This window comes from Pecten maximus, chromosome 17 (assembly GCF_902652985.1).
Source record: "Pecten maximus chromosome 17, xPecMax1.1, whole genome shotgun sequence".
Taxonomy (NCBI): Eukaryota; Metazoa; Mollusca; class Bivalvia; order Pectinida; family Pectinidae; genus Pecten; species Pecten maximus.
The window spans coordinates 210,265-282,353 of NC_047031.1; the positions used below are offsets into that span (position 1 = coordinate 210,265).

The 72,089-nt window shown below is 36.4% G+C and overlaps 3 protein-coding genes and 1 long non-coding RNA gene across 4 annotated transcripts in view; 2 read left to right on the forward strand and 2 right to left on the reverse strand.

Annotated features, from left to right (window-relative positions):
* Nucleotides 1–6,250: 6,250 nt before the first annotated feature.
* Nucleotides 6,251–8,731, reverse strand: LOC117315743. The gene is made up of 2 exons (XR_004529759.1): nucleotides 8,233–8,731; nucleotides 6,251–7,607 (listed from the first exon to the last, which is right to left on the reverse strand). It is a non-coding gene; the product is annotated as an uncharacterized LOC117315743 (long non-coding RNA).
* Nucleotides 8,732–14,287: 5,556 nt separating this feature from the next.
* Nucleotides 14,288–15,517, forward strand: LOC117315813. Its single transcript, XM_033870212.1, has one exon. It carries the CDS (start codon nucleotides 14,288–14,290, stop codon nucleotides 15,515–15,517), a length of 1,230 nt encoding a protein of 409 aa, XP_033726103.1.
* Nucleotides 15,518–28,972: 13,455 nt separating this feature from the next.
* Nucleotides 28,973–30,187, reverse strand: LOC117315814. The gene has a single exon (XM_033870213.1). It carries the CDS (start codon nucleotides 30,185–30,187, stop codon nucleotides 28,973–28,975), a length of 1,215 nt encoding a protein of 404 aa, XP_033726104.1.
* Nucleotides 30,188–68,983: 38,796 nt separating this feature from the next.
* Nucleotides 68,984–72,089, forward strand: part of LOC117315787 — a 6,400-nt gene continuing 3,294 nt past the window's right edge. Inside the window, exons 1-2 of the mRNA XM_033870150.1 lie at nucleotides 68,984–69,071; nucleotides 71,597–72,089. The exon at nucleotides 71,597–72,089 is cut by the window's right edge and continues 3,294 nt beyond it. Coding sequence (XP_033726041.1) covers nucleotides 71,608–72,089 — 482 coding nt within the window. The 5' untranslated portion in view covers nucleotides 68,984–69,071; nucleotides 71,597–71,607. The remainder of the gene's footprint in view (nucleotides 69,072–71,596) is intronic.

The following is a 72,089-nucleotide window of genomic DNA, read 5'->3' on the forward strand; positions in this document are numbered from 1 at the left end:
GATCTCTTCACTCTAAACAAGTTAGTATAATAGGCGACCTAATTTAGGATCTTATCCCTTCACTCTAAACAAGTTAGTATAATGTGGCCGGGTGGTGTGCCCTGCTAGGTACCTTCAGCAGTATACTTAAGAGATGTCGGCATCACAAGGATATCACCACGAACACACCGCAGCCTCCCAAAACCCGCACATATTTCCAACTGGAATGCAGTTTCAAGCACAGGGAAACCCGTTCATAAATGACCACATAGTATACGTACTAATAGTGATACACAGCATTTATACAGCGCGCTATCTAACTTGTAAATTTACTCTTATGCACCTTTACATACTATAATAAAACATTATATTTCAAGTGTAACACAATGTACACAGAATATCTAAACGGCATGTTGACTGGGGAAGTTAGATGATAATGTGTACATGATCCCCGTAAGAGATGTTAAACATAAACAAGTGAGTGTTGACTTCCTCTTCAATGTGGCCAGGATGGTCGACTTCCCGATAACCATATATTTACCATATACGATGGCTGATTGATATGCTGTGAATTTCATACTGAATGATTTGAATTTTCAACATAAACCACTTGAGTATCTATATACTTTCCCCCAGAGGTGTTAAAGGGCCTCAATGTCACTTTTCAAGAACTCCTTTTTTCCTGGCTTTTCAAAAAGTCATCCACTGCATGTTAAGGTTAGGGTTAGGGTTAGGGTACATGAAATAGCCATTTTCAGTTTTCAGTTCATGATTGGCAGCCGTGGCAATGACACACGCTTTCATTCTAACCCTAACCGATTTTGTCCATTTTACAAAAGCCGATTGTCTTGTTTACTTTAGATTTCTACATGAATATGTACCTCGTCGGTATAAACTAACCAAATGAAACCAGTCCTTGGGTACACAGCCCTATATAATAAGAGAATAGCAGGACTTCAAAAGAACATCTTTGAGTACCTCCTTCAAAATGAGGGAACTTATCATTCAGTTCTCGTATTTAAAAGGAAGTTAAGTTATACAAACTGATATTGTAATAGTGCAGTTATTATCTTCTGTTTTACACGATATATTTCTGATGGAAACACATTGAGGAAAGACGCATTTCACAATACCGGTCTTACGTCGTATTTTGCTATATTTCAGACAAATTCAGCTTATGGATGAACTGCCTATTCATGCTCCGCCCAATTTGTGTAATTGGCTGTGTCATACTGATAGGGCTCCTCTTTGTTTATGTCATTTCATCTGATCGAGTACATAACCGGCTTACCATGAGTCAAAAAGACACGAAGATTGCCAGAATCAAAACCAAGGACGTGTTAAGTGATGTATTCGTGAATGATGACGCCCAGATATGTAACATCCAACACTTACAGCCTTTCTCACCTGAGGTGAACAGATTAATTCGTGTACGTAAAATTATTATTGTCCAAAATGGAATCTTCTTACATATCAGAAAGATTTAAAAGTGGTCGTTGACAACACAGTTATCAGGAAACACTAGCCGACCTTCTCGTATGTAAAACGAATGAACAATCACAGCGGGATTATGTTGCTGAGAAATAAATTCATGAATTTTACCGAATTCATCAGTCACAGATGAATTCTGTGTAACTGTTTGCTTCGACAAAAACGACACAATTCTAACCCAGGAACATCACATTTTTTTTTTATAAGAAACGAAACTTTAACAACATTTAGAAATAGAGCAATATCTGTTTCCAATGACGAAACCTTGGCAAAAAAAATGCCAATGGATATTCTTATGATTGGTCTAGAGGCAATATCGCAAATGAATTTCATCCGTCATATGGAATTTACAAAGAGTTTCCTTGAGAAGAAAATGGCCGCCGTGCAACTAGAGGGGTATAACAAAGCGGGACAGAACTCGTTCCCGAACGTTGTTCCCATGCTGTTAGGTATTCCTGTACAGGAACTGAGGGGCGACCTTGGGTTCTATGACCATTATCTACTTATCTGTTAGGTATTCCTGTACAGGAACTGAGGGGCGACCTTGGGTTCTATGACCATTATCTACTTATCTGCTAGGTATTCCTGTACAGGAACTGAAGGGCGACCTTGGGTTCTATGACCATTATCCACTTATCTGGAAAGACTTTAAGAAGGCTGGCTACGTTACTTTCATGGGGCAGGAAGGAACTTCGTTTTCTGTATTCCACCACCTGAGAAAAGGGTTTAGACAGGCCCCTGTCGACTATTACATGCGTCCCTATATCTGGGAGCTGGAGAGAAAAGGACTCTGTTCGGGTAACGTACTTGTATTACAATGTATATTTGATGAATTGGGAGATTTTATCACAACATACCATGACGTTCCTAAGTTTACCTATGCGTTTATCAATGATCCGACACACGACTATTCCAACGGACTAGGAATGATAGACCTCCCTCTGATGCGGACACTGTCAGACCTCTACACACGTGGTCTACTCAACAATAGCCTACTGTTAGTATTTGGTGATCATGGCAGCAGATTTGGACCAATTAGGAAAACATATCAGGGTCGAATTGAAGAAAATTTACCTGCTTTTTACGTCTCTCTTCCGCGTTGGTTTCGTGAAAAACACAGCGATTTATTTGAAAACCTCAGAGAAAATCGACAAAAATTAACGAGTAACGTTGATGTTGATGCCACACTTCAGGATATAATAGAGCTTGGAAAAGGTCACGTAACACAACGGGTCATTGGAAAATACGGAACTAGCTTCCTTAGGAACGTCAGTAGAGTCGAACGTGTGCCGATTTAAAAATACCGCCTAACTATTGTATGTGTCAATCATCCAACCAGTCCTACTCAACTAAATCTAAAATAGCCCTTGATATTTCACAGTGGGTCGTCAAAGAAATAAACACCATGCTTTTCAACTTGTCTCATTTATGTGCAAATCTGACTCTTAACACCATCCGTCACGTTTTGAGATTAGGTAATACGTTTCTACTGAAATCCTCTTTGTGGTACAGTTTACTGTTTTACCGAGCCATGCCGACTTCGAGGCAACAGTTCGATATTTCAAAGGAGAATTTTCTCTTATTGGGGAAATATTACGTTCTGATAAATATGCCGGGCAATCTGACTGTGTCTTGCGTCATACGAACGTATATGATTTGGAAAGATATTGTTATTGTCGGAAATAAAACTGCTATCCGTTTTGATTCTGTTTATAATTAGATGGAAATCATCTGTAGTTGTCGATCCTATGTATCAAAGGAGTATGGAACTAAAACGTCTACTATCTTTTTGTAATGTTTACTTTATCTAGTGATTTTCGTTTTCATTGTTACTGGACATGATTTACTGAAAAACTTCCTTCCAACGTGGGGCCAAGCTGGATGCTCTACCAATTGAGATACCTGGTCACCGATGATCGACCCAGTCCAGTCCCGCTCCACAGTACTTCCTTGTTTGTAGGATGAAGGTGCGAACGTTAAAATGAAGACTGGACGATGTGTCCAAATAAATGTCAGAGATGAAGTTGGAGCAATGCTGAAATAAAATGCCATTGGTAAGCATTTCAGAAATTTAATTACTGTTTACGTAAACAAATGGAAGTGTAAATATTGAGGTTGATAACTTGATAATTTATGTTCACAATAACTGTCATAACTTTGCGTTTTGTGATCTATCGGGACATCATTAAAGTGTAGTACCCCTGAAACCAGGCAAAGACCATGTCAGATGCATTAAGCTTTTCTGTCTTACCATGAAGTACTAAAGTGAGATTGCATTCTAATGATACCTTTGAGCGAGTAATACATCATCCATTCTCACTTTCAAAAGGATATTCTTTGAAATGAAAGAGTGTTGGTATCTCATTATAAAGGTATTTAAATAATGGTCAAGATCAAGTTGTTGTTATTATTGCATCATACGCTCTGGCTAGTCATAACTGTAAAGCTGATAAAATGAAACACAGACAAATATTTTTTTTTTGCTCCTTCACAGATGATACCACAAAAATGCCATAATTGAAACCTATCTAAAAGGTATATATTTAAATAAACAAGTGAACAATTGAATGTAAGGTTTCCAAATCAGTTACCCGAATACCTTAATGTAATATGACTAATGTTAAAGCAAAGTTTATTTATGTTTTATTAATCACCATTCATTTCCATAAGCACTTCTTTTTTACACATTGGGTTATGATAACAAGCAGAAATCTGTTCCTTTGTGCTTGACTTAAACAATGGCGTGGAACCCTCAAAATGGGAAAAGGAGGCAAAAAAGGAACAGGAGACTTACGCAGGAACTGTGGTGAGAGAGGCAGAAACTGACCAGACACAAGGTATAAAAACTGTAATAAATTGAAACTAGGGAGATATTCATATCTCACTGGGGATGGTGTAGTAGGAAGTTATGGCAGACATTATATTGATCAAAAGGAGTGAATGTATGTTGACCGATGAACCGTAAGGTTCAAGGTAAGGACTGTACCCTAATTTACCATGTGGGAGGGGCAGGAGGCACTTTCTTAGAGATACCACCACCTATACAAAATTTAATAGTGATTTAATATAAGGAGTGGTAGTCAGATCTGGTTTTAATACCAACACCCATGGTATATGTATGCCTCCGACCTCCCCCACACAATCATTATGGAATAGTCCTAATAATGAACTGAACTGATGTTGTATCTTAAGCTTGCATCACCGTACAAGATCTGGGTTTTATTAGATATTGAAATGAAAAGTATAGCGATTCATTGGCAGTATATCTGTATCGACAAACTAGCAGTACAGTGTATGAAGTTCTAAATGTGATCAAAGTTTGATGTGAAGGTCAAGTACTGTTTCTTTGTTCAGTCTTCAAGTTTATGAAACAAATTATACACATAAAAAAAATGTATTTTACATTGACATTGTCTGCCTATTTTACTTTAGTCTTAAGCTCAGGATCTTGGAATAGAAGTGCAACTCTCCTGTTGATTGCGGAATATCGCTTAAGGAAGGATGCCGTTGAAAAGGGGAAACAGACCAAGAAAGTAACGTGCAGTGATATTGGAAAGGTCATGCAGAAAAAGGGCTATATGTGTACAGAGGATCAAATATGTGGTCGATGGAAGTCCTTAAACAGAGCTTACAAGGCAGTGAAGGACAGAGCTTACAAGGCAGTGAAGGACAGAGCTTACAAAGCAGTGAATGACAGAGCTTACAAGGCAGTGAATGACAGAGCTTACAAGGTAGTGAAGGACAGAGCTTACAAGGCAGTGAAGGACAGAGCTTACAAGGCAGTGAAGGACAGAGCTTACAAGGCAGTGAATGACAGAGCTTACAAGGCAGTGAAGGACAGAGCTTACAAGGCAGTGAAGGACAGAGCTTGAAGGACAGAGCTTACAAGGCAGTGAAGGACAGAGCTTACAAGGCAGTGAAGGACAGAGCTTACAAGGCAGTGAAGGACAGAGCTTACAAGGCAGTGAAGGACAGAGCTTACAAGGCAGTGAAGGACAGAGCTTACAAGGCAGTGAAGGACAGAGCTTACAAGGCAGTGAAGGACAGAGTTTACAAGGCAGTGAAGGACAGAGCTTACAAGGCAGTGAAGGACAGAGCTTACAAGGCAGTGAAGGACAGAGCTTACAAGGCAGTGAAGGACAGAGCTTACAAGGCAGTGAAGGACAGAGCTTACAAGGCAGTGAAGGACAACAACTCCAAGTCGGGTAAGGGGTGGAAGTCCTTCGAATTTGAAGAGGAAATGGATGACCTTCTGGAAGGTGATCCCACCATTGAGCCACTGATTCTGCTGTTAAGTGGAAGGGAGGATAGGAATGAAGAAACTCCTACTTCTAGCAGTGCAACAAACGAGACACTGGAGACATCACACGAGGGAAAGAAGAACATCAGTGGTAAAACAGAAGCGAAAAGAAAGCGGAAAGCAGATGAGTGGTTAGAGGTTCTAAGGGAGTACATATTTTCTGATCTCTTAAAACTGCTATGTTAGGGTCGCATACATAGCGGGGCCCTTCCTGACGAGTCGGTGTTCTAATTAAAGCCAAAATAACTTCTATTTCTATTAATTTAAACAATCTGGGCCTATATATATATATAATTACGTATGTGTACAGGAAACCGAAAGGGAGAGGAAATTTATTTTAGCCTAATTTCAATAAGATACATTTCTCTTTTGGACCAATGCTGAAGGATCAATGCATAGATTTCAATCATGATTAATTTGAAAGGGACATTTGTACAGTAGAGTGAAAGACCGGTTTCCATTGCAAAATATACAAAGCAATGCAATTAAATTGAATATTCATTTTATTCAATATTATTGCTAAACTAAATTATTAGTAATGAAGTGCCCTTTGACAACACCCTCCATATCGTTCTCTGCCTTGGTGAGGATTTTGAAGGGGTTGATCATCATTCTCTTCATCATTTTCAAGAATGTCACTAACTCGATCTTTCTGAAGGATGCAAATATTATGCAGGAAACAACAGGCCATGATCACGTCACAAGACGTCTTTATAGCCTGAGTATGTAGATGGTTTTGTCGCCGAAACCGCCCTTTAAGAAGTTCAAAAGCACGTTCAATAACAACTCTGTTAGCAGAGTGATAATGATTGCACCGTTGCTCCTTTTCTTCAAGATGACCATTGTTACGGTAAGGTGTTATAAGCCATCGTATGATTGGGTAAGCTCCATCAGTAAGGTGTTATAAGCCATCGTCTGATTGGGTAAGCTCCATCAGTAAGGTGTTATAAGCCATCGTCTGATTGGGTAAGCTCCATCAGTAAGGTGTTATAAGCCATCGTCTGATTGGGTAAGCTCCATCAGTAAGGTGTTATAAGCCATCGTCTGATTGGGTAAGCTCCATCAGTAAGGTGTTATAAGCCATCGTCTGATTGGTTAAGCTCCATCAGTAAGGTGTTATAAGCCATCGTCTGATTGGTTAAGCTCCATCAGTAAGGTGTTATAAGCCATCGTCTGATTGGTTAAGCTCCATCAGCTAGGATACAGTATATCATATTACAAAGCTGCAACCCATAAATCAGATCTCTGTACAACACGGGCGTCGTGTACTTTTCCAGGAAAACCATGAAAACATGACTTCATCTCATATCATGCACACACACAGCTTGAAGTTGAATTGAGTAGAAGTGTTTCCTGTTGTAATATGATTGGGGATGATCTTTTGGTTTACTGATTTTGATGTGGGTGCTATCCAAGGCATCAGTAATTCCTGGAAAGCCATTCCCTGTAGCGAATATATCTGCCTCCTCAGCCAATATCAGCCTGGTCTGGCCATTTTATAAATAGTTTCTTCAGTCTATTTATAATGATATCCATTATACGCGTTCGACTTTCAATGACTGTTGCTTCACCAACGCCAAACCCGTCAGCTATTTTCTGAATAGTGCCTGTTCCTGCTAGATACCATAAGGTGATTAATACTTGTTTTTAAATTTCAGTAATTTTATAACCACCAGTGTGGTTAGACTGCCAATCCGGACATTCAGAAATAAAATATACCACCATGATAAATGTTCCACGGGACATTCTAAACATTCTGCGAAATATTTCGTCTGTGTATTCTGTCACTACCTCTTCCACATAACCATATATTTTTGCTCTCTCAACTTGTCCGCGGCTGGAAATTAATAAAATAACAAAGTTAGTAAGTTGTACTATTGTGACAGATTTCAATTGCATAATGGAGCGTCCGATTAGGAGCCTGGAAATCAAGGGTTCGATCCCCGGTGGAAGCACACGATTCTATTTCGTGTTGCACTATATATTCCCCCACCCCGTACCTAAGTGGTGTACTAGTACTTTAAATATTATAACGTGCTCCTTATTTACCCCTCAGGCTAAATATACATTACATGCAAGGACAGGTCAGCCGATGAGAGTTCTTTAAATGAACCAGAGTTATTAAATTCAGTTTAATTTACTTGTCCTACTTCTAGGCGTAAGCTTACATACATATATATGCACGGTGTGTATGATTGTAAAAATATGTTTCTGTAATATATATTTAATGCTACCATGTATATAATATAAACACATACGTTTATGTAATATATATTTAATGCTACCATGCATATAATATAAACACATACGTTTATGTAATATATATTCAATGCTACCATGCATATAATATAAACACATACGTTTATGTAATATATATGTAATGCTACCATGCATATAATATAAACACATACGTTTATGTAATATATATTTAATGCTACCATGCATATAATATAAACACATACGTTTCGTTGACAACGTGAGCAAGCAGTCGACATCATCGCTATCTATTAACTCGTCTAGTATGGCTAGAGTTACAGCACCTTTGCGTAGTTCTGAAAGGGCAGCCATCTTCGATTTGCTACTTCCTGTTCTGCGCATGTGAATTTCAATTTTGTTCACTCGGTTGACCTTACTGTGCAGAACATGCTCAGTACAGGTCGATTACTCCAACCGAGCACGCGCCTGGGTTAGGGTTAGAAAAGGCGGGAATTCCCAAGCTGGGGGTTCCCCAGTCTACTGCAAATATCTGGGTTACTGTTTTCCAGGTACTGGTGTAAAAATATGCCATTGAAATTAAAACTATACAACTACAACATTTTTCTGTTAAGGCAATCTTTAAACTTTAATTTGATATAGATTTCACAACATTTGAACCTTAAATGAGCAAATGCGGGGATTGAGTCATTGGTAATATCATATAGTGAAATAATTAGAATCTACAGTGTGTACGAGTTACCTCCCCTTGCACAAACTTGGCAGCAAGCGTAATGGGTCAATGATAAAAATTAAAGCAGATCATTGTCTATGTTTTAAGCGATGTATTATTTATAATTTGTTTATCTTTTACAGAATATCTTCAAACATATAAAGGCGTGAATCATATTACCAAACATCAACAAATACTTCGCAAAAGCAGATAATGTGTCGTCACTTATTTTTGGGAAAGAATAATTCCCGGTCCCATCCCGACTCATTGGAAAAACCACCGTCCTTACCGTTACTATGACACACGATCCAAGCTGGAATCAGGAATGCACTGATAAAATGTCACACCACGTCGTAACACACCATTCATGCCTCGTGTTAATTGATGTTGTTTTATCATATTCTATAACATTCATGCCTCGTGTTAATTGATGTTGTTTTATCATATTCTATAGCATTCATGCCTCGTGTGAATTGATGTTGTTTTATCATATTCTATAACATTCATGCTTCGTGTTAATTGATGTTGTTTTATCATATTCTATAACTTACAACACAAGAAAACTAACGCAAACGCCGAAAAACACAGAATGAAGCCTTCGTGTCAGTCACTGCAGATACTAATGCGGTATCTCCCTAACTATCTAGAGAACACAGTCTTTACTAATATAAGAAGATCCATACCAAATCTATATAAAAAAATAATTTTATCATGATATTGATATGATTTCTTTTCAAAAAGTAATAAATAAATAAATAAATAAAAAAAAAAAATAAATAACTTAAAAAAAATCACCATATAAATAAAGCAGTTTGGTTAATGAACGATATTATATGTACATTGTATATTGCGACAACTTGACGACAACTTTCTGATTGAGGTTATTTAACACAATTTCCAATTATGGGACCTTCTCACCATTTGACCTTCGTTATATAAGGCTGTCACTGTATAGTGGTGTCACGGACTACGTCGATTTATCAGGTTTTCACCATTTTATCTGTAAAAATCAAATTAGATGATTTGGCCTAAACAATATAGGTTTTCCGGCAATAAATCACAGCATGCCCTGTTTGTAAACAAACGCGGGTCAAATGTATGTTTACTAGTTCAGTGGTACAAATGATGACGTAATTGGTATGTTCTAAACAAACATAAAAAAAAATTAAAAAAAATTCGGACTAACCTTATAGAGGGCTTGTTTTATATGTTGGCTCGTAAGCAAGAAGTCGATCGAGTCCAGTCAAGTGACCTGTGGTCAGATTGATGGCAAACCGGTAGTAAAAAATGCAGCGCAAATGTAAAATCCAGGTTTTCTTCGCTCTCTATCTGTCCACGAAAATAACAATCAACATTTTAGCGGGATTTGTTATATTTGTCTCTGACACAGTGCATGTCCGAAGTAGGGATAAAGTTCAATACTTACATCATGTTATGTACGTAAAGGAGAGATCGAGTAACCCATTACCATGATAATAACCGACTATTGATGAGGTGAACAACGTGGACTACTACGCAACGTGTCATCTTTATACATATTTGATAGGCCTCTTTAATATGAGTTGAAATAAGCTCTTTACAGGGACATCGATCGGACCTATTTATTCGTGGTGCAGTCGTTAGCTGTAAAATCATTGTATACAAGACAGACCAAATATCAACAACCAGGTAAGATTTCACTGTTAAAGATATTAAAAGAGGTGTGGTTTTAACTTTGTATTGTTAAGATATAAAAACAGGAAGGATTTAACTTAATGTTTTAAAGATATAAAACCGGTATGATATAACTTAATGTGTTATAATAAAAAAAATATAAAAAAAACAGAAATGATTTAACTTAATGTGTTATAATAAAAAACAGGAATGATTCAACCTAATGTGTTATGATAAAAACAGGTATGATTTAACTTAATGTATTATGATAAAAAAACAGGAATTATTTAACCTAATGTGTTATAATAAAAAACAGGTATAATTTAACTTAATGTGTTCTGATAAAAACAGGTATGATTTAATTTAATGTGTTCTGATAAAAAACAGGTATGATTTATCTTAACGTGTCCTGATAAAAAAACAGGAATGATTTAACTTAATGTGTTATAATAAAAAACAGGAATTATTTAACATAACGTGTTATGATGAAAATCAGGAGTGATTTAACTTCATGTTGTTAAGATATTAAAAACAGGTATGGTTTAACTTAAAGATCTACTCTGGTGAAAAGTCAAAATTTTCTGATGACTTACTTTTAAGATGTTATACCCCATTTTTAAAGATGAGAATACAGAGATATAAAAATGAAAGAAAGTCATATGTCAGTCGTTTTTGAGTTATTATTGATGATAGATATGATATGTGATTTTACGTGAATTGTGCTGTTTTGACCATGCACACAACAAATCAAAGCAATATCTAAAAAAGTGTCTTATTAGATATGTCCGAATGTTCTTTAAATCGACAGAACTAGCATATTCTTTTTAAAGGACCTGTAACAGCTTACATTGATTTTTGCCCACGAGCCAATTTAATAATTACTTGGTGATATTTGTAGTACTATATGAGACAACCTATGAAATATGTTTTAAAAATCCAAAAGGTCCAAGGGGCCTGTTATATAAACATTTTGATATCACCCTACATGGGAGTGTGACACGGTTCCATTTTAGTCAAAATAACGCACATTTAACATTGTTTTGCTACAAAAAGTTATCATTTTCTTTAGAGTGATATCTACTGCAAATCAAAGATGCATTTAGAAAACAAAAAATATTTATCAAAAAAATATTCAATCTTAAACCCCCAAAATATCTATATTTTTAAGCCAATTGTAAGCCATGTTCACTTTATACGGAATAGGTACAACTATTTCCGGTTCTTGTACACCCAAAATGTTTGGCAATTATTTGGACCATTATGTTAAATATTAAATTATAGAAGAATCGAAAACCGATAAAGTTGTCATATATACCACAATCTGCAGGGAGGTAATTTACCTATAAAATCATAATTTTGTGTTACAGATATGGAATATTATACATTTTCATATTAAAACACAAAACTATGATGTTATATAAGACAAAACTATGATGTTATATAAGACAAATCTATGATCTTATACAAGACAAAGCTATGATGTTATATAAGACAAAGCTATGATGTTATATAAGACAAAGTTATGATGATATATAAGACAAAACTATGATGTTATATAAGACAAAGCTACGATGTTATATAAGACAAAGCTATGATGATATATAAGACAAAGCTACGATGATATATAAGACAAAGCTCTGATGATATATAAGACAAAGCTACGATGTTATATAAGACAAAGCTATGATGATATATAAGACAAAGCTATGATGTTATATAAGACAAAGTTATGATGATATATAAGACAAAACTATGATGTTATATAAGACAAAGCTACGATGTTATATAAGACAAAGCTATGATGATATATAAGACAAAGCTACGATGATATATAAGACAAAGCTCTGATGATATATAAGACAAAGCTACGATGTTATATAAGACAAAGCTATGATGATATATAAGACAAAGCTCTGATGTTATATAAGACAAAGCTATGATGTTATATAAGACAAAGCTACGATGATATATAAGACAAAGCTACGATGATATATAAGACAAAGCTATGATAATATATAAGACAAAGCTATGATGATATATAAGACAAAGCTATGATGTTATATAAGACAAAGCTATGATGTTATATAAGACAATGCTATGATGTTATATAAGACAAAGCTATGATGTTATATAAGACAAAGCTACGATGATATATAAGACAAAGCTATGATGTTATATAAGACAATGCTATGATGTTATATAAGACAAAGCTATGATGTTATATAAGACAAAGCTATGATGTTATACAAGACAAAGCTACGATGATATATAAGACAAAGCTATGATAATATATAAGACAAAGCTATGATGATATATAAGACAAAGCTATGATGATATATAAGACAAAGCTATGATAATATATAAGACAAAGCTATGATGATATGTAAGACAAAGCTATGATGTTATATAAGACAAAGCTATGATGTTATACAAGACAAAACTATGATGATATATAAGACAAAGCTACGATGATATATAAGACAAAGCTATGATAATATATAAGACAAAGCTATGATGATATATAAGACAAAGCTATGATGTTATATAAGACAAATTTATTATATTATAAACATGTTGCACAAAGTTACGATTTTACATTGCAAAATGCATATAGCATACATTTTGATGTTGTATACAATAAATGTATGATGATATTTTTGTATCACAAAATTATAATTTTATGCATGTAACACAAATATATGATTTTATATATAACAACGTTATGCTATTATATAACACAAGGTGATGATGTTTTATTACATGAAGAATGATGTTATAAAATACAAAGTTTATATTATCAAAGCTTAACATGACGTTCTTTTGTAAACTAAATTTATACAATGCCACTAATTTACGTGACATCATATTATAACTGTGTGTTATAGATTTAGAACCATCACGGTATGCAATATGATATACTATCAGGATATATAAAACACATATTATATATATATATATACATACGTCATATGGTGAAGCTATCACGTTTTCAAAGTTAAGGTTCATTCACAATATACTGTTTTACCTCGTATTTTCAAAGTTAAGGTTCATTCACAATATACTGTTTTACCTCGTATTTTCAAAGTTAAGGTTCTTTCACAATATACTGTTTTACCTCGTATTTTCAAAGTTAAGGTTCATTCACAATATACTGTTTTACCTCGTATTTTCAAAGTTAAGGTTCATTCACAACATACTGTTTTACCTCGTATTTTCATGTTTCCATTTCAGACTCATTGAGGATGACGTATCCACACTTGTACCAAACAATCCGCTTGGTCAGTTACACCATACTAACAGGGGGCCTTCTGGCCTACTTGGTTTTGTATGGCCGGTTACATAATTGGCCTGTCATAGGTCGGGGAGAACTAAGGATTATCTCAAACAAAACAGTGTCACGTGATATGTCCGTCAGTGATGACGCCCAGATATGCCATATCCCACACTTAGATCCATTCTCGCCTGATGTGAACAAATTCATTCACGTACGTAAAAGTTATTCTTGTCAAAAGTGGAATCTAATAACATACCAGAGAGATTTCAAATTGATCGTAAACAAAACGGTAATCAGCCAACACTACCGGAATTTCTCAAAATGTTCCTATCAGCCATATGTAAAGCAAGTCGATAGCCACAATGGGATGAAGTTACTGAGAGAGAAATTTATGAATTTTACCGAATTCATCAAAGCCACAGACGAATTTTGTGTAGCTGTTTGCTTCGACAAAAACGACAAAATTCTTACCAAGGAGCATCACGCCTTTGTTATAAGAAACCAAACTTTAGTAAGAGTAAGAAATAAAGCCAGATCTGTCACCCAAGGCGAGACTTCGGCGAATAAAAGGCCAATGGATGTTGTAATGATAGGCCTAGAGTCAACATCGGCAATGAATTTCATTCGTCATATGAATTATACAAGAAATTTCCTTAGGAAGAAAATGGCCGCCGTTGAACTGGAAATGTATAATAAAATAGCAATAAACACATTCCCTAATGTAATTCCAATGATGTTAGGTATCCCAGTGCAAGAAATGAACGACACCCAGGGCTTCCACGACCATTATCCATTTATCTGGAAGGATTTTAAGAAGGCTGGCTACGTTACCCTCATGGGCCAGGATGGGACTTCAATGGCTGCTTTTCATTACTTGCGTAAGGGGTTTAGACAGGCCCCTGTCGACTACTACATGCGGCCCTATATATGGGGACTGGAGAGAACCAACAAAATTGGACTCTGTTCGGGGAATAGACTTGTATTACAATGTATATTTGATAAACTAGCAGATTTTATTACAACATATCATGACGTTCCGAAGTTTACCTTCACGTTTATCAATGATCCGTCACACGACAATCCTAACGGTTTAGGTGTTGTAGATCTCCCTCTGATGCGAACACTGTCAGATCTCAACACACGTGGTCTACTCAACAATACCCTACTGTTAGTATTTGGTGATCATGGTAGTAGATATGGATCAATTAGGAGAACATCTCAGGGTATTCTTGAAGAAAACTTACCTGCTTTTTATGTTTCTCTTCCGCGTTGGTTTCGTGAAGAGCACAGCGATTTATACGAAAACCTCAGAGGAAATCGAGATAAACTAACCAGTAATGTTGATGTTTATGCTACACTTCATGATATATTAGAACTTGGCAAAGGTCACGTGACGCCACGGGTCACTGGGAAATACGGAACCAGTTTCCTTAGGAACATCAGAAGAGGTCGAACGTGTGCCAGTTTGCAAATACCAACTAACTTTTGTATGTGTCAATCATCCAACCATTCCTATCCAAATACATCTAAGATTGCCCACGATCTTTCACAGCGGGTCGTCAAAGAAATAAACACCATGCTTTTAAACGTGTCTCATCTATGTGTAAATCTGACTCTAGGCACAATTCGTCACGTTTGGAGATTGCGTAGCCAACTTAAGAATGAAACAAACGACTTTTCTACTAAGATCTACTTTGTGGTACAGTTTACTGTTTTTCCGAGTAACGCTGACTTCGAGGCAACAGTTCGATATTTCAAAGGAGAGTTTTCCCTTATTGGAGACATATTACGTACAAACAAGTATGCCGGGCAGTCTGACTGTGTCTTACGTCATAAGAATGCTATTGTTTTGGAAAGATATTGTTATTGTCGTAAATTAATTGATGACTCATAAGAAAGTTTCAAGCAAAAAGCGATGCTGATAGTTTTCGACACTGTGCACGAGTAAGTTCATTTGTGTTTATAATTTTTTAATGTTTTTCATATTCTTAACTCATGAAGGAGCTATGCATGACAGCTGGTTATAACTGGGGTTAACCTCACAACAAAAACGATATACGTATTTCTCACGCTCAGCTGTGATCCGTTTACGGTTGTACCAGTTATGTGACCTCGTGTGATATCTTAGTAAAGCGAGGCAGGCGTGGCGGAATATTCCTATGCGAATACACTGCGACAGAGTTTTGCGGATTTTCTTTACAAATGTGATAGTTATTATATCATAATTAGTCACAGATATGAGTGTACTCTTCTTTCATTTATGAATCTTAGAAATTACTCTGCAACTCGTATCTGCTGTTCGAACGTAGGATTGTCCCTTTAATACTGTTAGAAAAGACTAATTATATTTTGAGTCATATTTCTAACAAAACGTATAAAAATAATCAAAGCAATTTTCTGGATTGATTTTGCTGATATAAACAAGGAAATGACGTTGTTGTAAGGCTGATAGTTATGAAAACAATATTGTTTTACTTATTTATTTATAAATTAACTTAACATCAGCAGCAAGAAAAGGTTTACGTTTAAATTAATAATTGAAATCACTTCAAATGAAAAAAAGAGAGCACAGAAAACGCTAAGAAACAGCTGGCTGTCTTAGGATGTTTATTGACGGTATTTAATAACCTTTATTGAGTGTTTATATTGGTTTAGCCAATGATGTTATCAATTGGTAAAACGTTAGTTTCGATATGTGGTCTGACTTGTTCGATAACACTTATTATATGAATGGTTCCGTTCTCACCGCCAAAATTCTCATTTTAAGATATAGTTTCTTATTTTTAATGTTTAAATGACGCTGATTAAAAAAAATAGAGCGTAATTTTTGACATTTTAGATAAACACAACATACTGCTATAGCTTATCTTTATGTTCTGGTTGTTGTCTTAAATGAAACAAAATCAATTATTTTATCAGGTAACGTTTTCCATTTTTAAATGTGATTTTCTTATGAATTGCATGTAAAACAATCTAGTCAAAAAGTCCCTACATGTTTTGAAATTAAAAAAAAAGGAAATGGACAATCTTTATATCGATCTTTTAATCTTTTAAATGTTAATATGATAACCGGCCATATTATCAATGATTTGGTTTTAAAAAATTCAGGTGAAAATGAGTGTTAAAAAAGGATTAGAAATGCACAGTTTGTATTTCGTTTTTATTGACTTTATTTGATCTCCGTTGTGGTGAAGGCAAAAAGGCTTCTGTTTGCACTCATCATCTTTTAAACGTTTCACGTATATTTTATTAATATGAACTGGTATCAGTCAGCTTTAGGATTGTATTTCCGAGTTATGATATCGAACAACTGTTATCTATCACAATGTTAATCAAGGCGTCATTATATAATTGAGTTGTTGATATTATCTTCGTGTCAGTATTTTGTCTCAATACAGACCAGTTTGTTCATCAATAACAGTCGATATTCCTTGAACAGCTGGGGAAATATGTCTGGTAATGTCCACCTAATTTGCTGTTTTTTTGTTTGACGTTCAGCACGGAAGATAGTTATAGACACGTGTTTCCAGATTTTGATGATAAAAAACCCAAATCCTCCAACATCTGGTCACATACATTTCTGATAATCACGGTATACTGTAGTGTATGGAGTGGGACATGAGTACTAGTGTCTGTACACGCGACAGGACGGGTAAACTGCGACAGGTGCGATGTGGTTGTCTGTATGGTACGACAGGACGGGTAAACCGTGACAGGTGCGATGTGGGTGTGTGTATGGTACGACAGGACGGAGGACACGTGAAAGGTGCGATGTTAGTGTCTGTATAGTAATAGAGGTAGTTTGGGAGTTATGTGGACATTCTATTCACAGTAATTATCATAATATGAGAGTAAAAAGCATGAAACCATACCACTGGCGAAATCATTCCATGTATAAACGTATACGGTTACTAAGTGTTGATAATGTTACTGTTCTTCGTAAACTTGCTAGATATATATTTGGGGCTAGTACAAACGAGTGACGTAAAATATGTACATTTGAATATCGACATAATATATGTTAATGTTCATCGTGTATTATTGGCATTTAGAGCATGTTGTTTGAAATCATAGCGGATAATGACACCTACATGTTGTTGTTGTTATGATGATGATGATGATGATGATGATAATGATGATGATGATGTTCTGTGAATGTTTGTTAACTAACTACTTGGTAGATATCGTGGCTTTGCCACCAAAATGTATATATATATATATATATATATGTATATATGTACTGATAAACCGAATGGTTGAAAGTTATAAATGAATTATATTGGAGACACTAAATAGAGTCTTGACGGTCCAACCATTCCCTTCTGGAAATCATATTAGACAATGAGCGAAGGCGCAATACCAGTCGCCGTCGGCAATGAAGCTAGCGAAGCTCTGAGCTGTAATACACACGATAAAATATTAGAAAAAAATTGTGTTTTATACAACATTAAAACGAGAAAGGTGATGGTGGTGGACGTCGCCATACTGGTCTCTGAACTGTTACCCAAACGCAGTTCTACTTTCAATAGTTATTATTTTACACGATTCTTTGATGATCTGTTCATTGTGTCGGTTTCGCATCATTCCCGAATAAATGTGGATGATTTTTGTTATCCTATCGCAGACGTTGTTTTCGTAAATACCGTTAAAACAAGGCTACCTTACGTCGTTTTCTGATCTAAATCAATAACGTGTGTGTCAACCACCGGCATCAGTCTCCGTTCTTCCTCTCCTTCAAAAACTGACCCCATCGAGGGGTTTATTGCCCTTTGGGGGATATTATTCCACTCCGGAAGAAGGGCCTGTGTGAGTTGAGCGACGTTATATTGGCATTGACGCGCTTCCCAACCCCCTCGTAGCTCCTCCCACAAATGTTCGATTGGGGACATATATGGACTGTATTGTGGTCAATCAAGAAATGGAGCATTGTTTTGAGGTAGAAAGTCACGACAAACCCTAGCAACATGGGGACTCATGCTTTCATGCTGTAGCGTAGCGACAAAATGAACGAAAATAAAAACATCCGGATAGGTCCAACATCTATATATATACAACTGACCAGGATAGGTCCAAACATCTATATATATACAACTGAACAGGATAGGTCCAAACATCTATATATATATATATAGAACTGACCAGGATAGGTCCAAACATCTATATATATACAACTGACCAGGATAGGTCCAAACATCTATATATATATACAACTGACCAGGATCGGTCTAAACATCTATATATATACAACTGGCCAGGATAGGTCCAAACATCTATATATATATATATAACTGACCAAGATAGGTCCAAACATCTATATATATATACAACTGACCAGGATAGGTCTAAACATCTATATATATACAACTGACCAGGATAGGTCCAAACATCTATATATACAACTGACCAGAATAGGTCCAAACATCTATATATATATATATAACAGACCAGGATCGGTCTAAACATCTATATATATATAATTGACCAGGATAGGTCCAAACATCTATATATACAACTGACCAGGATAGGTCCAAACATCTATATATATACAACTGACCAGGATAGGTCCAAACATCTATATATATATATATAGAACTGGCCAGGATAGGTCCAAACATCTATATATATATATAACTGACCAGGATAGGTCCAAACATCTATATATATACAACTGACCAGGATAGATCCAAACATCTATATATATATAATTGACCAGGATAGGTCCAAACATCTATATATATATAACAGACCAGGATAGGTCCAAACATCTATATATATATATAACTGACCAGGATAGGTCCAAACATCTATATATATATATATAACAGACCAGGATAGGTCCAAACATCTATATATATACAACTGACCAGGATAGATCCAAACATCTATATATACTGAAACGAAAAAGAAACGCAACTTCAAATTGTAGGTTTAATAAAATAATACTTGTGAGCATTATGTTTAAATTTCATATGTAATAGTTAATATTGAATATTGATGTAACATCCTTTAAATGTTTAGAGATTTTTAAGAACAGGTCACTTTGCTAGAAGGTCATGATTGGTAGTACCCTACGTGAATCCAAGTTGAAATGGCAGCAGTTTTGAAACCGTGCCCTAATATCGTGTGTGTCCTCCTCGAACAGTTATCACATCTCTAATTCTTTGTTGCATTGAGTTCATCAGGGCATTGACTTTCCGTATTGGAATGTTATTCCATTCTTGGACGAGTGCATTTGCTAACTGAGGGAGGGTATTTGGGGGGTTACGGCGATTTCGAATTCTTCTGTCTAATTCATCCCACAAATGCTCGATTGGGGACAGGTCGGGGCTATATGGAGGCCAATCTATAGGAACAATGTTCTGTGTCGCAAGAAAGTCTCTACAGACTCTTGCAACGTGTGGTCTCGCGTTATCTTGCTGAAAGGTTAGATGATGCTGCCTAACAAACGGCACAACATGGGGCCTAAGGATCTCATCCCGATAGCGTACGGCCGTTAAATTCCCATTGACTATCACCAAAGGCGTCTTCAAACCATGGGAGATTCCCGCCCAAACCATAACTGATCCACCCCCAAATCGGTCGTGTTCCAAAACACAGGCGTCAGCAAAACGTTCGCCTCGACGCCGGTACACACGTTGACGGCCATCTGCTCGAAATAACGTGAATCGAGATTCATCGGTGAAGAGCATAGACCTCCAACGTCTCATAGGAAAACGTCTGGGCATATGTGCCGTTGCCCATTGCATACGACGTGCTCGACGTTGCGGTGTTAGTGGTAAACCAACGTACTGTCGCCTTGCACGCAAATTAGCCTCACGCAGTCTGTTGATCACTGTTTGGGGATGAATTCGACGGTTATGATTACCAATCGTATTCCTTGCCGTTTCAGCGGCCGTTAATCTCCTGTTACGCAGGTGTGCCAACCTAAGAACCCGGTCTTGACGTCGCGACGTTACGCGTGGACGTCCTGATCTCAGCTGGTCATCGACTCTTCCTGTCGCGTTAAGACGTGAAACTAATCGACTAATAGTCGATTTGTGAACTCTGAATTGTCCAGCGACGTGAAGTTGCGTGTTCCCTGCCAGAAGCATCGCTATAGCACGTCCTCTATCAACCTTTGATAACCGTGGCATAATTGTAAAAGGAATTATTGTTTGCAAAAGTATTGGCGATGATGTGGCTCAATGTTAGTGATGAATTGATACTGGTTTGAATGAAAAAAGAACGCATATGTTTGTACAGGCACGGTTTTTGATGTTTTTACCGCGCCGGAAGTGCATAGGTCTCTAGTCACACTTGGGTGATTTTGAAGATTGGTATGGGTGTTAGGCAGGGTGCATGTTTATTTCCGCGATTTTTATACAGATATGTATATTTAATACAAAATTAATCACAATTTTCCATGTTGCGTTTCTTTTTCGTTTCAGTATATATATAATTGACCAGGATAGGTCCAAACATCTATATATACACAACTGACCAGGATAGGTCCTAACATCTATATATATATATATATATATATATATAACTGACCAGGATATGTTATAACATCTATATATACAACTGACCAGGATATGTCATAACATCTATATATATATACAACTGACCGCGATAGGTCCAAACATCTATATATATATATAACAGACCAGGATCGGTCTAAACATCTATATATATATAATTGACCAGGATAGGTCCAAACATCTATATATATGCAACTGACCAGAATAGGTCTAAACATCTATATATATATACAACTGACCAGGATAGGTCCAAACATCTATATATACAAATGACCAGGATATGTCCAAACATCTATATATATACAACTGACCAGGATAGGTCCAAACATCTATATATATATATATAACTGACCAAGATAGGTCCAAACATCTATATATATATACAACTGACCAGGATAGGTCTAAACATCTATATATATACAACTGACCAGGATAGGTCCAAACATCTATATATACAACTGACCAGAATAGGTCCAAACATCTATATATATATATATATAACAGACCAGGATCGGTCTAAACATCTATATATATATAATTGACCAGGATAGGTCCAAACATCTATATATACAACTGACCAGGATAGGTCCAAACATCTATATATATACAACTGACCAGGATAGGTCCAAACATCTATATATATATATATAGAACTGGCCAGGATAGGTCCAAACATCTATATATATATATAACTGACCAGGATAGGTCCAAACATCTATATATATACAACTGACCAGGATAGATCCAAACATCTATATATATATAATTGACCAGGATAGGTCCAAACATCTATATATATATAACAGACCAGGATAGGTCCAAACATCTATATATATATATAACTGACCAGGATAGGTCCAAACATCTATATATATATATATAACAGACCAGGATAGGTCCAAACATCTATATATATACAACTGACCAGGATAGATCCAAACATCTATATATATATAATTGACCAGGATAGGTCCAAACATCTATATATACACAACTGACCAGGATAGGTCCTAACATCTATATATATATATATATATATATATATATATAACTGACCAGGATATGTCATAACATCTATATATACAACTGACCAGGATATGTCATAACATCTATATATATATACAACTGACCGCGATAGGTCCAAACATCTATATATATATATAACAGACCAGGATCGGTCTAAACATCTATATATATATAATTGACCAGGATAGGTCCAAACATCTATATATATGCAACTGACCAGAATAGGTCTAAACATCTATATATATATACAACTGACCAGGATAGGTCCAAACATCTATATATACAAATGACCAGGATATGTCCAAACATCTATATATATACAACTGACCAGGATAGATCCAAACATCTATATATATATAATTGACCAGGATAGGTCCAAACATCTATATATACACAACTGACCAGGATAGGTCCTAACATCTATATATATATATATATATATAACTGACCAGGATATGTCATAACATCTATATATACAACTGACCAGGATATGTCATAACATCTATATATACAACTGACCAGTTAAATCCCCTGATCACATTGAAGCAAGAGACAAGTTTTAATTGAGGTGCAAAATGTAATTAGTCAAACTTCGGCGTATAAGAAATTAAACCATCACGATGTCAATACCCGAGGCAGCTGTTGGTAATGTTAAAGGAATATGTGCTTTACTCAAGTTTCCTACGACAACAAAGGGAACGCTCTCTACAAAATAAATCAATTCAGAATGCATGACTGATCAGAGGACATAACAAGTAGTCTGATTTCTTCCTGTTATATCAAATATTATACAAAACCAGGTGTTGACTCATCAATCAATTCATGTCTTTTGTTATCGGAATGAACACAATCTAAAAGTGTATTTGAAATTATATCTCTTACTGCCTTAAAATGCATACCTGCTCATGTTTATCATAGATTAACTGTAATTTTGACATTTTTTCTAAACTATTCATTCACTGAAATAAGGTTTTTGTTTCATTGTACAAAGTGTTATCCTCCATCTTCATATTACGTTATTCTCATGTAACTACTGTAAACAACAGCTGTACTGATACCACTGATGGGTAATTATTGGTTATAGGTGGCAGTATGGACCTATTATAATAGTCATGATAACTCCATAGCAACTCTTTAATGAACAAATCATACGCATGAGACCTGAAGTTAAGATATCTTTCTCTGGTTTTGATTAGGTCAGTCTCTATTAAACGTATCTTTACTATATAAATAATCATTGTGTATTTTAATTTGCGTTAAGATATTCTATACTTTGGGTACATAAAGACATTGGAAAAAAAACCGGACACACACTATTTCGAATAACACAATATAACAAATGTTCAAAATGCACGAGGTAACTACTAATCATATATAGATAATTAATCCCGAGAGTAGTTTATGTTGTATCTGCCTTTAAACATGTTTGTATGTACGGTCAAGAATGTCGAAAATGACTGATGGTTTGGTATATGTGTGCTTTCCGTCCACACGAAGTTATTGAACAAATGTACAGCCAGCATTTTCCCCGGTTTCACTATGAATGGAGTCGGCCGATATAAGACTTTAGAAGTCTGATAAAGCATCGTAAACCTCAAGATTGATGTATAACTAACTCGCCACCCTAACAATATAATATAGAGATAGCATATATATCACTATAATTATTTTTTCTTTGTTTTCATGGTAAATACTCAAATGCGATTGGTCAAAAAATTCTTTTCATTCTTCTATGAAAGAAATTCCGAGAATGGCGCGAAAAATGTGACGTCACAATACGACAATTGACGTTGCGTATTGATTTGAGAAAAATAATCCCATTTAAAACCAGTGAAATTGTACATAAAACGTTTTAAATTAGAAAATTATTTTTATTGTTTTAGTTTCATCGGGGTATGAAACTAATTTTGTTTGCAAACTTCTGTAAGAATCCGCTTGGCGGCAAACAAAATTTGTTTCATACCTCGATGAAGCTAAAAAATAATGACATCAATGCTTAAATAATGGGGACTTTGTTATATAGGTTTCCGGCTTTATCACGTTTATATAAGATAACATGTCCCAGTGGAAGATGCCCATTACGATACTCCCGTTCTGTACAGTGAGACCAATAATCCACTTTTATAGAAAATTTTACAATCATCAAGTCACCAAATGTTACACTTAGCTGTATAACTTATAACAGCTATACATCTCGCCTTCTTTACCGTAACACCAAAAAACACAAATTCAAAAGGAAGCAACATTCCTTTTGTGTGTGTAATTTGTAGCATAGGGCTTATTGATTACGGCACAACAATAACCAGGACAATTTGAATAAGATACAATTATTATGGCATTGATACATTATATAATGAAATGACAACCAATTGAAAAGTAGCAGACTATTGATTGGTAGAACACATCAAGTTTTGCTCTCACGAATATCATCTGGTTTGAGCATGACGTCAATTGTAAACCTAGAAGTGCCTGGAGGAGAGTTTACGAAAGCCCCCAATAATATTGTAGTAAGATATCATGAATATTAACCGTGACATCGTCTTTCAGATTTTGAGTTGATTCTTTTTTTCTTGAAGAAACATTTGTCCTTTCGACTTACCTGTATTGAGAATACATTCTACGTGTATGTATTGGGAGAAAAAAATCCGTCTTTTCAACGATTACCGTTAGCATCATTCTATGTATATTTCAATTACTAGAATACAAATACTTCGGTTTTATTTATTTACACCCTGGGAACTTTAAAACTTTATTTTAATATTCACAGCATTCGAACTTCAAATGAGCTATTGAGGAGATAGAGTAATTGGTGCATTTATATGAAACATATATTGAAATAATTAATTGTGTGAAACCTCCCAGAAAAGACTGTGATTCTGAGATAACGTGATTTATTGTTAAATCAATAAATTTGAATTAAAATTAATGTAACACAGAATTTTGATATCAAAATATATGAAGCATCTACCCTATCAAGATATATCCCATGCACTAGATTTGAAACATTTATAAACCCAAACTCTTGTATGAGAGACACATTTCAAGCATCAATTGTAATATCCTTTGAATTCAATACTTTGATATTAACTAGTTGGAGTTACGGGTTTAAAAATATTTCGTTTTCATTACAATTTATGCACAGAAATGTCTTCTGTATCATGGCCGATTAAAAGTGCTACCTCACTAAAGCATACTGCCGAAGATACCAAGCAGGACACTCCACCCGGTCACATTATACTGACAACGGGCGAACCAGTCGTCCAATTCCCAAAATCCTATACGCTTAGCAGGAGAAGAAACTACCATTTTCAAAGATTGTGGTATGTTTCGGCCAGGGGACAGAACCCACAAACTTCCTCACAGGACCAGAAGATCAATAAAGGCCAAAAGTGAGGTATTACCTAGGGAGATATAAGGAAGAAGAATGTTGTTCAGAAAGAAGAGAACAGATAAGATCGTCAATGTAGTCACCTCTTACGAGCATGCAATGGGGGCAGCAGGGACAATTATCACGCCCTACCTACAGGACATACCAGAGCGTATCCTTCTATCCGTCAAATCATAACAATGTTTACAACAACACAACTGTAGAAAATATAGAATACACCACATTATAAATCATCATCCACCCCTCTCCCAACCCAATCATAACGCCGTTTACCACAACACAACTGTAGACAATATAAAACTCGTCACATTATAAATCATCATTCACCCCTCTCCCAACCCAATCATAACTCCGTTTACCACAACACAACTGTAGACAATATAGAACTCATCACATTATAATTTTGTTTCGGTACAGAACACATGTAGTAGTACAGTAGGAGAGCCTGGCCACGGGCTGTTGTTTTCGTGAGGCAAATAAATCCTGTATTACATGCATGAATATGTAAATTTAGATGTATATAACAATTGGTATATTCATAATGAAGTAGTTTATTAATAGCTACTAGCAGACATGTTCATCAGCCGACAGATTTTGGGTGAGTTGTGGTTTCAAATTTCGGATATATTTACTTACTTGGTCACGCCATAGCGTGAAATAATATGGCATTTTACAATGTAGCCGACAACGACTTGTTTATACACAATACATACATGAATAGGACAATAATACGAAGTAAGTCGGAATAATATTTTATTGAATAAAATAAGTTGATGACACTCTAATATACGAAGCTGATATAAGATGCTTTGTTGGTTCTTGTAATACTGTTAAGCCATATTGATAAGACAGTCGACGAGAAGTAACTTCTACCATTTGTTTTTTTAATCTAATAGCCATACAAAGATAGGATACTTTATATAAATCACTAATATTAAGTAAAACTTTTATGAGATATACAAATGTTTATGATTTTAAACTGATACGATATGATATGATATTTAAATATCAGTCGAACTGTGTCTAGAAATCTAATAGCAAAGCCTGTATGCCAGTAGAAAGCAGCGTGACAGAAATCCATGATCATTTTATCGAATACAACAGGTTAAATAAATATAATTTCCTTAAAAACATAAGATTAATTCTTGTTTAAAAACAAGATCACTCCAGAAGCAGTATCTGAATATGAGCTAAAGTTGGTTATTTTAGTACAAATGGACGATATGTAATTCCCTTGATAATACTAGATTCTAGAAGTTGTATAAACATGCACTCTTAACTTACATATTAACCAAGGGGAAGTCATTCTGATCTACCAAAATGTAGATAGAATAGAGAAAACTAGAAACAGTATATGGTATATCGGTGTGATAAAATATTTATCTATATATGAATACACACAGTCAAACAGATCTGCTGTCTCCCTAGTACTTTCGCGGCTACATCGTGCCGCTTCCTGATAATCCCCCGAACGGCGGCACGATGTAGCCGCGGAAGTACTAGGGAGACAGCAGATCTGTGTTTAACTTTTATTTTATTATTATTTACCGTCACATGGACACATTAACTGTATTCTATGAATATATATAGGTTCCTGTAAACAGATAGACTATATTAATGAAAAACGTAATAATAAATTCAACGTTTTCTTTGAATCTACAATTTTATGATTAAATGCTTGCAAACAAGCAAACATTCCTTTTATTTCAGTAGAACTTAGATACTTGCAATATTAACCTCGAATAACTTTGTTTGTGAGTTACACTTTTACCTTTGTATATATATAATGGTATATATATCCTATTTCAGTAACACATGCTGTATGCATTCTTTATTGACTTGAATTACGTCCTATTTTGATTTAAAGTTTTATGTTGGAAGTTCGATTTTTTCTTAAAATTGCTCAGTTCTTCTGATTAACTTACGTAGAATACTTTCATAGATAATTCAAATTCGAATATCTGATGAAATTGGTCAGAATATGCATACTGTACACAATGAAAACATACACATTGTATATATTGACGTGTAGCCAGTTTCTATTGGTAGATTATAGATACATTTTATTGTCAGTTACAATTGTAGTTCATACTTAAACTTAAATAATGATAAATCTCATTTATTTCCAATACAGAGGGTAAACCTTTTATAGAATTTTACTTTATCTTTTACAAAATAAAAGTAAAAAATAAAGAAAAATAAAAAATAAAAAAATAAAAAAAATCATATATTTTTTTTTTATGTTTCACAATACTTAAAGCAAATTGAAGACCTGTACTGGTTTCCAACCTAAATACACTATCGGCCGCGTAAAATATAATTGATAGCTTAAGGCACATGTAAATATTAGTCTTACACACATCTCTTATATCACCAAAGGGCTCTATTTTATCCTGTGTGAACAAATCCTCTTTTTCCATTTAGAAATATTGCAAAAAGAAGAAAAAAAAATGGCCACTTAGATTCCTTTGTTTCTCCCCGACATTACACCCTCTACGAAACCCACATGAATGTATGAATTTTTTTTTCTTTTTTTGAAACGTGGAGTATCAGTTTTCACCCATCAAAACAGATATGGATATTTGACATTGGAGTATATATTTTTAATTATTATTATTATTATTATTTGGTAGAAAATCCTCGAAGCCCCTTGTGAACCAGATATAAGCGTTCATAATCAGATCATGTTATATGGCATTCAGATAAGATAGAGGTAATTACATTGGAAGACAATACATTAAAGATTTCGCCCTGTAATTATCAGGGTTTTTAGGATCACCTTTGTTTCTTTATAATCAGGTTCAATTACTTTAATAATACCTTTAATTAAATCGTGTTCTTTCTTTTGAAATCAATCCAGTTAAAGCTTCATTACAAGGAAAGTCCTCAGTCATAGTTAACACGTCATCAGGTGTATCACCTATATTGAGTGTTTTGAAATAGCTCGTGTTCTGGTATATCAGCTTTTATTTTTCTTACAACAGTATTTTTTTTTTATTTTTTCCAAACTAATGTACATGTAAATTATATCCGAGGTCATCTCAAAATTGTCTTTGTTTTTTACCTGTTACAACCACGAGAGGCTATGGCTAACACTGCTAATCAGTCAAGTGGGTCGTATAATTAAAGGAGTATCTCCGTAATAGTAATTCATATATGGGAATTACTTAGATAATTCATTTAAATGTGAACTTTTCTTGTTCCGGACGTAAACTGAATATAAAGATAAATACCCAAATACTTTATTTTATAACAACAATGCCATTTGCCTTATCTTTATAAACAAAATAAATCCAGAACATTATTGCGATATGTTATATACTTGAAAAGTTGTATGTATCATTACCTTTTTTCAATGATCGATACCTACATCTGTTACTTTTTACATCCCCCCTCAAACATATCATTAATCGTTTTATTTACGACAATAACAATATCTCTCCAAAACAATAGCATTCTTATGACGTAAGACACAGTCAGACTGCCCGGCATACTTGTTTGTACGTAAAACTTCCCCAATAAGGGAAAACTCTCCCTTAAAGTATCGAACTGTTGCCTCGAACTCAGCGTGACTCGGTAAAACAGCAAACTGTACCACAAAGTAGACTTTAGTAGAAAAGAGTTTCGCTTCATCTTTAGGTCGGCTACCTAGACTCCAAATATGGCGAACATTGTTTAGTGTCAAATTTGTACATAAACGAGACACGTTTAAAAGCATAATGTTTATTTCTTTGACGACCCACTGTGAAATATTAAGGGATATATTTGATTTTGTTGAATAGGAATGGTTGGATGATTGACACATGCAAAAGTTAGGCGGTATTTTTAAATCGGCACACGTTCGACCTCTACTGATCCTCCTAAGCAAACTGGTTCCGTATTTTCCGGTGACCCGTGGCGTCACGTGACCTTTGCCAAGCTCTATTATGTCCTGAAGGGTAGCATAAACATCAACATTACTAGTAAGTTTATCTCGATTTTCTTTCAGATTTTCATATAAATCGCTGTGTTCTTCACGAAACCAACGTGGAAGAGAAACGTAAAAAGCTGGTAAGCTTTCTTCAATTCGACCCTGAAATGATTTCCTAATTGGCCCATATCTGCTGCCATGATCACCAAATACTAGTAGTAGAGTATTGTTGAGTAGACCACGTGTGTGAAGGTCTGACAGTGTCCGTTTTAGAGGCAGATCTACTATACCTAGTCCATTAGGGTTGTCGTGTGACGGCTGAGTGATAAACGTGAAGGTAAACTTAGGAACGTCATGGTATGTTGTAATAAAATCTGCTAATTTATCATATATACACTGTAATATCAGATTGTTTCCCGAACAAAGGCCGTGTCTATTAGTGCTCTCCAGCCCCCTTATATAGGGCCGCATGTAGTAGTCGAGAGGGGCCTGTCTAAACCCCTTACATAGGTAATGAAATATAGCGATTGAAGTCCAATCCTGGCCCATGAGGGTAACGTAGCCAGCCTGCTTAAAATCCTTCCAGATAAATGGATAGTTGTCATAAAACTTGCGGCTGTCGTTCATTTCCTGTACTGGGATACCTAACAACATTGGGACTATATTAGGAAATGTATTTCCGGCCAATTTGTTATACCCTTTCAGTTCCACGGCCGCCATTTTTTCACAAAGGAAATTCCTTGTAAAATTCATATGACGGATGAAATTCATACGCGATGTTGACTCTAGACCAATCATTACAACATCCAATGGCCTTTTCGTCGACAGGGTCTCGCCTTTGGTAGCATTTCGGTTGCTCTGCCTTAACTTGATTAAAGTTTCGTTTTTGATCACAAAGGCATGCTGTTCCCGAGTTAAAATTGTGTCGTTCATATCGAAGCAAACAACAGCACAAAATTCATCAGTGACTTTGATAAATTCGGTAAAATTCATGAATTTATTTTTCAGTAAGCTAATTCCATTGTGATCGTTTATTCGTTTAACATACGGCTGATATGAACATCTTGAGAAGTTCGGGTAGTGTTTACTGATAACCGTTTTGTTAACGATCACTTTTAAATCTTTCTGATACGTAATAAGATTCCATTGTTTACAAGTATGATATTTACGTACATGGATGAATCTGTTCACATCAGGGGAGAAAGGGAATAAGTTTGGGATGTGACATATTGAAGTTGGGACAATCCTCGCGTCATTTTGAAGCATGATAGGCAAGCCATATACTCGGTCATATAAAATCAGAAAAGCCAGAATGGATCCTGTCAGCATGCAATATCCAATCACACGAAATGTTCGGCGCATGCCTTGGTAGGCCATCCTTAAGCTGATATGTCTGAAATGTAAATAAAAAGAAAATGCAATACGGTAATAAACAATGATATTATACAGTCATAAAGGAACAAATAACAAGAAACAGTTAAAACGCCTATTGATAGTTTTCGACTTTTAGTTTCTTTTGATATGTTCAGTTATTTGTTTAGCTTTTCATTTGAATCGTAATATACTTATTATCATAGAGGCTAACGCGACTCATGGACTATGTCCAGAAGCCAATGTTGCTATGACCTCATGAATATTGAAAAAAAATGTTTTCCTCAAATACATTGTTGTACATTGTACTGTGTTGTAATGTGTGTATTGCGATGATGACACTTTGATTAAAGGTACCTAGTGTGGCTGGATATCTGTGACCATCAGCGTGTTTTAGCGTAAATCGTTAATTTAACTAATTACGATCCATTTTATTCAAAGTCTGTGTGTTTCTATGCCGCACATCACTTTTATATTATCGACCTAAAGTATTTGAGCACCTTAATAACACTAGTTTTCCCTTGTATGTATCTCTTGTTTCAACGGGGTATCTGGATTCATTGGAAAGAGAAAGGCAATATTCTCATCAGTTCAATCATGTAAATCAAGCAAAAACACTGAAAAATACAAAAATACAACCTTCGTGTCAAGCGGTGCAGACACAACACGGAATTTGAGAACAATATGACCTCAGCGGATTGTTGAAGTTGCAACAAGTACAACAATGTACATTTAAGCAATGAACAGTGGTTTTAATGTTGTTATAGTCGATATGACAGCAAGATGTATGGTGGGCAAATGGCATGGGAACCCTACCATACATCTTGCTGCCATATCGACTATAACAACATGAAAACCACTGCTCATTACTTTATTTACATTGTCTTACCATTTTCGTCAACTTAGAAGAAAAAAAAACAATAAATGAATAAATAAAATAAAATAAACCAACACTAAAAAATCCGCCCTTTTTAATGCCATATGAACAACTGGATGTAATAGCCTGAGGAACTGGGTGTTATAGGCGTATGGTGGCAACTGCCTCTTGCATTGTGTCAATGGGGAAATACAGAGCAAATGTAAATATTCAGTTATGAACGGTCGAACGTGACGCAACATTAATCATCATGTGCGCACCCGGTACTTGACACAGAGACGAATTCCAATAACGAAACATGAACATTAACTCTTGCTGTATAAATCGCCTTATTGCATGTAATTACTCGAAATCAGATCAATGAATTTAAATGAACTCAATGCAATAAAGAAGATTTATAGATGAAAACAATTGAGGCTGTCGTCCAATTGTGTGAAAATGTTTGATTTTGACAAGAGAGAAAAACAAAATACATGTGCTCACGATTACCTGTGTCGCCTTAATGACACGTATAAGTTACACGTAAGCCCATTTGCACGTGCAAATACCGGAAACGCCACCTATTGGCGTATTTCATACCAAAGAGAAAATGATTACATCCTGATTCCTACGGTCAACCGGTTGAAATCATATGTATCCTTCGACAAATTACTCGTACATATAGCACACACTGTGACTAAAACTGAAATACAGATACGCCAAGACCAATCATTCTAAGGCCACCTTCCATCAGATTACAGTAATATCTGTGTTGAATGATAAAACTTGGGTCAGTAAGCCTTACTCGTGCTGTTGCGTCCTATCACCAAGCCAGATGGGTTTGCATAAATGTTTTTAAGTATTTAAAACTAATTCTAGCTAAAATATGCAGCCTTAACCGGTTTCAGCAGAGTGAATATCCAAGAAATAACTAAAATCAATAATTCAGACATAATGAGTTTAAACAATTTTCAATATCCATCAATGTGGTGTTATAATTTACCAATATAGTTTGTCTAATTCAGTACAGCCCCTTTTCAGTATTAACCATATAGTAATCTCTCCCATGTTTTATGACAAGTGACAGTAAATCCATACCAACATTTACACACGTCACTTATACTAAATGTGCAAAATCCCCAAATTTCAGTCTTGTAGATACGTGGCTTCAATATCTGTCAACATCTGAGAATTATTTTTTTATTAAACTTCACACAAATACAAACGACAATAATATTCTGGATGAGGCCGAGTTTCAGAGTTGTCGGGTCAAGTTTAATGTCACCGTTACTATTTACATAAGTCTTTATCAGCAATCTAGGGGCTTCATTTCCGGGGTGATTGTGATCAAACTACACTAATATAAAAAAAAACTGAACTTTATATCTCTGACAAATTTGAGATCAGACTCGTCCGGTCATGGTCACTGTTTCTAGGGGGTAGCTCAAATATGATATTATTTTTAAGAGCAAAAGGTAATCACAATTTTCCAGATCGATTTGAAAATTATTCTTTAACAAACATACTGAGGTGCATTTCATAAGCAATTCCCAGTATGTTTGTTAAAGAATAATTTTCAAATCGATCTGGAAAATTGTGATTACCTGTTGCTCTTAAAAATGATATCATATTTGAGCTCCCCCCCCCCCCTTTCCCCGACGGACTATACCCCCACAATTAGTTTGTATATTTGTGTTGCCTGCGTTTTTCTAAATGTGTATGGAATGGATTTCAGGAACTCAGCTACATGTATCCCTACGCGATGGATTACAGAGCTACATGTATCCCTACGCGATGGATTACAGAGCTACATGTATCCCTACACGATGGATTACAGAGCTACATGTATCCCTACACGATGGATTACAGGGATATGATTATAATCCGGAGAAAAATTCTACATGCACACAGAGAATGCCGTTAAAGTGTTATAATCAAATCATGTCGGCCAATTCTCGAGTTTGTTTGTCTGTGTCAAGTAATTGGAACACATACCTTACCCTGGGTCTGTACATGTACATGGACCGTGAACTTGAGAATTGTATAAAGTCCCTGCTGTATTGAGGTTTTACAATGTATTACCTATTTCTTGAATATATTTTTTTTATACGAAAATTTAGATTTGATGATATCGAGAAATTATTTTTGATAATTTATTTATTTCTTTTTTTTTTGAATTTCATAAACAAATATTTTCTGGTACTGAAAATAGTTAATATTTACTATTTTGCGATATCATTAATTTATAAGGCGACCTTTATTATTTGTTCGGTAATTCTTTTATAGAAATATTGAATCATTTTCAGATATGAAAAAAACATGATAAGGCGTCTTTTAACTACATTGTCTTCATTCATTATTTATAAGTCATGCTATAGTTTTGCTGGTTTCTAACTATTTTATCAATAACTGTGGTTTTAATCTGCCTTAAAACTTCAATAATCACCAATTTCCCTTCGCTTTACACATCGCTGCTGGGCCCTGTACATAATAAAAATTATTCCTAGAATATAATTTAATTTATCATAATGAAGTCTACTTGTTAATTGCTTTATTGGTAAGTTGTTGTTAGGTAGCAATATAGTTTGATTTGTCCTGTACGGTTACTTCCCTTGGTTTGGTAGTTTATTTCCATATTTGCAATTAGAGTTATCGCCCTTGGCTGTTCCTGATATTGGTAGCCATTGCTAGCCTGTGAGATACAAATGCCCTCCCACCCTCCCAGTTTAGATGGAAATCTGGGTCTGCTGTGGTTTTTTCCATTGTATGTTCGCAGGGTTCACTAAGGAAACGTCAAGACTTCGACCACAGACCATGAGGTAGCTGAGTTTCTCCTGCACAACAGATTGCTGCTACATGTTTTTTGAACTTTGACCTAAAATTTGATTTCAAAGATATCAAATAGTGTGACGTTTACAGGGTCCGTATCAGTCACTACTGATGATCCATATTGTCTAACATATAATTAGTTTTACTCGAGTCCTCAGATTTTCTGCTCCCAGTTTCCTCCCCAACTTCATTAGCTAGCGTGGTTGAAGTCATTGGCCATTTATTTGCCACATAATCATAACAGTTAGCAAAAATAAAACCAACATGAAATGTGTAATTTTTGTTTGATGTTATTCGTTTGAGTTGTCTTCTATTTGATAAAGTACATGTGGTATACGGGCTGAATGAAGCATCATGGTTTTATTCAAATATATGTGTGTAACAAACTTTCGACGGCTCGACAAACCCCCGTGAATAAGAATTGCGATGAAGGCCGGGTATCGTTTTAGGCAGGAAGGTTTTGTTTGCTTTCAGTGAATTGAATATCATCCTGGCTATTTTAAGTGGTGGATTTAACAAAGTTTAACTTCTATAACATTAATATTTTTACAGGAATGACAACTTAGCTGTCCTTCGACAAGGTCTAGCACTTGTTCGGCTGGCCGCTTATATCATAATGCGCTTGATGAAAGCCGCATACATCATTGGAAAACGGCAAATACTGTCAATCCTTAATTTCAGTAAATTAGATATACTGTTGTCGCCTGAACATTACTCAAACATGAGGTAAACAAATAAAATATTGAAAATGATATGTGGAGAGATGTGAGCATCATGGGGTCAAACATCCGAAATGTTTACCTGTTAATTATTATTACCTGAACTTTTGGAAAAAAAAATCAATCGGATTTACGAAATTTATATCAACATTTCTTATTGATAGTTACCTATCAGGCTACATATCTGTTTTCTTAATTCATAACATATTGGCCAATCAGTGGCTACCAGACATTTTATCCTTGGCTCAACTTTTTTTTTCAATTGGTTGGTTGTTAAGCATGGTACCATGGTAGGTTTTACATGCTAAACTGCTATATTAATGTAGCAGGGTCAAGCTTTTTGTATGTCCGCGCCCGCCGTAAAGAGCACTGATTTGTATGTCCGCGCCCGCCGTAAAGAGCACTGACTGTATGTCCGCGCCCGCCGTAAAGAGCACTGATTTGTATGTCCGCGCCCGCCGTAAAGTGCACTGATTTGTGTGTCCGCGCCCGCCGTAAAGAGCACTGACTGTATGTCCGCGCCCGCCGTAAAGTGCACTGATTTGTGTGTCCGCGCCCGCCGTAAAGAGCACTGATTTGTATGTCCGCGCCCGCCGTAAAGAGCACTGATTTGTGTGTCCGCGCCCGCCGTAAAGAGCACTGATTTGTGTGTCCGCGCCCGCCGTAAAGAGCACTGATTTGTGTGTCCGCGCCCGCCGTAAAGAGCACTGATTTGTATGTCCGCGCCCGCTGTAAAGAGCACTGATTTGTATGTCCGCGCCCGCCGTAAAGAGCACTGATTTGTATGTCCGCGCCCGCCGTAAAGAGCACTGATTTGTATGTCCGCGCCCGCCGTAAAGAACACTGATTTGTATGTCCGCGCCCGCCGTAAAGAGCACTGATTTGTATGTCCGCGCCCGCCGTAAAGAGCACTGACTGTATGTCCGCGCCCGCCGTAAAGAGCACTGATTTGTGTGTCCGCGCCCGCCGTAAAGAGCACTGATTTGTATGTCCGCGCCCGCCGTAAAGAGCACTGATTTGTATGTCCGCGCCCGCCGTAAAGAGCACTGATTTGTATGTCCGCGCCCACCGTAAAGTGCACTGATTTGTGTGTCCGCGCCCGCCGTAAAGAGCACTGATTTGTATGTCCGCGCCCGCCGTAAAGAGCACTGATTTGTATGTCCGCGCCCGCCGTAAAGAGCACTGATTTGTATGTCCGCGCCCGCCGTAAAGAGCACTGATTTGTATGTCCGCGCCCGCCGTAAAGAGCACTGATTTGTATGTCCGCGCCCGCCGTAAAGAGCACTGATTTGTGTGTCCGCGCCCGCCGTAAAGAGCACTGATTTGTATGTCCGCGCCCGCCGTAAAGAGCACTGATTTGTGTGTCCGCGCCCGCCGTAAAGAGCACTGATTTGTATGTCCGCGCCCGCCGTAAAGAGCACTGATTTGTGTGTCCGCGCCCGCCGTAAAGAGCACTGATTTGTATGTCCGCGCCCGCCGTAAAGAGCACTGATTTGTGTGTCCGCGCCCGCCGTAAAGAGCACTGATTTGTATGTCCGCGCCCGCCGTAAAGAGCACTGATTTGTATGTCTGCGCCCGCCGTAAAGAGCACTGATTTGTTTGTCCGCGCCCGCCGTAAAGAGCACTGATTTGTATGTCCGCGCCCGCCGTAAAGAGCACTGATTTGTATGTCCGCGCCCGCCGTAAAGAGCACTGATTTATATGTCCGCGCCCGCCGTAAAGAGCACTGATTTGTTTGTCCGCGCCCGCCGTAAAGAGCACTGATTTGTATGTCCGCGCCCGCCGTAAAGAGCACTGATTTGTATGTCCGCGCCCGCCGTAAAGAGCACTGATTTGTGTGTCTGCGCCCGCCGTAAAGAGCACTGATTTGTTTGTCCGCGCCCGCCGTAAAGAGCACTGATTTGTATGTCCGCGCCCGCCGTAAAGAGCACTGATTTGTATGTCCGCGCCCGCCGTAAAGAACACTGATTTGTATGTCTGCGCCCGCCGTAAAGAGCACTGATTTGTATGTCCGCGCCCGCCGTAAAGAGCACTGATTTGTATGTCCGCGCCCGCCGTAAAGAACACTGATTTGTGTGTCCGCGCCCGCCGTAAAGAACACTGATTTGTATGTCCGCGCCCGCCGTAAAGAACACTGATTTGTATGTCCGCGCCCGCCGTAAAGAGCACTGATTTGTATGTCCGCGCCCGCCGTAAAGAGCACTGATTTGTGTGTCCGCGCCCGCCGTAAGTGCTGGCTATCGTGTTCCTAGTTTGTCCGCGTGTCGTATCCCGTTGTGTGGTTCATATAGCGTACAGACGTATTGCGTTTTGTTACTCGTGTTTATGTGGTTTTCTACGTTTGTATTCTATGGTGTGGTTTTGTACGTATTGCGTAAAGTTGTGTCAGTTATTTTCATTGGTCAATGTTCTGGTCACTTGGCGGGTATTTGTCTTTGTCTCGGGTAGGTGTCAGTTCCGAGTTGGACTCGACGACCGTACGGACGTGTCTGGAATGTAAGTGTTGTCTTTGTTTGAAAGATGTTTTAACTCTTTTAAATATTTGATTATCATCTGTACATCTCTATATATTAAGCTGACAAAGCGTTGTTAATGCTTTGTATTGTAATTTTGGTGATAATTTATATGTCATAATGTACGTGACAATGAATCTTTTCAAGGTCATAATAGTTTCACGTATTCTTTGTAAACTAACGTTCTAGTCTTTAGACGAAGATAGTGATACTTAGTTATTTATACTTTGTTTACAGTTTGAATTTCTCATAGTATTGGGAGTCTCGCAAGGTCTGTGTAGATACGGCTCTGCGCCACAGGCAGGAAGCTATGTGTTATTTTTTAATAATGAATATCTGTTATTTGAATTACCTGAGTAATTAATAAGTTAAAATAATGGTATTAGTATTTATAGTAATTTATGTATCATTAAGCAACTATCGTATTTATAGCGGATCGCTGTAATATAAGAAATCTTTAGTAAGGGTTGTGCTCTAAATGTATGTTTAATCAGTATCAGTGTATAGTATGTATGTTATATCGATTGTTATTTTGTTACAGGGTTATACATGTACCCTGGTACATTCTTTGAATAAATGACAGAGACCTCACCCAGAGTGTCCGTTATTTGTATACAAACATACACCTCTACTACATTAACACGATCACATTCTCTTTTGTCATAGTAACACACTGTTTCTTGCATGCTAACATGATACTTTAACATGGCAACTTGCTGTTGTTAAATTATGACATGCTTACGTGCTGTTTTGACATGCTAATATGTTTATTTTATATGATAACATGCATATTTAACATGCTTTCCAGCTCATTTAAAATGCAAACATGCTCATCTCACATTCTTATCTGCTGTTGTAACATGCTAGCATGCCGTTTCGACATATTACATACATTACATTCCACAAATACCCCATACACACACACAATGCCTTGAGGTAAAATTATCTGAAAAGTATTGACCTGAAACTTACCAGAGTTTCACCTTAACTCAAATGAAAACATTTAGTCTCTGTACCACAAACAATACATACTACAGACACTATATACTACAGACACTACATACTACTTACTACATACTACCGACACTACATACTACATACAACAGACACTACATACTACATACTACATACTACAGACACTACATACTACAGACACTACATACTACAGACACTACATACTACAGACACTACATACTACATACTACAGACACTACATACTACATACTACAGACACTACATACTACATACTACAGACACTACATACTACATACACTACATACTACAGACACTACATACTACATACTACAGACACTACATACTACAGACACTACATACTACAGACACTACATACTACATACACTACATACTACAGACACTACATACTACAGACACTACATACTACAGACACTACATACTACATACTACAGACACTACATACATACTACTACAGACACTACAACTACAGACAATACATACTACAGACACTTCATACTACATACTACAGACACTACATACTACATACTACATACTACAGATACTACATACTACAGACACTACATACTACATACTACAGACACTACATACTACAGACACTACATACTACATACTACAGACACTACATACTACATACTACATACTACATACTACAGACACTACATACTACAGACACTACATACTACAGACACTACATACTACATACTACAGACACTACATACTACAGACACTACATTCTACAGACACTACATACTACAGACACTACATACTACTTACTACAGACACTACATACTACAGACACTACATACTACAGACTCTACATACTACAGACACTACATACTACAGACACTACATACTACAGACACTACATACTACATACTACAGACACTACATACTACAGACTCTACATACTACAGACACTACATACTACAGACTCTACATACTACATACTACAGACACTACATACTACATACACTACATACTACATACTACAGACACTACATACTACAGACACTATATACTACAGACACTACATACTACAGACACTACATACTACATACTACATACTACAGACACTACATACTACAGACACTACATACTACAGACACTACATATTACATACTACATACTACAGACACTACATACTACATACACTACATACTACAGCCACTACATACTACATACTACACACACTACATACTACACACACTACATACTACATACTACATACACTACATACTACAGACACTACATACTACAGACACTACATACTACAGACACTACATACTACAGACACTACATACTACATACTACACACACTACATACTACATACTACATACACTACATACTACATACTACATACTACAGACACTACATACTACAGACACTACATACTACAGACACTACATACTACAGACACTACATACTACAGACACTACATACTACATACTACAGACACTACATACTACATACTACATACTACAGACACTACATACTACAGACACTACATACTACAGACACTACACACTACATACTACATACACTACATACTACAGACACTACATACTACATACTACATACTACAGACACTACACACTACAGACACTACATACTACATACTACAGACACTACACACTACAGACACTACATACTACAGACACTACATACTACATACACTACACACTACATACTACATACTACAGACACTACATACTACATACACTACATACTACAGACACTACATACTACATACTACAGACACTACATACTACATACTACAGACACTACACACTACAGACACTACACACTACAGACACTACATACTACATACTACAGACACTACATACTACATACTACATACTACATACTACAGACACTACATACTACATACTACAGACACTACATACTACATACTACAGACACTACATACTACAGACACTACATACTACAGACACTACATACTACAGACACTACATACTACAGACACTACATACTACAGACACTACATACTACAGACACTACATACTACTTACTACATACTACAGACACTACATACTACAGACACTACATACTACAGACACTACATACTACAGACTCTACATACTACAGACACTACATACTACAGACACTACATACTACCGACACTACATACTACATACTACAGACACTACATACTACATACTACATACTACAGACACTACATACTACAGACACTACATACTACAGACATTACAAACTACATACTACAGCCACTACATACTACATACTACACACACTACATACTACAGACACTACATACTACAGACACTACATACTACAGACACTACATACTACAGACACTACATACTACATACTACAGCCACTACATACTACATACTACACACACTACATACTACAGACACTACATACTACAGACACTACATACTACAGACACTACATACTACATACACTACATACTACAGCCACTACATACTACATACTACACACACTACATACTACAGACACTACATACTACAGACACTACATATTACAGACACTTCATACTACATACACTACATACTACATACACTACATACTACATACTACACACACTACATACTACAGACACTACATACTACAGACACTACATACTACAGACACTACATACTACATACACTACATACTACAGACACTACATACTACATACTACATACTACATACTACAGACACTACATACTACAGACACTACATACTACAGACACTACATACTACCGACACTACATACTACATACTACAGACATTACATACTACAGACACTACATACTACAGACACTACATACTACATACTGCATACTACAGACACTACATACTACAGACACTACATACTACATACTACACACACTACATACTACAGACACTACATACTACAGACACTACATACTACAGACACTACATACTACAGACACTACATACTACAGACATTACATACTACAGACATAACATACTACATACTACAGCCACTACATACTACAGACACTGCATACTACAGACACTACATACAGACATTACATACTACATACTACAGCCACTACATACTACATACTACACACACTACATACTACATACTACATACACTACATACTACAGACACTACATACTACAGACACTACATACTACAGACATTACATACTACATACTACAGACACTACATACTACAGACACTACATACTACAGACACTACATACTACACACACTACATACTACACACACTACATACTACATACTACATACTACACACGACAGACACTACATACTACACACACTACATACTACACACACTACATACTACATACTACATACACTACATACTACAGACACTATATACTACATACTACAGACACTACATACTACACACACTACATACTACACACACTACTTACTACATACTACATACACTACATACTACAGACACTACATACTACACACACTACATACTACATACTACAGACACTACATACTACACACACTACATACTACACACACTACTTACTACATACTACATACACTACATACTACATACTACAGACACTACATACTACAGACACTACATACTACAGACACTACATACTACAGACACTACATACTACACACACTACATACTACACACACTACTTACTACATACTACATACACTACATACTACATACTACAGACACTACATACTACATACACTACATACTACATACTACAGACACTACATACTACAGACACTACATACTACATACACTACATACTACATACTACAGACACTACATACTACAGACACTACATACTACATACACTACATACTACATATTACATACTACAGACACTACATACTACAGACACTACATACTACATACTACAGACACTACATACTACATACACTACATACTACATATTACATACTACAGACACTACATACTACAGACACTACATACTACATACTACAGACACTACATACTACAGACACTACATACTACATACTACATACACTACATACTACAGACACTACATACTACAGACACTACATACTACATACTACATACTACATACACTACATACTACAGACACTACATACTACATACTACATACTACAGACACTACATACTACATACTACATACTACATACTACAGACACTACATACTACAGACACTACATACTACATACTACAGATACTACAGACACTACATACTACATACTACATACACTACATACTACATATTACATACTACAGACACTACATACTACAGACACTACATACTACATACTACAGACACTACATACTACAGACACTACATACTACAGACACTACATACTACATACTACATACTACAGACACTACATACTACAGACACTACATACTACAGACACTACATACTACATACTACATACTACATACTACAGATACTACAGACACTATATACTACATACTACAGACACTTCATACTACATACTACATACACTACATACTACAGACACTACATACTACAGACACTACATACTACATACACTACATACTACAGACACTACATACTACATACTACATACTACAGACACTACATACTACAGACACTACATACTACATACTACATACACTACATACTACAGACACTTCATACTACATACTACATACACTACATACTACAGACACTACATACTACAGACACTACATACTACATACTACATACTACAGACACTACATACTACATACTACATACTACATACTACAGACACTACATACTACAGACACTTCATACTACATACTACAGACACTACATACTACACACACTACATACTACAGACACTACATACTACAGACACTTCATACTACAGACACTACATACTACACACACTACATACTACAGACACTACATACTACACACACTACATACTACAGACACTACATACTACAGACACTACATACTACAGACTCTACATACTACAGACACTACATACTACATACTACATACACTACATACTACATACTACATACACTACATACTACAGACACTACATACTACATACTACAGACACTACATACTACATACACTACATACTACATACTACATACTACAGACACTACATACTACATACTACAGACACTACATACTACAGACACTTCATACTACATACTACAGACACTACATACTACATACTACATACTACAGACACTACATACTACAGACACTACATACTACAGACACTACATACTACATACTACAGACACTACATACTACAGACACTACATACTACATACACTACATACTACAGACACTACATACTACAGACACTACATACTACAGACACTACATACTACATACTACATACACTACATACTACAGACACTACATACTACATACTACATACTACAGACACTACATACTACATACTACATACTACAGACACTACATACTACAGACACTACATACTACAGACACTACATACTACAGACACTACATACTACATACTACATACACTACATACTACATACTACATACTACAGACACTACATACTACAGACACTACATACTACAGACACTACACACTACATACTACATACACTACATACTACAGACACTACATACTACATACTACATACTACAGACACTACACACTACAGACACTACATACTACATACTACAGACACTACACACTACAGACACTACATACTACATACACTACATACTACAGACACTACACACTACATACTACATTCTACATACTACAGACACTACATACTACATTCTACAGACACTACATACTACAGACACTACATACTACATACTACAGACACTACATACTACAGACACTACATACTACAGACACTACATACTACAGACACTACATACTACAGACACTACATACTACAGACACTACACACTACAGACACTACATACTACAGACACTACATACTACAGACACTACATACTACAGACACTACATACTACAGACACTACATACTACAGACACTACATACTACAGACACTACATACTACATACAACAGACACTACATACTACATACTACAGACACTACATACTACAGACACTACATACTACTTACTACATACTACAGACACTACATACTACAGACACTACATACTACAGACACTACATACTACAGACTCTACATACTACAGACACTACATACTACAGACACTACATACTACCAACACTACATACTACATACTACAGACACTACATACTACATACTACATACTACATACTACAGACACTACATACTACAGACACTACATACTACAGACACTACATACTACATACTACAGACATTACAAACTACATACTACAGCCACTACATACTACATACTACACACACTACATACTACAGACACTACATACTACAGACACTACATACTACAGACACTACAAACTACATACTACAGCCACTACATACTACATACTACACACACTACATACTACAGACACTACATACTACAGACACTACATACTACAGACACTACATACTACAGACACTACATACTACATACTACATACTACAGACACTACATACTACAGACACTACATACTACAGACACTACACACTACAGACACTACATACTACAGACACTACATACTACATACTACAGACATTACATACTACAGACACTACATACTACAGACACTACATACTACATACTACATACTACAGACACTACATACTACAGACATTACATACTACATACTACACACACTACATACTACAGACACTACATACTACAGACACTACATACTACAGACACTACATACTACAGACACTACATACTACAGACATTACATACTACAGACATAACATACTACATACTACAGCCACTACATACTACAGACACTACATACTACAGACACTACATACAGACATTACATACTACATACTACAGCCACTACATACTACATACTACACACACTACATACTACACACACTACATACTACATACTACATACACTACATACTACAGACACTACATACTACAGACACTACATACTACAGACATTACATACTACATACTACAGACACTACATACTACAGACACTACATACTACAGACACTACATACTACACACACTACATACTACACACACTACATACTACATACTACATACTACATACGACAGACACTACATACTACACACACTACATACTACACACACTACATACTACATACTACATACACTACATACTACAGACACTATATACTACATACTACAGACACTACATACTACACACACTACATACTACACACACTACTTACTACATACTACATACACTACATACTACAGACACTACATACTACACACACTACATACTACATACTACAGACACTACATACTACACACACTACATACTACACACACTACTTACTACATACTACATACACTACATACTACATACTACAGACACTTCATACTACATACTACAGACACTACATACTACAGACACTACATACTACAGACACTACATACTACAGACACTACATACTACAGACACTACATACTACACACACTACATACTACACACACTACTTACTACATACTACATACACTACATACTACATACTACAGACACTACATACTACATACACTACATACTACATACTACAGACACTACATACTACAGACACTACATACTACATACACTACATACTACATACTACAGACACTACATACTACAGACACTACATACTACATACACTACATACTACATATTACATACTACAGACACTACATACTACAGACACTACATACTACATACTACAGACACTACATACTACATACACTACATACTACATATTACATACTACAGACACTACATACTACAGACACTACATACTACATACTACATACTACATACACTACATACTACAGACACTACATACTACATACTACAGACACTACATACTACATACTACAGACACCTCATACTACATACTACATACTACATACTACATACTACAGACACTACATACTACAGACACTACATACTACATACTACAGATACTACAGACACTACATACTACATACTACATACACTACATACTACATATTACATACTACAGACACTACATACTACAGACACTACATACTACATACTACAGACACTACATACTACAGACACTACATACTACAGACACTACATACTACATACTACATACTACAGACACTACATACTACAGACACTACATACTACAGACACTACATACTACATACTACATACTACATACTACAGATACTACAGACACTATATACTACATACTACAGACACTTCATACTACATACTACATACACTACATACTACAGACACTACATACTACAGACACTACATACTACATACACTACATACTACAGACACTACATACTACATACTACATACTACATACTACAGACACTACATACTACAGACACTACATACTACATACTACATACTACAGACACTACATACTACAGACACTTCATACTACATACTACATACACTACATACTACAGACACTACATACTACAGACACTACATACTACATACTACATACTACAGACACTACATACTACATACTACATACTACAGATACTACATACTACAGACACTTCATACTACATACTACAGACACTACATACTACACACACTACATACTACAGACACTACATACTACAGACACTTCATACTACATACTACAGACACTACATACTACAGACACTACATACTACAGACTCTACATACTACAGACACTACATACTACATACTACATACACTACATACTACATACTACATACACTACATACTACAGACACTACATACTACATACTACAGACACTACATACTACATACACTACATACTACATATTACATACTACAGACACTACATACTACAGACACTACATACTACATACTACAGACACTACATACTACATACACTATATACTACATACTACATACTACAGACACTACATACTACAGACACTACACACTACAGACACTACATACTACAGACACTACATACTACAGACACTTCATACTACATACTGCAGACACTACATACTACATACTACATACTACAGACACTACATACTACAGACACTACATACTACAGACACTACATACTACATACTACAGACACTACATACTACAGACACTACATACTACATACACTACATACTACAGACACTACATACTACAGACACTACATACTACAGACACTACATACTACATACTACATACACTACATACTACAGACACTACATACTACATACTACATACTACAGACACTACATACTACATATTACATACTACAGACACTACATACTACAGACACTACATACTACAGACACTACATACTACAGACACTACATACTACATACTACAGACACTACATACTACATACTACATACTACAGACACTACATACTACAGACACTACATACTACAGACACTACACACTACATACTACATACACTACATACTACAGACACTACATACTACATACTACATACTACAGACACTACACACTACAGACACTACATACTACAGACACTACACACTACAGACACTACATACTACAGACACTACATACTACAGACACTACACACTACATACTACATACTACAGACACTACATACTACATTCTACAGACACTACATACTACAGACACTACATACTACATACTACAGACACTACATACTACAGACACTACATACTACAGACACTACATACTACAGACACTACATACTACAGACACTACATATTACAGACACTACATACTACTTACTACATACTACATACTACAGACACTACATACTACAGACACTACATACTACAGACACTACATACTACAGACACTACATACTACAGACACTACATACTACAGACACTACATACTACATACTACAGACACTACATACTACAGACACTTCATACTACAGACACTTCATACTACAGACACTACATACTACAGACACTACATACTACATACTACATACACTACATACTACATATTACATACTACAGACACTACATACTACAGACACTACATACTACATACTACAGACACTTCATACTACATACTACAGACACTACATACTACAGAGACTACATACTACAGACACTACACACTACATACTACATACTACAGACACTACATACTACATACTACAGACACTACATACTACAGACACTACATACTACAGACACTACATACTACATACACAACATACTACATATTACATACTACAGACACTACATACTACAGACACTACATACTACATACTACAGACACTACATACTACATACTACATACTACAAACACTACATACTACACACACTACATACTACAGACACTACATACTACAGACACTTCATACTACATACTACAGACACTACATACTACAGACACTACATACTACAGACTCTACATACTACAGACACTACATACTACATACTACATACACTACATACTACATACTACATACACTACATACTACAGACACTACATACTACATACTACAGACACTACATACTACATACACTACATACTACATATTACATACTACAGACACTACATACTACAGACACTACATACTACATACTACAGACACTACATACTACATACACTATATACTACATACTACATACTACAGACACTACATACTACATACTACAGACACTACATACTACAGACACTACATACTACAGACACTTCATACTACATACTACAGACACTACATACTACATACTACATACTACAGACACTACATACTACAGACACTACATACTACAGACACTACATACTACAGACACTACATACTACAGACACTACATACTACATACACTACATACTACAGACACTACATACTACAGACACTACATACTACAGACACTACATACTACATACTACATACACTACATACTACAGACACTACATACTACATACTACATACTACAGACACTACATACTACATACTACATACTACAGACACTACATACTACAGACACTACATACTACAGACACTACATACTACAGACACTACATACTACATACTACAGACACTACATACTACATACTACATACTACAGACACTACATACTACAGACACTACATACTACAGACACTACATACTACAGACACTACACACTACATACTACATACACTACATACTACAGACACTACATACTACATACTACATACTACAGACACTACACACTACAGACACTACATACTACATACTACAGACACTACACACTACAGACACTACATACTACATACTACAGACACTACATACTACAGACACTACATACTACAGACACTACATACTACAGACACTACATACTACAGACACTACATACTACTTACTACATACTACATACTACAGACACTACATACTACAGACACTACATACTACAGACACTACATACTACAGACACTACATACTACAGACACTACATACTACAGACACTACATACTACATACTACAGACACTACATACTACAGACACTTCATACTACAGACACTTCATACTACAGACACTACATACTACAGACACTACATACTACATACTACATACACTACATACTACATATTACATACTACAGACACTACATACTACAGACACTACATACTACATACTACAGACACTTCATACTACATACTACAGACACTACATACTACAGAGACTACATACTACAGACACTACACACTACATACTACATACTACAGACACTACATACTACATACTACAGACACTACATACTACAGACACTACATACTACAGACACTACATACTATATACTACAGACACTACATACTACAGACACTACATACTACATACTACAGACACTACATACTACAGACACTACATACTACATACTACAGACACTACATACTACATACTACATACTACAAACACTACATACTACACACACTACATACTACAGACACTACATACTACAGACACTTCATACTACATACTACAGACACTACATACTACAGACTCTACATACTACAGACACTACATACTACATACTACATACACTACATACTACATACTACATACACTACATACTACAGACACTACATACTACATACTACAGACACTACATACTACATACACTACATACTACATATTACATACTACAGACACTACATACTACAGACACTACATACTACATACTACAGACACTACATACTACATACACTATATACTACATACTACATACTACAGACACTACATACTACATACTACAGACACTACATACTACAGACACTACATACTACAGACACTTCATACTACATACTACAGACACTACATACTACATACTACATACTACAGACACTACATACTACAGACACTACATACTACAGACACTACATACTACATACTACAGACACTACATACTACAGACACTACATACTACATACACTACATACTACAGACACTACATACTACAGACACTACATACTACAGACACTACATACTACATACTACATACACTACATACTATAGACACTACATACTACATACTACATACTACAGACACTACATACTACATACTACATACTACAGACACTACATACTACAGACACTACATACTACAGACACTACATACTACAGACACTACATACTACATACTACAGACACTACATACTACATACTACATACTACAGACACTACATACTACAGACACTACATACTACAGACACTACATACTACAGACACTACACACTACATACTACATACACTACATACTACAGACACTACATACTACATACTACATACTACAGGCACTACACACTACAGACACTACATACTACATACTACAGACACTACACACTACAGACACTACATACTACAGACACTACATACTACAGACACTACACACTACATACTACATACTACAGACACTACATACTACATTCTACAGACACTACATACTACAGACACTACATACTACATACTACAGACACTACATACTACATACTACAGACACTACATACTACAGACACTACATACTACAGACACTACATACTACAGACACTACATACTACAGACACTACATACTACAGACACTACATACTACTTACTACATACTACATACTACAGACACTACATACTACAGACACTACATACTACAGACACTACATACTACAGACACTACATACTACAGACACTACATACTACTTACTACATACTACATACTACAGACACTACATACTACAGACACTTCATACTACAGACACTTCATACTACAGACACTACATACTACAGACACTATATACTACATACTACATACACTACATACTACATATTACATACTACAGACACTACATACTACAGACACTACATACTACATACTACAGACACTTCATACTACATACTACAGACACTACATACTACAGAGACTACATACTACAGACACTACACACTACATACTACATACTACAGACACTACATACTACATACTACAGACACTACATACTACAGACACTACATACTACAGACACTACATACTATATACTACAGACACTACATACTACAGACACTACATACTACATACTACAGACACTACATACTACAGACACTACATACTACATACTACAGACACTACATACTACATACTACATACTACAGACACTACATACTACAGACACTACATACTACATACTACAGACACTACATACTACAGACACTACATACTACAGACACTACATACTACATACTACATACTACAGACACTACATACTACATACTACATACTACAGACACTACATACTACATACTACATACTACAGACACTACATACTACAGACACTACATACTACATACTACATACTACAGACACTACATACTACAGACACTACATACTACAGACACTACATACTACAGACACTATATACTACAGACACTACATACTACAGACACTACATACTACATACTACATAATACATACTACATACTACATACTACATACTACATACACTACATACTACATACTACATACACTACAAACTACATACACTACATACTACATACACTACATACACTACATACACTACATACTACATACACTACATACTACAGACACTACATACTACAGACACTACATACTACAGACACTACATACTACATACTACAGAGACTACATACTACAGACACTACATACTACATACTACAGACACTACATACTACATACTACAGACACTACATACTACATACTACATACTACAGACACTACATACTACATACTACATACTACAGACACTACATACTACAGACACTACACACTACATACTACAGACACTATATACTACAGACACTACATACTACATACTACAGACACTACATACTACATACTACAGACACTACATACTACATACTACAGACACTACATACTACAGACACTACACACTACATACTACATACTACAGACACTACATACTACATACTACATACTACATACTACAGACACTACATACTACAGACACTACATACTACAGACACTACATACTACAGACACTACATACTACAGACACTACATACTACAGACACTACATACTACAGACACTACATACTACATACTACAGACACTACATACTACAGACACTACATACTACAGACACTACATACTACAGACACTACATACTACATACTACAGACACTACATACTACAGACACTACATACTACAGACACTACATACTACATACTACATACTACAGACACTTCATACTACATACTACATACACTACATACTACATACACTACATACTACATACACTACATACACTACATACTACAGACACTACATACTACATACTACAGACAGTACATAATACATACACTACATACTACAGACACTACATACTACACACTACATACTACACACACTACATACTACATACTACAGACACTACATACTACATAATACATACACTACATACTACAGACACTACATACTACACACACTACATACTACATACTACAGACACTACATACTACATACACTACATACTACAGACACTACATACTACAGACACTACATACTACAGACACTAGATACTACAGACACTACATACTACATAAACTTCATTTTATAAACAATGCAACACTTCATTGTATACTAAATACCAAACTACAAACTTCCTGTTTGGACTGTACAATATAAAGAACAATATATTCTATATGTGCTTGACGCGGCTGTTTTTGTCGGGTAACATGTAATGCTCTGGCTAAATATTGAATTACATGTTAATATATGTGTGGTTTGTTAACGTGAATAGTGTCGGATCTCAATATAGACGGTTGCACAGTAACAATAGTAAAGTTTGCTTGATGCAATCTAATAACAAAATTAAGTAAAAACGGAATATTCTTTGGGCAACAGCGAGTTTGTTATGACACGATCATGGACGATTCGGATGATTAAACCTCAAAGTAATTACGTTCAGCACGTGCATTTATACAACTGGTCTTGTTAAGTGATGAACATTGTTAGTTATATAAACGGCCTTAAACTACGAAACCATGACGATTTAGAAGAAATCTTTGCCTCTAATATTCTGACTGTCTACTGATAGTTTTGTTTCCTTAAAATGGCGGCCGTGGGGTCAAGATATTTGATAGGCGCCAGTAAACGTGGTAGTGATGGTTTGATCATGACTAGTGTGAACGATACACGGGACAACATTCTCTCTAACATGGTGACAAAGCAAAACACAGACAGTATATCATCTGCCATGAACGAGGTTATTCAGAGGAACAACCGGCAGATAGTAGATAGGTGAGAGAGTCGGGTATTGGACCCGGATGAAGGAAATACCAAAAAACAAAGTGACTGTTGATAGGCTGGATGGCGATGGAAAGACAGACATTACTGGAGGTAAAAAACAATCATCTCGAAGAAAAGGAAGTAAAAACTCAGAGTGATATGATCAATTTATAGACATATATGGATGTGAATTTGAAAAGCAGGGATTCAATGGTGGAATTAAAAGCATACAAACAAGTTTCTTCAAATCAACTTGGATAACACATAGCTGGTTTGAATAGAAATATAGAGCGGAAGTTCTTTTACATGAAATAAACATAAACCGGCGGTGGAACATTTTAATGTTTTAGGATAATTCCGTGTAGACCTTTTTAAAATGGTTGAACTTAACTAAAACCTCTATCTAATTGTTGGTGCCATAGACATCTTACTCCTTTGGGAGATATATACATAATTAAATCTCTACCTACCTGAGAGCTCTATTACTAGTGTATATATTTACCCCATCCTGATGATATTTTATCAAATAACTTAACTTAACGTTTTTAACTTTTTATGGAATCGTAAAGCAGATAAATTTAAGAGAAAAGTACTTGTACAAACTTATAATGAAGGAGGTCTAAAATGGTTCATGTTAAGAAAGGATCACGATAATTTTTAACTAAAATGGGCCATTTTAAGAAAGGGTCAGGAAAAAATTTAATTAAAATGATTAATGGCTAGTAATACTAAAACAAAAATGTAGACAATCATCTTTTATCTAAATGAGGGATGATTATCTTCGCGAAGTTAGATTTAATTGTTACTTCATAGGATCATGCATTATAGGCAAAGTGCCATCTTAGAGTTAAAGAAGGTATTGTTGAGATATCAATGACGACACGGCATTGGTACTTCAACTCCATTATGGTTTAACACAATAGTGTTTTTACTAACGATTCTTTCTTCACTAAAAAACTGGTTTAATGCAAGAGTGAGTATGCAGGAATATTTAATAAAAGGGAATATGACCGTTTGCTTTGATGATTATAATTGAAATGACTCTTTGACTTAAATGATGGCAAATGGTAAAAAAAGAAAGTATTTCTTTTTGAATAACTAAAATTTCTGAACTACTCTTGCTGCAGTTTTACCTGTATGTTACGTCGATATTCATATAACTAACCCTTATGCATTTAAAGTGGATTAATCGCAAAATCTTAAAGGGGGTTTTATGTAACAGAGAAAGTGCGACAATCTTGCATTTTATCTGGGAATGTAAGGAGGTATAGAAATATTTGAAAGGTCTTGAAAGGTTGTTTAATGCACATACAATTACATCACCGATTAATAAAGAATCTTTTTTATTTTGAATGGTAATTAATACAAAGGCATTTATAGTCACATTGATGATGAAACTGTTTTCCTAAATAAATAATTTATCTACAGAACCAGACTTACGCATGTTTTTCTCTCTGTTATGGCTCCAGTAAATGTGATAAAATAAAACTCTGTGGTTTAAAAAATATAGTACATATAGTAAAGGCTTCTCTTATCTATAATTGTTCATAATGTATCTGATTTATCAATAAAACCCGAAACCTGACATGAATTAGGCTGATAACACCTTCTTGTTTCTTTTTACTTTGTTTAATTTCTGCCCTATCATCAGTTTCTATTTATGGCAATACAATATTATATTAGAACACTCTCTTTGAAAGTCTCTGTGATAAAACTCAACATTCCATACATTTTAATTTGTATGGTATACTATTTGATATGAAAGACACATTGTTCCAAATAAATTAGTGTCACTGTCTTGGAAAAAGAAACACAAAAACAACTCACTTTTGAAAACAAATCAAATATAAAGAAAATATAATATCATCATTGAAATGATACCTGCGTGGAGTAGTTATCTATGACGGGGTTGTTTTGGGAATATATGGTAGGGTGTCCGTTACAATTGACATTTGTTCTCATTGATAGGATAGATATTGTCAGACTCGTTTTGTATCAACATTATTTCTGTGGTGCAATATTTGCAATTGTAAGAAAGCTGCTGACGAACGTTTACATACCTGTATGTTAATAACCAATACGTTCCCTTCTTCTCAATCTACGGTTATGACAGTTTCCTCCGCGTCTCCAGAACATTAATGTCTTCTTATCTCTAGAATACGTCACCACACTAGACAATAAGGTGTTACAGACTAACCTATATATTTAACATGAGTGTCTGGGTATACTGCCGTGATTAGTGAATTGTGACCATCAGACCGCTCTCCTTGACAACATGCCGGCGTCAGTGTAGGAGATATGCCGGGTAGATAAGTATCACAGGTTCTAGTGAAATTGCTTTATAGAATCTGCATGCTTTCCTTTAATATTTGTGCATGTTATTGCCGGCGGTAAGAGATGATGTATGATGGGTAGGTTACTTTTCTACCAATGACACGTAGCCTCACCCCCTTACATTACGTAATTTCCATTTTTTTAAGATTCCTTTTCAGTTGGACAGGTTTTCAGATCCATTGTTGGTAATCGAGTCATTATTTGACCGAGCATGGGGATACTATAAACGAGGTAATAACATGCACATATATTAAAGGAAAGCATGCAGATTCTATAAAGCAATATCACTAGAACCTGTACACAATACACCTGGATGTTTTAGTCGCGTCACGTTAAAGCCCTGCCGACGCGACAACTCATGCAAAAAAACTACCTCTGTATCAGTGATGACATTTAATTATCAAATCTAATACATGTAACACACAGAGCTAAATCCTTCTAACAGCTTTTCATCCTAAAGTATGTACAAAAATAAACTAGAACTGTCGCCAGGATGGCTGACTAATACCCCCGCAATCTGCACGAGTCAATGGTGAATTGGAACTGTTAATTAGAGGCTAACTAAGATAACCCAGTAAAATAGTGACCATTTGCCATAGCAACCATACTTTTGAAAAAAAGGCATGCACATCTACACATGGTCCTCTATATTTGTGTGAAGTTTCATTGAAATTGGCAATTTAGTTTAGGAGTTGTCCGAACAAACTTAAAGTTATGGTTCTTATCGGAAAACATGTTTATAGTGACCAGTTGCCATAGCAACCATGATTTTGAAAAAAAAGAAAGTGGCATGCACAACTACATATGGTCCTCTATATTTGTGCGAAGTTTCATTGAAATCGGCCCTTTGGTTTAGGAGGAGTTGTCCGGACAAACTTAAAGTTATGGTTCTTATCAGAAAACCTGTTTATAATGACCAGTTGCCATAGCAACCATAATTTTGAAAAAAAAGTGGCATGCACATCTACACATGATCATTAACATTAACAATTTGTGTGAAGTTTCATCGGAATTGGCCCGTCGGTTTAGGAGGAGTTGTCCGGAAAAAATGCGTCTACAGACAGACGGACGGACGGACAACCTGATTCCAGTATACCCCCTAACTTCGTTGCGGGGGTATAACTAAAAATGAACAAATTCGACCCCGAGGACACAATCGTGATCATTAACCGACTTCGTTTAGTTAGGCACCAAATGTAACTAGAGAAGAAACTCGGGACCTCTGAAATCTAGACGAACTTTAACAATCCGAAATGCCAGGTCGCCGGAGTTCAGCCCAGGCGATTTCCGCTGAATATCTCACATAACGAACCTACTCTACCCAACACATCTCCATAGAGGACCTATTCTACCAACACAGCTCCATAGTGGACCTATTCTACCCAACACATCTCCATAGAGGACCTATTTTACCCAACACAGCTCCATAGCGGACCTATTCTACCTAACACAGCTCCATAGTGGACATATTCTACCTAACACAGCTCCATAGTGGACCTATTCTACAAAGCTTCATAGCGGACCTATTATACCCAACATAGCTCCATAGCAAACCTATTCTACCCTACCCAGCTCCATAGCGGACCTATTCTACCCAACACAGCTTCATAGCGGACCTATTATATACAACACAGCTCCATAGTGGACCTATTCTACACAGCTTCATAGCGGACCAATTCTACCCAACACAGCTCCATAGTGGACCTATTCTAACCTATATATCTATACCCCTCAAATCTTTATATCTATACCCCTCAAACCTATATATCTATACCCCCCAAACCTATATATCTATACCCCTCAAACCTATATATCTATACCCCTCAAACCTATATATCTATACCCCTCAAACCTATATATCTATACCCCTCAAACCTATATATCTATACCCCTCAAACCTATATATCTATACCCCTCAAATCTATATATCTATACCCCTCAAACCTATATATCTATACCCCCCCAAACCTATATATCTATACCCCCAAACCTCTATATCTATACCCCTCAAACATATATACATGTATCTATACCCCTCAAACCTATATATCTATACCCCTCAAACCTATATATCTATACCCCCAAACCTATATATCTATACCCCTCAAACCTATATATCTATACCCCTCAAACCTATATATCTATACCCCTCAAACCTATATAGCTATACCCCTCAAACCTATATATCCGTACCCCTCAAATTTTAAAATTGGCTTGGAAGTGAGTGCTTTCTTCAAAGTGACGAACGTCTTCTCCTGAGACTTTCCCCACTCTAACTTGTTAAGTCGTCCTTTCCTTGTCAGTTATGTTAGTGGCACTGCAATGGCAGCGAAATTTGCAATAAACTTCCTTTAGAATCCTACCAGACCTAAGAAAGATCTGATTTGGGTTTTTGTCTGCGGTCGATGAACATCTTCGATCGCCCTGATTTGCTGTGGTTGCCGTTCCAACCGTCCATCCCTAACAACATGTCCAAGGCACTCCAATGATCGGAATCCAATCGAACATTTCGTTGGTCGCGCATTCAATCCTGCTCCTCGAAGTCTCTCAAATAGTTCCCTTAGAACAACCATATGCTCCTCAAATGTACGTGTGTAGATCAGAATGTCATCTACAAAGCTATCTGCGTTCTGTAATCCGTTCAAAACTTTCCTCATGAGTTTGCAGAACGCAGCCGGGGCGTTGACCAAACCGAAAGGCATCACTTGAAATTGGAAGAGACCTACAGGTGTGATAAAGGCTGTCTTCTCCTTCGCTGAATCCGCCATTGGCACCTGCCAATATCCTTTCGTCAAATCCAACTTCGAAAAGTAGTGCTAACCCGCCAATCTGGAAAACATATCCTCAGTGTTCGGCATAGGCTCAGAATCAAACACTGTGATGCGGTTAAGCTGTCGAAAGTCTATACAAAACCGATTGGTCCCATCCTTTTTCTTCACGATTACCACTAGAGCTGCATATGGAGAGGATGACGACTCAATTACTCTCATCTCGAGCATCTTGTCAATCTCTTCCTTGATGGTCTCCTTAGTGCTGAATGGAATCGGATAAGGTCGGACTTTAACTGGATCCTTGGTAGTGGTAAGTATGTCATGTTCGACAACACTTGTCCGTCCTGGAACATCGGTAAGTATATCCTTGAAATCTTCCAATAACCGCTTCACATCCACCTTCTGAGTAGAAGGTAAGTCACCACAGATTACAACATCATCGACTGTCTCCTTTCCCGTCTGTCTTGGAAACTCTTCAGCCACACTATGTCTCATCTCTGTCGCTGTGTCATCATCTTCCTAAATAACTACCATTCCTAAACAGGCGATCTCGTCATTGGCACTGCCGCCCTCAGCCTTCCCATCTTTTCTTCTTCGGCTCTTCTTACTTTCCTCTGGAATGTCTCTGTCCACATATTGCTTCAGAAGATTCACGTGCAACGTCTTGACTTTTCCGTTGTCCAGCTTCACCTTATAATCCATGGTACCTTGCTTGCTTTCTTCCATGTATGGTCCTCTCCACTGCATTAGAAGCTTGATGGCCTTTGTAGGAAGAAGAACCAATACCTTATCTCCCTTCTTAAGGTTACGCAACTTCGCTTTCCTGTTGTAGTACTTTCGTTGTTGATCTCTATTCCTGGTCAACACCACTGTTCTATATTCCTGGTCAACATCACTGATTTCTATTCCTGGTCAACATCACTGATCTCTATTTCTGGTCAACACCACTGTTCTATATTCCTGGTCAACATCACTGATCTCTATTCCTGGTCAACATCACTGATTTCTATTCCTGGTCAACATCACTGATCTCTATTCCTGGTCAACACCACTGATCTCTATTCCTGGTCAACACCACTGATCTCTATTCCTGGTCAACACCGCTGATCTCTATTCCTGGTCAACACCACTATTCTCTATTCCTGGTCAACATCACTGATTTCTATTCCTGGTCAACACCACTATTCTCTATTCCTGGTCAACACCACTGATCTCTATTCCTGGTCAACACCACTGATCTCTATTCCTGGTCAACATCACTGATCTCTATTCCTGGTCAACATCACTGATTTCTATTCCTGGTCAACACCACTGATTTCAATTCCTGGTCAACATCACTGATTTCTATTCCTGGTCAACACCACTGATTTCTATTCCTGGTCAACACCACTGTTCTGTATTCCTGGTCAACACCACTGTTCTCTATTCCTGGTCAACATCACTGTTCTCTATTCCTGGTCAACATCACTGTTCTCTATTCCTGGTCAACACCACTAATCTCTATTCCTGGTCAACATCACTGATTTCTATTCCTGGTCAACATCACTGATCTCTATTTCTGGTCAACACCACTGTTCTATATTCCTGGTCAACATCACTGATCTCTATTCCTGGTCAACATCACTGATTTCTATTCCTGGTCAACATCACTGATCTCTATTCCTGGTCAAAACCACTGATCTCTATTCCTGGTCAACACCACTGATCTCTATTCCTGGTCAACACCGCTGATCTCTATTCCTGGTCAACACCACTATTCTCTATTCCTGGTCAACATCACTGATTTCTATTCCTGGTCAACACCACTATTCTCTATTCCTGGTCAACACCACTGATCTCTATTCCTGGTCAACACCACTGATCTCTATTCCTGGTCAACATCACTGATCTCTATTCCTGGTCAACATCACTGATTTCTATTCCTGGTCAACACCACTGTTCTATATTCCTGGTCAACATCACTGATTTCAATTCCTGGTCAACATCACTGATTTCTATTTCTGGTCAACACCACTGATTTCTATTCCTGGTCAACACCACTGTTCTGTATTCCTGGTCAACACCACTGTTCTCTATTCCTGGTCAACATCACTGTTCTATATTCCTGGTCAACATCACTGTTCTCTATTCCTGGTCAACACCACTGTTCTCTATTCCTGGTCAACATCACTGTTCTGTATTCCTGGTCAACACCACTGTTCTCTATTCCTGGTCAACATCACTGTTCTATATTCCTGGTCAACATCACTGTTCTCTATTCCTGGTCAACATCACTGATCTCTATTCCTGGTCAACATCACTGTTCTGTATTCCTGGTCAACACCACTGTTCTCTATTCCTGGTCAACATCACTGTTCTATATTCCTGGTCAACATCACTGTTCTATATTCCTGGTCAACATCACTGTTCTCTATTCCTGGTCAACACCACTGTTCTGTATTCCTGGTCAACATCACTGTTCTCTATTCCTGGTCAACACCACTGATCTCTATTCCTGGTCAACACCACTGTTCTATATTCCTGGTCAACACCACTAATCTCTATTCCTGGTCATTACCACTAATCTCTATTCCTGGTCAACACCACTGTTTTATATTCCTGGTCAACACCACTGTTTTATATTCCTGGTCAACACCGCTGATCTCTATTCCTGGTCAACATCACTGTTTTATATTCCTGGTCATTACCACTGTTTTATATTCTTGGTCAACACCGCTGATCTCTATTCCTGGTCAACACCACTAATCTCTATTCCTGGTCAACACCACTGATATCTATTCCTGGTCAACACCACTGTTTTATATTCCTGGTCAACACCACTGTTTTATATTCCTGGTCAACACCACTGTTTTATATTCCTGGTCAACACCACTGTTCTGTATTCCTGGTCAACATCACTGTTCTCTATTCCTGGTCAACACCACTGATCTCTATTCCTGGTCAACACCACTGTTTTATATTCCTGGTCAACACCACTGTTCTATATTCCTGGTCAACACCACTGATCTCTATTCCTGGTCAACACCACTGTTCTGTATTCCTGGTCAACACCACTGATTTCTATTCCTGGTCAACATCACTGATTTCTATTCCTGGTCAACACCGCTGATCTCTATTCCTGGTCAACACCACTGTTCTGTATTCCTGGTCAACATCACTGATCTCTATTCCTGGTCAACATCACTGTTCTATATTCCTGGTCAACACCACTGTTCTATATTCCTGGTCAACATCACTGTTCTCTATTCCTGGTCAACATCACTGTTCTCTATTCCTGGTCAACACCACTGATCTCTATTCCTGGTCAACATCACTGATCTCTATTCCTGGTCAACATCACTGATCTCTATTCCTGGTCAACACCACTGTTCTATATTCCTGGTCAACATCACTGTTCTATATTCCTGGTCAACATCACTGTTCTCTATTCCTGGTCAACACCACTAATCTCTATTCCTGGTCAACATCACTGTTCTATATTCCTGGTCAACATCACTGATCTCTATTCCTGGTCAACATCACTGTTCTATATTCCTGGTCAACACCACTGTTCTATATTCCTGGTCAACACCACTGTTCTCTATTCCTGGTCAACATCACTGATTTCTATTCCTGGTCAACATCACTGATTTCTATTCCTGGTCAACATCACTGATCTCTATTCCTGGTCAACACCACTGATCTCTATTCCTGGTCAACATCACTGTTCTGTATTCCTGGTCAACACCGCTGATCTCTATTCCTGGTCAACACCACTGTTCTGTATTCCTGGTCAACATCACTGATCTCTATTCCTGGTCAACACCACTGTTCTGTATTCCTGGTCAACATCACTATTCTCTATTCCTGGTCAACACCACTGTTCTGTATTCCTGGTCAACATCACTGTTCTATATTCCTGGTCAACACCGCTGATATCTATTCCTGGTCAACACCACTGATCTCTTTTCCCGGTCAACATCACTGATCTCTATTCCTGGTCAACACCACTGATATCTATTCCTGGTCAACACCACTGATCTCTATTCCTGGTCAACACCACTGTTCTCTATTCCTGGTCAACACCACTGATCTCTATTCCTGGTCAACACCACTAATCTCTATTCCTGGTCAACATCACTGTTCTGTATTCCTGGTCAACACCACTGTTCTGTATTCCTGGTCAACATCACTGTTCTATATTCCTGGTCAACATCACTGTTCTCTATTCCTGGTCAACACCACTAATCTCTATTCCTGGTCAACATCACTGTTCTATATTCCTGGTCAACATCACTATTCTCTATTCCTGGTCAACACCACTGTTCTGTATTCCTGGTCAACATCACTGATTTCTATTCCTGGTCAACACCGCTGATCTCTATTCCTGGTCAACACCACTGATCTCTATTCCTGGTCAACACCACTGTTCTGTATTCCTGGTCAACACCACTGTTCTATATTCCTGGTCAACACCACTGATCTCTATTCCTGGTCAACATCACTGATTTCTATTCCTGGTCAACATCACTGATCTCTATTCCTGGTCAACATCACTGTTCTGTATTCCTGGTCAACACCACTGATCTCTATTCCTGGTCAACATCACTGTTCTATATTCCTGGTCAACATCACTATTCTCTATTCCTGGTCAACACCACTGTTCTGTATTCCTGGTCAACATAACTGTTCTATATTCCTGGTCAACACCGCTGATATCTATTCCTGGTCAACATCACTGTTCTCTATTCCTGGTCAACATCACTGGTCTCTATTCCTGGTCAACATCCCTGTTCTCTATTCCTGGTCAACATCACAGGTCTATATTCCTGGTCAACATCACTGATCTCTATTTCTGGTCAACACCACTGTTCTATATTCCTGGTCAACATCACAGATCTGTATTCCTGGTCAACATCACTGTTCTATATTCCTGGTCAACACCACTAATCTCTATTCCTGGTCAACATCACTGTTCTATATTCCTGGTCAACACCACTGATCTCTATTCCTGGTCAACACCACTAATCTCTATTCCTGGTCAACACCACTGTTCTATATTCCTGGTCAACACCGCTGTTCTCTATTCCTGGTCAACACCACTGATATCTATTGCTGGTCAACACCACTAATCTCTATTCCTGGTCAACACCGCTGTTCTCTATTCCTGGTCAACACCACTGTTCTCTATTCCTGGTCAACACCACTGATCTCTATTCCTGGTCAACACCACTGTTCTCTATTCCTGGTCAACACCACTGTTCTGTATTCCTGGTCAACATCACTGTTCTCTATTCCTGGTCAACACCGCTGATCTCTATTCCTAGTCAACATCACTGTTCTATATTCCTGGTCAACACCACTAATCTCTATTCCTGGTCAACATCACTGTTCTCTATTCCTGGTCAACATCACTGTTCTCTATTCCTGGTCAACATCACTGTTCTCTATTCCTGGTCAACACCGCTGATCTCTATTCCTGGTCAACATCACTGTTCTCTATTCTTGGTCAACATCACTGTTCTTTATTCCTGGTCAACATCACTGTTCTGTATTCCTGGTCAACACCACTGTTCACTATTGCTGGTCAACATCACTGTTTTCTATTGAAAAGGAAGCTAAATTATACAAACTGATATTGTAATAGTGCAGTTATTGTCTTCTGATATGCACGATATATTTCTGATGGAAACAATTGAGGAAAGACACATTTCACAATACTTGTCTAACGTCGTATTTTGCTATATTTCAGACAAATTCAGGTTATGGATGAACTGCCTATCCATGCTCCGCCCAATTCGTTTGATTGGCTGTGTCATACTGATAGGGCTCCTCCTTGTTTATGTCATTTTATCTGATCGAGTACATGACCGGCTTACCAGGAGTCAAAAAGACACGAAGATTGCCAGAATTAAAACCAAGGACGTGTTAAGTGATGTACATGTATTCGTGAATGATGACGCCCAGATATGTAACATCCCCCCCACTTACATCCTTTCTCACCTGAGGTGAAGAGATTAATTCGTGTACGTAAGAACTATTATTGTCAAAAATGGAATCCTCTTACATATCAGAAAGATTTAAAAGTGGTCGTTGATAAAACAGTTATCAGGAAACATTACCCGAACTTCTCAAAATGTTCCTATCAGCCGTATATAAAACGAATGAACAATCACAGCGGAATTATGTTGTTGAGAAATAAATTCATGAATTTTACCGAATTCATCAAAGTCACAGATGAATTTTGTGTAACTGTTTGCTTCGACAAAAACGACAATTCTAACCCAGGAACATCACGCTTTTGTTATAAGAAACGAAACTTTAACAACATTGAGAAATAGAGCCAGATCTGTTTCCAATGACGAAACCCTGGCAAAGAAAATGCCAATGGATGTTCTTATGAGTGGTCTAGAGGCAACATCGCAAATGAATTTCATCCGTCATATGGAATTTACAAAGAGTTTCCTTGAGAAGAAAATGGCCGCCGTGCAACTAGAGGGGTATAACAAAGCGGGACAGAACTCGTTCCCGAACGTTGTTCCCATGCTCTTAGGTATTCCGGTACAGGAACTGAAGGACGACCTTGGGTTCTATGACCATTATCCACTTATCTGTTAGGTATTCCGGTACAGGAACTGAAGGGCGACCTTGGGTTCTATGACCATTATCCACTTATCTGGAAGGACTTTAAGAAGGCTGGCCCTGTAGCATGCCGGGGTGAAGGGCTACCAAGATTGTTCAAATAAATGACCTTCACCTTCATTCAAGGTCACACAGGTGAAATAGGCTATAATCTTCCAACGACTTCATTTCAATAACCGAGATGCCCAGGGACTTGATATTGGGCCGGTAGCATACTGGGGTGAAGGGCTACCACGTTTGTTCAAATAAATGTCTTTGACCTTAATTCAAGGTCACAGAGGTGAAATAGGCTATAATCTTCCAACTACTTCTTCGCAATAAGCATGGGGCCCAGGGACTTAATATTGGTCCTGTAGCATGCTGGGGTGAAGGGCTACCATGTTTGTTCAAATAAATGACCTTGAACTTCATTCAAGGTCACATGGGTCAAATAGGCTATAATCTTCAAACAGCCTCTTCTCAATAACAAAGAGGCCCAGGGACGTGATATTGGGCCTGTAGCATGCTGGGTCGTAGGGCTACCAAATTTGTTAAAATAAATTACCTTGACCTTCATTCATGGTCACAGGGGTGAAATTGGCTTAAATCTGTACACAATAATTTTGCGATAGCCAAGAGTCTCTGAAGCCTGACATTAGGCAAATATTGTGCTGGAATGAAGGACTAGAAAATTCTTTGATATGAAAAAAGAGGTAATCAGCATAGTATGTGTAGAAATTACCTCAATCAACGTCAAAGTTGGTGTAGAGCCAGGTGAGCGATACAGGCCCATTGGGCCTCTTGTTTGAGAGGTACAGTATGTATGATGTGGACAAAATTGAGATATCTTATTCTCTCATGCATGTAAAGACACATATATATATAGAAAGGATTTGTTTTTTGGAAATTAGAAATATGTCTGCAAGACATGGAAGTCCTCCCTCCTCCTGAGGATATCAGTTTGTCGAATTTGATTTTGTGACGGGACATTTAATCTCGATGTGTCCCTGCATTCCGTTGTGCTATTTTCGGCGAAGTCCTAATGCCTATATGACTGATCTGTTACTTTGCCTATGAGTTAAAAATGGTCTTGGCATTTATAGCAATTACTTGTTGCAAACAAAGAAATTAAAAACAAATCACCCGTTTCCGGCAGATATGTGTAGAATGTTGGAATTTGTAGCATAAACCATCTACTACTTGCACTATCAATATATTATTTTGGTATTAGTGTACCAAAGTATTGTCTAACAACAAATTCAGTAGGTTAATTCACCAGTACACTGTACATGTGTGGATACATATATAACATAATCATTATATTTATTATATATATATAATATTTATGATAGCACAGATGTAATCAACACAACAAGTATTGTTTGCTTATGAGTGTATATATTGAAACAAATGTGTGCAAACCTTACAATCCATATAGTATGGAGTTACCTCCCCTTTAAATATGCCAGAGGTGTAAATGCCATTTCTAGTTTTCAATATAAGTCAGTTACCATTTTATTATATTAAAAAAACATTTTGAATCCATGAAATAGTGCAATTATTTTCATTATCATAGTCACGAAAATAGTATTTGGGTGAAGTAGAGTACTCGACTTTTCAAATTACGTTACTACATCTTACAACACCCAGAATAAGCTCCGCCTACCTCTCTCATGACTGCAAAAAAAAAAAAAAACAACATGTGCACCCCTGTGGCTTCAGTACTTACAGTACTTTGGTTCTAACTTTCAACACAAGAAAACTAACACAAACGCTGAAAAACACAAAGAAATCTTCGTTTCAGTCACTACAGATACTAATGCAGTATCTCTCCAACTATGTAGAGAAAACCATCTCTACAAATATAAAAAGATTCATACCAAATCTATATAAAAAATCGTTTTGTCATGATATTGATATGATATTTTGTTCAAAAGTAATAAATAAATAAATTAATTAATAAATTAATTAAAAAAAAAACTTTCAAAAAATCACTATAGAAATCAAGCAGTTTGGTTTATGAACGATATTATATGTACATTGTATATCGAGACAACTTGACAACAACTTTCTGATTGAGTTTATTTAACACAGTTATGGGACCTTCGGACAAATTGACCTTCGTTATATAAGGCGGTCACTTTAGTGGTGTCACGGACTACGTCTATGTATTAGGTTTCCACCATTTTATCTGCAAAAAAAACACAACAAATTAGATGGTTTGGCCTAATACAATATACATTTTCCGGCAATAAATCCAAGGATGCTCTGTTTGTAAACAAACGCGGGTCAAATGTATGTGCTACTAGTTCGCTGGTACAAATAATGACGTAATAGGTGGGTTCTAAACAAACAGAAAACAATGTGTATTTCTGCCTAACCTTAAAATGGCCTCGTTTTATATGTTAGCTCGTAAGCAAGAAGTCGATCGAGTCCAGTCAAGTGACCTGTGGTCAGATTGATGGCAAACCGGGAGTAAAAAATGCAGAGCAAATGTGAAATCCAGGTTTTCTTCGCTCTCTATCCGTCCACGAAAATAGCATTCGACATTTTAGCGCGATTTGTTATATTTGTCGGGATGAAGTTCAATACTTATATCATTTTATTACGTAAAAGAGAGATCAAGTAACCCATTACCATGATAATAACCGACTATTGATGAGGTGAACAACGTCGACTACCACGCAACGTGTCATCTTTTCACATATTTGATACGCCTCAATAATATGAGTTGAAATAAGCTCTTTTCAGAGATATCGGTCCTGTTTATTCGTGGTGCAGTCGTTAGCTGTGACAATCATTGTATACAAGACAGACTAATCATCAACAGCGCCAGGTAAGATTTCACTGTTAAAGATATCAAACAGGTGTGATTTAACTTTGTATTGTTAAGATATCAAAACAGGAATGATTTAACTTAATGTTGTTAAGATATAAAACAGACGTGATTTAACTTTGTCTTGTTTAGGTATAAAGACAGGAATGATTTAACTTAATGTTTTAAAGATATAAAACCGCTATGATATAACTTAATGTGTTATAATAAAAAATAAAAAAAAACCAGAAATGATATAACTTAATGTGTTATAATAAAAAATAAAAAAAAAACAGAAATGATTTAACTTAATGTGTTATAATAAAAAACAGGTATTATTTAACCTAATGTGTTATAATAAAAAACAGGTATGATTTAACTTAATGTATTATGATAAAAAACAGGTATGATTTAATTTAATGTGTTCTGATAAAAAAAACAGGTATGATTTAATTTAATGTGTTCTGATAAAAAACAGGTATGATTTAATTTAATGTGTTCTGATAAAAAAACAGGTATGATTTAATTTAATGTGTCCTGATAAAAAAACAGGAATTATTTAACATAATGTATTATGATGAAAATCAGGAGTGATTTAACTTCATGTTGTTAAGATATTAAAAACAGGTATGGTTTAACTTAAAGATCTACTCTGGTGAAAAGTCAAAACTTTCTGATGACTTACATTTAAGATGTTATACCCCATTTTTAAAGGTGAGAACACAGAGATATAAAAAAAAAGTCATATGTTAGTCGTTTTTGAGTTATTATTGATGAGAGATATAATATGTGATTTTACGTGAATTGTGCTGTTTTGACCATGCACACAACAAATCAAAGCAATATCTAAAAAAGTGTCTTATTATATATGCCCGAATGTTCTTTAAATCGACAAAACTAGCATATTCTTTTTAAAGGACCTGTAACAGCCTACATTGATGTTCGCCCACGAGCCAATTTAATACTTACTTGGTGATATTTGTAGTACTATATGAGACAACCTATGAAATATGTTTAAAAATCCAAAAGGTCCCAGGGGCCTGTTATATGAACATTTCGATATCACCCTACATGGGAGTGTGACAGGGTTTCATTTTAGTCAACATAACGCACATTTAACTTTGTTTTGCGACAAAAAGTTATCATTTTCTTTAGAGTTATATTTACTGCAAATCATAGATACATTTAGAAAACAAAAAATATCTACTAAACAAATATTCATTTCTTATACATATTTATCTTAAACCCCCAAAATACCTATATTTTTAGGCCAATTCTAAGCCATGTTCACTTTATACGGAATAAGTGCAACTACTTCCGGTTCTTGTACACCCAAAATATTTAGCAATTATTTGGACCATTATGTTAAATATTTATGGTGAAAATTATAGAAGAATCGAAAACCGGTAAAGTTGTCATATATACCACAATCTGCAGGGAGGTACTTTACCTATAAAATCATAATTTTGTGTTACAGATATGGAACATTACATATTTTCATATTAAAACACAAACCTATGATGTTATATAAGACAAAGCTACGATGATATATAAGACAAAGCTATGATGTTATATAAGACAAAACTATGATGTTATATCAGACAAAGCTACGATGATATATAAGACAAAGCTATGATGATATATAAGACAAAGCTATGATGTTATATAAGACAAATTTATTATATTATAAACATGTGGCACAAAGTTATGATTTTACATATAGCATACATTTTGATGTTGTATACAATAAATGTATGATGATATTTTTGTATCACAAAATTATAATTTTATGCATGTAACACAAATATATGATTTTATATTTAACAACGTTATGCTATTATATAACACAAGGTGATGATGTTTTATTACATGAAGAATGATGTTATAAAATACAAAGTTTATATTATCAAAGCTTAACATGACGTTCTTTGGTAAACTAAATTTATACAATACCACTAATTTACGTGACATCATATTATAACTGTGTGTTATGGATTTAGAACCATAACGGTATGCAATATAATATACTATCAGGATATATAAAAATCTACGTCATATGGTGAAGCTATCACGTTACCTGAAATCATATACAGAACGCCTCCGTTTAATCTATACTAAAAGTACTTTGGTACGTTTACGTGTTACCTAGATAAAATCAAAATCTTCTGGCGTAATGACGAAATCAAAAAGCTGATCCTTGCACATCACTGGAAAATGTTGTTGTCAAATCCCGATATCTGTATATGTTGTACATGTATTAATAATTTTCCGCCTAGTTGTAAAAAGACACTTGTTTAGAGTCGTAGTAAGACGAAACAGCTGTATCATACAGTTTAATCGATGTACTCTCATTTTATACTTAAAATGTCATTGTAATGTTTTCTTTTTATAATTTATTAGCATCATAAAGATGATGTTAATGTTTCATCGTGTTTATTTTCTGTTTCTTTACTGATGATGCTGTCTGTTATATGTTCCAAACAAAATAAGTTAAGGTTCTTTCACAACATACTGTTTTACCTCGTATTTTCATGTTTCCATTTCAGACTCATTGAGGATGACGTATCCACACTTGTACCAAACAATCCGCTTGGTCAGTTATACCATACTAACAGGGGGCCTTCTGGCCTACTTGGTTTTGTATGGCCGGTTACATAATTGGCCTGTCATAGGTCGGGGAGAACTAAGGATTATCTCAAACAAAACAGTGTCACGTGATATGTCTGTCAGTGATGACGCCCAGATATGCCATATCCCACACTTAGATCCATTCTCGCCTGATGTGAATAAATTCATTCACGTACGTAAAAGTTATTCTTGTCAAAAGTGGAATCTAATAACATACCAGAGAGATTTCAAATTGATCGTAAACAAGACGGTAATCAGCCAACACTACCGGAATTTCTCAAAATGTTCCTATCAGCCATATATAAAGCAGGTCGATAGCCACAATGGGATAAAGTTACTGAGGGAGAAATTTATGAATTTTACCGAATTCATCAAAGTCACAGACGAATTTTGTGTAGCTGTTTGCTTCGA

Coding starts and splice junctions, on each gene's coding strand:
- LOC117315814 (XM_033870213.1), bottom strand. CDS start 30,187: ATGGCGGCCGTGGAACTGAAAGGGTATAACAAATTGGCCGGAAATACA.
- LOC117315813 (XM_033870212.1), top strand. CDS start 14,288: ATGGCCGCCGTTGAACTGGAAATGTATAATAAAATAGCAATAAACACA.